Source organism: Coenobita brevimanus, chromosome 35, assembly GCF_032717465.1.
Source record: "Coenobita brevimanus isolate Jiangsu-jjx chromosome 35, ASM3271746v2, whole genome shotgun sequence".
NCBI lineage: Eukaryota > Metazoa > Arthropoda > Malacostraca > Decapoda > Coenobitidae > Coenobita > Coenobita brevimanus.
The window spans coordinates 247,397-312,500 of NC_136988.1; the positions used below are offsets into that span (position 1 = coordinate 247,397).

Below are 65,104 nucleotides of genomic sequence, written 5' to 3' on the forward strand. Positions count from 1 at the left end.
TGCACATTAACTTTTCCCAAGTTTTTTTTATTTTCCAAAGCCAAAACAAAGAAGGTTAGTTACGTTAAATTTTGTTTCCACTGAGTCTTTTCTCTCATTTCGAAAACCTTAACACAACACACTGTTTTTTTCACTGCACAACACTCAAAATTCCCGTGTGGTCTGGTGGAGAAGTTCTTGCTGTTTATTCACTGTCAGAGTCCGAGAGTATCACTGGCAGGCGACCAAGGGGTGCATCGCTGGGTCGTGGTGATGGCGTACCGACTACAGAAGACTCTGACAAAAGCTGCAAACTCACATCGAGCGGTGACTCCACTGTAGCTGATGTGCTGGGCTGTGGCTAGGAGCATGAGGGCCTGTCTTGGGGAGGCAACGGAGTGGAGCCAGGGCTTGGCACAGCGGGGGTCACGGGCCTGAAAAAACTGTCAATCGTTGACTGACGCAAGGACCGACGATTATGGCGATTGATGATGCGCTGCCGGAAAGCACGCACTTCCTCCACGAGTCCCAAGGGCCCCATCTCCCTGTCGCAGTCCGGGTGTTCCAGGTAGTCTAGGACGAACTCTAGATGTTCCCGGAGTGCGCTCAGCTTGGGGATGGCTGGAGTAGTGTCCTGCTGAGAGGAGTCCGCATCATCGTCGCCTTCGTCGTCGGAATCTTCAAGTTCGGGACTGACACCAGCAACCGAAGACGCGATCTCGATATCAGACAACGTCTGATACCCAGGATCGCCCTCATCGTCGTCCAACCACTCACGTACATCGTCCACATCAACATCATCGCCGTGCGTACGTAGCCGTGCATGGAAGTCATCCACGTCAAAGCCCAGAAAATCGTACTCCACATCTGTTCCGAGAAGCAGACGAGACCAACCATTTTCAAGAGTTTTCACAGGGACTTCCTTCCATGCACTAGCCCAGTTGTACAGCGCAGACTTGATGTTGTAGCGGCGAAGGTTTTCCAAAGTCCGCTGGCCTCGAGTGTCACGTCCTTCCCTGCGCTCGTCCTCGTCCTCGAGAACAACCATCACCTCGTCCAGGAACTTCCGACGGTACAGGCGCTTTGTTGCCACGATCACTCCTTGGTCCATGGGTTGAATGAGCGCTGTCGTATTAGGTGGCAGAAACATGCACCTAATACGGCCATTTCCAGCAACCAAGTCCTTGTCGCACGGGTGGACAGGTGCATTGTCGAGCAGAAGGAGAGCCTTTACCTGGTCGCGAGGGATTCCCAGTGTCTTCGTCTGGTACTGGATGACCTCCTTGACGAAGTGACGGTGAAACTAGTCTTTGAAAATCACAGCTGTGAACCATGCCTTCAAAGAATGGTACCATACGACAGGAAGGACATCCATCACCCCACGAAGGCACCGAGGCTGCTTTGCACGGCCAACAACAACGGGCTTAAGCCGGTGCATGCCGTTAGCACTGGCACAACACAAAGCAGATATCCGTTCCTTGGAAAGCTTGCGGCCAGGTACACGCTTCTCCGTCTCCTCGGCTAGAGTGTTCGTTGGCACCGAGCGATAGAATAGGCCAGTTTCGTCTGCGTTATAGACTTGACCGAGAGTGAGGCCCTCCCTGTCGATCAAGCCTTTCACCTTGTGCCGAAACTCGTCAACTCCATCCTCGTTAGCGTCCAATGCTTCGCCATGTGCTTTACGGTTAGTAAGGCCATGCCGCAACTTGAACGCGAAGAGCCAACCCTCGGATGCCTTGAAGTCTAGGGCGTCGTGAAGCCTTGCAAACTTCTCAGCAGCAGCCTTCAGCTCCGTTCCACGTACCATCACACCAGCTGCACGTTGCTGTCGGTACCAAATCAACGTGGATCGGTCGATTTCTGCAAACTTGGGGGTAAACATAACCTTCCTTTCCACGTTGCGTTTGCTTCTCGACGAGAAGTCAGCCGTGTACTGCATGAGCTTGTCTCGGGAACGTTTGATATCGAACAAATTCGACCGGGCCAGGTTAAACTCGCGGAGAATGCGGGAAGAAGACCAACCCGCATCAACTTTCTCCAATATCTCCCTCTTCTTTTCCAGAGTCAACACCACTCTCTTCCTTTTCTCAGGTGGCGGGGCCATCATCACACACACTAAGAGGAGGGCCGAGAGCAGCAGGAGGCCTTGCAGCAAGTACGGCACCACCACAAAAGCGAGCACGTGGGCAGTCATTACGAAGAGCGTAGGTCCAGTCGCGGTGAGAGACAGGCGGGAAGTGGGGAGGATGCAGCGGCGCTCTATCGGACGTCGGAGGAATGACAAACCAAAACAATGCTCTCCCACGGCGCGCGGCAAGTTCAAATTACGGACGGCAAAAAATCGATTTATTTTTTTATTTTTTTGGGTTTTCGGACCATTTTGGGAATGTTTGATCCCAGGACGATAAGGTCCGGGTAGTGGGGATGTTCGGTTATTGGGCGTCCGGATATTAGAGTGATTACTGTATTTGTTTGATACCGACATTTTCTTCTGTCGCAAGTGACTCCTAGCTGAGGGGGCAAAGCCTCTCAGACCCTTGTTTAATAGTATCAGACAAATTAACAAAGGAAATGCTATGGAAGAAAAGTCATTTATATAAACGAATACTACCAACTGCAAGGAAAAATTTATTAGTATCTTCTGCAAATGGGTTTGTAAACCATAAACCCAAAAAGTGAAGGGAAAACAAGAGCACTGAATATGGACACAGTTCCATAGACACTTTTTTTTTTATAAAGGTTGATGCATAGGAGAATAGATGACAAGATTTTATATGCTTCCTCAAAAAATTGTTTAAAAAAAAAAAAAAAAAAAAAAAAAAAGGCTTTTGCAGTTTAGTGTGTTATATCCACATAATAAGGATGTGAGTTCAGAATGGGGATGGAGAATGAGAGACTGGCTAGAAGAGTGTATATGAGTGTGGATGGGGAGGCCAAGGATGAGATGGAGGGATGGGATGAAGGGATATATGAGGGAGTAGGATGTTAGCTGGAAGAAGGGCAGCAAACTGGCAAAAGACAGGGTGACATTAAGGCGATTTGTTTGTAGTCACCTCTTGTGAGATTATAGGATCAAGCTACAGACAGATAGGCAGTCAGATCACAGGCTGGGACAGGGAATATTTTCAGCTTTCACAAGACCAACTGATGTGTCATATGAACACTCCCTCTAATACCATTACACCAATCCTGAATAAAACTACCAAAGCATGTATTCAGTAGTTACAGTGAGTATTAATGCCAGTATGGTAACATGTGAAGGTCCCATGTGAGTTAATTCATCATTTAGGAGAGGTTGGAGCACTGAGAGATGCAGTTTCATTTTCCCTGCCCACAATATAAACTAAAGCATTTATTTTGGCTAGATGGAGAATGGGAGACTGACTGAAAGAGTGTGTATGAGTGAGGTGGACTGGGATAATGGGAGGAACAGACCGAGGATGAGATGGAGGGATAGAGTGGAGAGATATATGAGAGAGGGGATGTGAGTTGGAGGGAGGGCGGCCAAATAGGACGAGGGCAGGGCGACATGAATATGATTTGTTTGTAGCCACCCCTTATGGTATTATGGCTTCTGACTATAGGTAGATAAATAGTTGGATTGATAGATACATGGATAGACAGATATTGTGGCTATTGTTCACCTGGTATGTCAGTCTTGGGGCGGAGGATAGCGTTGTTCCAGAAAGAGTAGTGTTCGCTGGTGTGGTCAAGGCCGAAGATTTGTCCCTTCGATGTGCCCAGGTAATGGCGGATGGATACAGGCGTGCCGATGCTGATATAGTCAATGTGCTCCTGGCCACGGAAAGAAACCAGACGACACACAATCACACATTAAGGTTCCATGTCTGACACGATCAGATTTTTTTTTCCCCATCTGCTACTGGTTTCATATAATCCAGTACTACCTGTTTCATAATCGGATTGTTGGCGACTTACACTAGCAACCTAACTGCTTTTGCCTGGTGAGAAGTTTGACTAGACTCCCAGCAGAATGAAAAACAAGACCTACCAAAGGGTGGATGAGTGGAGTACGTGGAGCTCGTTACCCTCGGTCGGCAATCCACCTTGGAGAACGAGTACTCTCATTTCAACCCCACACAGCCAGGCCTATAGTGCCCAGGGCCAGGGATCTTATACCCCTGTCCATCGGCTAGTGGTGTGCCCTCCCATGACTTCGGAGGTTTGAGAAAGCTTATCATTTGAATACATGAACACCACCTAACTTACTAAATATTTTCCTGCGGTACAGGAAACCGTTTAGCTCATCACTCAACGAGGAGACACTTAAAGGCACCGAGTGAGTGGATGGTAGGTGCTCCAGCCTACCAAACAGTCATGAGTGTTAGTTTTTGCTGTATAAGTCCTTGCAGGGAGATGCAGGAGGATTACGGGACTTGGATATGCCAACTATGTAGTGTCAGAAAAAAAAAAAAAAAAAAAAAAAAGCTATCTACTGTGCTTAGCTCCGTCTATAGAAATATTACACTTGACAAATCAACAAAAATTATATCTCTACCAGTGTGCATCTCAAATTAGGCTATTCAACTTTTTCGCTACGCATTGGTCAAACCCCTGGGAGGATACTTATTTCTCTAAGTGTAGCCTACATCGTGAGACTGGAAGTGTGTATCCTCACCCTGATGTCTGGGAAGAGCTTACACGCCTGCTCAACCGCCTTGTGGCCAAAGGTGTTCTTGATAATCTCGTATTCCTCGCCTCGCCTCATCACAGGACGCTTCTCCCACTCTGACACCCACTCGTATGGCATCACCGACGTTAGGGACAGGGTGGTTTTGCCTAAGAGAGAGAGAGAGAGAGAGAGAGAGAAATATACGCATCACGATCTTACTCCTTTTCATCGTATTCATTCTAATGCTATTCATCTTCATCAACTTTATCTTTACATTGAATAAAAATCATAACAGCAAGAACACACTTTAAAAAACCATGATTTAAGTAAAGGAATTATTGTAGCTTTTTCTAAACACAAAAGGTCTTTCTTGTGCGTATAAATTATCTAGAAGGATCAAGACTAAATTAACAGACAGCATAACAACTACGAAAGTACGTTACAGGATGAGGTAGTGGGATTGGGAGGGTAACTGAGGATGAGGTGACGGGAAGAGACCGACCGAGAATGAAGTGGAGGGAGAAATGGAGGCCAAGGATGAGGTGGAGGGGAAGAGGGAGGCAGAGGATGAGGTGGAGGGAGAGAGGGGGACCAAGGATGAGGTGAAGGGGGAGAGGGGGGATGAAGGATGTGGTGAAGGGGGAGAGGGGGACCGAGGATGAGGTGGACGGAGAGAGAGAGTCATTATACACACCAGGAAATCGCATCTCCCACAGCGGGTCTTTGGTGGATGAGAAAGACAGGAACATCAGGGGAATGTCCTTCTTCATCGCCTCCTCTCGGCTCAGACTTAGATAATTTTCCATCAGCTGTGAAACAGAGAAAGTAGTAGTAGCAGTAGTAGTAGCACCAGTAGTAGTAGTAGTAGCAGTAGTAGTAGTAGTGGTGGTAGCAGAAGCAGCAGCAGTAGTAGTAGTAGGCAAAAGGCTTCCACTTCAACAAACAAGACTTTATTGACGCCATAGCCTTGAGATATGGGTGACCAATAGAGAACCTACCTCAACACTGTGCCTGTGGCACTGCCTTTGATGCAAACCATGCAATGGTATGCAAGAAGGGAGGCTTTGTTTGCATCCGACACGATGAAGTACGTGACCTCACTGCCAAAATGCTGCAGGAAATATGCCATGATGTCACGATTGAGCCAGCTCTGCTACCCCTGGACGGCGAGCACTTCACCCACAGAACAGCAAACACATCAAATGATGCAAGAGTGGATGTCAGTGCTACTGCTCGAGGTTTCTGGACACTTGGACAGAGGGCGTTCTTCGACATCAGGATATTCGATCCTATGGCAGCATGTCACCGTGAACTGTCTCTCGAAGCTGCACACAAAAGGAATGAACAAGAAATAAACAGAAACTACCAAGAAAGGATCCAACATGTGGACCACGGTCGATTCACTGCCCTTGTGTTCACAGCATCAGGTGGGATGAGTCCAGAGGCTGTGAGATTCTACTCGAGACTGGCAGAGGTTCTTTCTGAGAAGAAACGTCAACCGCATAGTTGTGTTATGGCCTGGATGAGATGTCGACTGCCATTCTCCCTCGTGAGGTCTGCTCTGCTATGTCTCAGAGGCACAAGATCATCAGCCCTCAGGCCTGTCTCTCTGGCGGGTATGGATTACGAAGCTCGTACAGTGGTCGAGAGTCGCATAGACCAGCGACTCCAATAGTTGAATGTCTTTATTTACACTGTAATATCAGTAAATATAATAGTAATAGTAGATGGTTGGTCAGCACAGCCGTTGGCGTGCTTGGGGCCAACGGATTGTAATATGAGGGTTAGTGTTAACCTTCACATTACAACTCTAATTGGTGAACTGTATTAGCAAGGTTGTTGCTGATCTTCACAATATAATTCACCAATGGATGGAGATTTAAAAAAAAAAAGTAGTAGTGGTAGGCTAGTAGTAGTAGTAGTTGTAGTAGTAGTAGTAGCAGTAGTAGTAGCATAATAAATTGCAATCTCTTCTTGACTGCTCATCTGTAGCAAGAGATGAACACCACAAAATGATGCTAGTCACGAAGAAGTGTTGTGGAAAGGATATAGAGCTATAATTAACAAAATAAAAATAAAAAAATACCCTCCAAGCTAAGGGGGAGGAACTAAAAAAAAAAAAAAAAGAAAGAAAGGCAAGGAAAATAATGAAACAGGCCAGAAACGGGAAGAAACAAAGGCCAGAAAAAGAAAGATAGAAAGGCCAGAAAAAAAGAAACAAAGGCCAGAAAAAAGAAAGAAACAAAGGCCAGAAAATAGAAAGAAAGGCCAGAAAAAAGAAAGAAACAAAGGCTAGAAAATAGAAAGAAAGAAAGGCCAGAAATAAGAAAGGCCAGAAAAAAGAAACAAAGGCCAGAAAAAGGAAAGAAACAAAGGCCAGAAAATAGAAAGAAACAAAGGCCAGAAAAAAGAAACAAAGGCCAGTAAAAAGAAAGATAGGCGAGAAAAAAGAAAGAAACAAGGCCCGGAAAAAGGAAGAAACAAAGGCAGAAAAAAGAAAGAAACAAAGGCCAGAAAAAATCATCAAACGCCAGAAAAAAGAAAGAAACACAGGTCAGAAAAAGGAAGAAACAAAGGCCTCACCTGGTCTATATTATTTTCAGAGTATATCCATGCGTTTCTCTTCCGTATGATATTCAGATTTTCCGCTGAAGTGTTGATGCCGACGAAGACAGTCAAGCAGCTGATACTGTGTGGGTGTGACAGGACGAAAGGCCATAGGCAAGATTTGGATGCGATGGACTTAGGCAGTAGACTTTCCATGGTATTGAACACCCCTGGAACATTGAACATCGTGCTGAACACCCCTGGAACACTGAACATGGTACTGAACACCTCTGGAACACTGAACATTGTGTTGAACACCCCTGGAACACTGAACATTGTACTGAACACCCCTGGAATATTGTACTGAACACCTCTGGAACACTGAACATTGTACTGAACACCCCTGGAACACTGAACATTGTACTGAACACCCCTGGAACACTGAACATTGTACTGAACACCCCTGGAACACTGAACATTGTACTGAACACCCCTGGAACACTGAACATTGTACTGAACACCCCTGGAACCCACCTGCATCGGAAATGACTAAGGGAGCAGCAAGGGTGACCACATCGCCTCCCTTCTTCACCTCCACCCCCACCACCCGTCCCTCCCTCACCAGAATCTGAGTTACCTGAAAGTATGTGACGGAAATTATTAGTCTTTTCACTGCTACAGGTAATGGCCGATTCACGCGACCCGTTTCGGTTCTGACAGGCAGTCCGGTGGCTAGAAGCCGTCGATATTTCTGACATGCATTCTAATGTAGCTGTTCACATGACCCGTCGAGCTGACGGCAGCACCCGTCCGTCAGCCGACCAACATGTCACGGATATCTTCTCGAGAAATCCTGGCCGGCTAGCTGGCGACTTGGCGCCAGCCTGTCGGGTTGGTGATGACTCATGTGAACAAGGGCACGTAGCGTACCCGTCCATTCCACGGCTCACTGTTACCGCCTTGTCCATGTAGATAACACATACAGTTCATTGTTTGGCATCATGGACGAAAGGCTGATTGAACTTGTGTGTTCTTATGAAGAGTTATTTGATATGACTATCAAGAAGTAGTGATAATCTGCATAAAGATAAGATATTGAATGCAACTGGCGAGGAAGTAAACAAACCAGGTGAATGTGTCAATAGTTTATAATACATGAAATTATAACTCATAATCTTTGCAGGTAAAATTCACTGTTTTTCTTGCCTTAATACAGGATATGCTGTATCAATCTCAGGGCACTGCTCCAGCAGGACTACTGAAAAATTTTACATCACCATCTGCCAGTTCTTTATGCAGGGTCCAGAATTCTCTCTTGAACCTTCTCTTTGGTCCCTACATGTCAACAAGTGGGTTGGTGGAGGGTTAGTGCCCCTCCCTGTAAAACAACTAACTCAAAGTCAAATGGCCACCCCTTCCGGGATTATGGCGTCTGGCAGTAGGTAGATAGTAGATAGACCTTCTCTTTTTCAATGACTGGTGTACCCATAACCTTTTCCTCCTTCCACGAACTTTTTCTTTCTCCTCTTCCTCTAATTGCAGAGCAGTTGCCGTCAAATTACTTGGAGACCGATCAACCATGATCCTCACGCAACAATGAGCACACACTGAATGACAATGCCGGACGGACCGGGAACGCGTCATGTGAAACACAACATTCTGACGGCGTCAAGCCGGCGGACTGCCTGTTGGAACCAAAACGGGTCGTGTGAATCGAGCTTAATTGTGAAATATCCGCCGTGGCAACCAAGGGCACCACAACACCCCCAGGAGGCGACAATGGAGGGGTGTGTAGGGTGCGCTCACAGTCCGTGCAATATGGGCGTATGTCCCATATGGCCGCACGCCCCTATTCCACGGACAGCACCTGGCACAGACATCTCAGTCCGGGTGTGTTACCCTCTGGTCGAGCCGGCCCTCACCAGGATTGGGGTGGAGCTGAAAACCCAGCTTCTGGCAGCACCGCAGTGACGGCCTGTAGCCGCACATATCAAGAGACGGCCTGTAGCCGCTCGAATACAGCGACAGCCTGTAGCTGCACAATACAGCGACGGCCTGTAGCCACGCATAAAAAGAAATGGCCTGTAGCTGCTCCAAGCGCTGCCTACCCTCCCTGCAGAACCAGTGATGGCCTGCAGCCGCACTTGGGGAAGGAGCAGTATGCCCCCTCTCCTTCTGCAGTGGCCTCGGGGAGCATGACACCGGTGACGGCCTGTAGCCACACCTGTAGTCAGGAGATGGCCTGTAGCAGCTCCTCGCCTACATGTCGCTCCTCATACAGGACACCGGCAACAGTCTGTAGTCATGCCCATGGACAAGTGACAGCCAGCAGCCACACTCCATCCATGGTCCCATCAGGGAGTCGGGCCCCGTTGACAGCTGGTAGCCGCACCGACAGGAAAGGGACAGCCTATAGCCGCCCTCCTCCTGTTGCCCAAGAGACCTTGGCGACGGCCTGTAGCCGTGCCAGGGAGAGACACCCTAAAAGTCTCTCACCCCGTGTGACTTCACGACGTGAGGGCAACCCTTGCTCAGCCCGCCCATCCTGTGGCAGAGCGAGTTGCGCCTCTATCCCTCCAACCCAAGGCAGCCCACGAAAGGAAAATTTCAGTCTAGTGGACTGGTTGAGTGGACCCGTGTTATCCCCGGGGGTTTACGCCCTCCAGCCAGCGCCAGAGAGAAAGCAGACCCTGACGGACTCCTGCTGAAGGTGACGTCGCAGTCTGACCCTGACGGCGGCGCAGCGGGAGCAAGACTGCAGGCAACGGACCCTGGACGGCCCCCCCAGTACCCCGGGGCATGACCCTCCCAGTCCCAGGCGAAGGCAACGCCCTTCCCCTACCCGACGCCGACAGGGGCACCTGCAGGAGCTATTTGGCCCAGTCCAAAGGGCCAGACCCCCATACCCAGCCCCACCAGCGAGGGGCCCTTTACCACCCCCGACCCCAGCCCACCACGAGTGACGACACCTCTGCGGGTGGTTCCGTGGCCTCTGGAGAAAGCAACACCAGAGATGGTCCCACCAACACCTGGCCGGCACCTGCTAATCCCCAGGCCACCTCTGCTCGGGCCGAGCTCTCGACGATCCCCCACCAAATAGTGACTATAACACAAGAACCGTATGTGAACAGTGCAAATAGTGAGTGACAAAGACAGTGTTCCCCTCATAAATACCCCGTTTACGCACACCTGTGTATTCATAATATCAGAGACGCTACTCCACCGTCACTTATTATAAAGAGGGACACTGACACATATCTTGAAGAGACAGGCAACCCTATATTAAAACTGTGTATAACCTCGAGCCAAGTATTTACAGTGTCTGTCCTATATCCTCGCGACTGTGAGTATCCTGCAAGATACACCTGATACACCTGCCAGTCCGAGTCCTGTCTAACACTCCTTGACATTGTATAGAGTACTGGGTGACTTGTTTGTATTGTAAGGAAAGGCTTAGTAATATACGTATAAAGCAGCTGTCCAGAGTTTATATACCCTGTTCCTCTTGTGGTGTATCCTAGCTCCGGTCTAGAAAAGGAACTCGGCTATAGAATAGGCGTTCCTAGGACGGGAAGCCGCCTTAAAAACACCTAGCATAACAAATTGCTCACTTCAGCTGGTCGCTCCCGGAGGTCTTTTGTTGATATTTTGTGGTAGGATTGTCATGTGGTAGCGTGGTGCATGAAGCGAGTGTGGTGTGTGGTTGGATTAACGTGAGTAAAATAGATTGTTTGTGAGGTGTGTTTTGTGTTGGTGTACTGGCAGGGAAGGGAGGTGGCCACACTGCAGTCTGGCTGGGTGTCCTGGATGTACTTGTGTCTCTCTGGGTAGTGTAGCTTCTAAGGGGTGGATGTTTGGTGATGGTTTTTGGTGGATCCTGTTTTGGTTTTGGATGGCTGTGGTGGTGCGTGTTTGTCTGTGAACTTGCTGTGTTGGGTGAAGCAAGGGTGGACGTTCCTTATATAAGTGTAATGTTGAGTGGTTGAGCACAATACATATATAGTAGAGGTGCTGATGTACATCCAGTGTGTGTGTCCAGTGTGTATGTGCCTAGTGTGTATATGTGTATGTGTTTAGTGTGTGTGTCCAGTGTGTGTGTCTAGTGTGTGTGTCTAGTGTGTATGTGTATAATGTGTATACGTGTATGTGTCTAGTGTGTATGTGTTTAGTGTGTGTCTAGTGTGTGTGTCTAGTGTGTATGTGTCTAGTGTGTATGTGTTTAGTGTGTATCTAGTGTGTGTGTCCAGTGTGTGTGGGCATAATTCATATATAGTAGAGGTGTTTATGTATACCTAGTTTGTGTGTCCAATCTGGTTTTAACGATACATACATACATAGAAAGATGATCGTTCTGGGATTAGAGAAGTGAAGGACGTAGTGTTTAGAGGTGAAACTGGAGTGACGTGTGAGTTGGTGTAGGGGGTTAGGAGAAGAGGTGAGGGGGTGGAAGGAATAGCATGGTGAAGTGAGGAGGTGAAGTGAAATCTATCTATCCATCTATTGCCAGACGCCTTAATACCATACGGGGTGGCCACAAACAAATTGCCTCCACGGCGCCCCGTCCCCCGCCATTTCACTGCCCTGCTCCCAACTCGCACCCCCTTCTCTCATATACCTCTCCACTCCATCCCTCCATCTCATCTTTGGCCTCCCCCTCCACCTCACTCACATACACTCTCCACGTCAGTCTCTCACCCTGCATCCTCTCCACATGAAGTGAGATGCTGGAGAGATAAAATAGTGAATGGATGGGAAATAGTAGAGATGAGGATGTGAAGAAAGAGTATACTGAGAAGAGGAGGAAGAAGAAGAAGAAAGAAAAGACCGACAAGGAGGGAGGGAGAGAGAGAGAGAGAGAGAGAGAGAGAGAGAGAGAGAGAGAGAGAGAGAAATGGAATACAAGATGTCTTGGAAGGAGATTAAGAAAGTAACAAAAGGTAATAGGGAAAGTATTAACCCCCCCCCTCTCTCTCTCTCTCTCTCTCTCTCTCTCTCACTTACCTCCGCCCTCACTAGAACTTTGCCTCCCGCTTCCTCTATTACCGGAATCATATTGAAGGCGATCTCCGAAGACCCCCCTACAGGGTACATGGCCCCGTCTGCAAAGAAAACGGGATCTGGAATTATTTGAAACTTTAAATACTTTTCCTTATAACTAAAAAATAAATAGATTAAAAAAATAAATAATGAGGTAAGCAGGGAAGGATATTAAAGATTTATTAACTGTCAAAAGGAAGAGGGAATTGTCAAAGCGAACAGGGTATTGCCAAATCTATAACTACACTTTTTTTTAAAGGCAAAGAAGAAGGAACCCAAGGCCAGAAACCCGCACAATTGTTCCCTCCAAGAAAAAACAAAAACAAGATGACAGAGCTCTATCTTGGCCCAAAATTACCATCCTTCCATCTTGAATACCGAATTGTGACAAGAGAGTAAAGCTAGAATATGATGCAAGTCACGAAGAAGTGCTGTGGAAAGGATGTAGAGCCACAGTACTGTCCTTTTCGGCTACTGAGAAGACTAGAAGAGGATGCAAATCACGAAGAAGTGCTGTGGAAAGGATGTAGAGCCACAGAACTCTCTCCTAAACCCCACCTTTGCAGTAGTGAGAGAGGTTGAGCGACAGGATAGGGTGCAAGTCACGAAGAAGTGCTGTGGAAGGGATGTATTCGGTCACTGACAGCTAGAATAGGGTGCAAGTCACGAAGAAGTGCTGTGGAAAGGATGTAGAGCCACAGTACTGTCTAATTCGGCTACTGAGAAGGCTAGAACACGATGCAAGTCACGAGGAAGTGCTGGGGAAAGGATGTAGACAACTTGTATTCTCTCTCTCTCTCTCTCTCTCTCTCTCTCTCTCTCTCTCTCCTATACCCCACCTTTGCAGTAGTGAGAGAGGATGAGAGCCAGGATAGGGAAGGCTGCTTTGCTGAGAGGCGTGCCGAAGTCTCCATAGGCGTAGCAAAGGATGTCACGCAGTTCCTGAGTTTGCACCATCTCCTGAGAAAGAATGAAAGAGAGGGAGTGAGCAAGGAAATTCATCATCATCATCATCATCATCATCATTATCATCATCATCATCATCATCATCATCATCATCATCATCATCATCATCGTTTCGTCAGCATCATCATCAACAACATCAACATCTTCTTCTTCTCCTCTTTCTCTTCCTTCATTATCATCATCATCATCATTATCATCATCACTCCACCACCACCACCACAACCAATGTCATCATCATCATCATCATCACCTTCTTCTTCATCATCATCATCATCATCATCATCATCTTTTTTCCTTCATCATCATCATCATCATCATCATAACCTCTTTCCCCCACTCAAAAAAAATCATTTAAAAAAAAACATCAATAGGCGCCAAAAATGAAAATAAAAAAATAAAACGCAGAAGGAACGAGAATAAATCACTAAAAAGAAGACATTACGTAGCTCCCTTACCCAAACCACTTCCTTGCACGTCCTCGCGTTCCATTTATAGAAGTCTGTCAGGTACTGGTAGATTCCTGTAACTTGCAGGAGTCGAACCAGCCATAGAGGAAGTAGTTTGACGACCATGGATTTGAGGCCTTCTTCAGACACCTCATCCACGGCCCGGAAAAACCTGCAAGTAGATGGACGGATGGATTTTGATGAATTTAACCCCTTAGCGCACGTGTTTGGGCTTTCTCATTAACGTCATCCTTCTCCTCCTCCTCCTCATCATCATCAGCAGCAGCAGCATCGTCGTCATCATCATCATCGTCATGGTCATCCTCCTCCTCCTCATCATCATCATCATCATTATCATCATCATCATCATCATCAGTCTAATTTTAATCACTTGTTATGGCACTGCATGCAAGTCAGGGATGGCAACTACTACTACCACTACTACTGTCACCACCACCACCACCACCACCACCAATAATAATAATAATAATAATAATAATAATAGTAGTAGTAGTAGTAGTAGTAATAATAACAATAACAATAACAATACTACTACTACTACTACTACTACTAATAATAATAATAATAATAATAATATGCCTTACCTAGCAATATTCTCAGCCTCGCGTGGAAATCTCTGCTTCAAGTCATACTCCCACACACCTCGTCCCCCAAACACTGGATACACTCGAGGTTCTTTCTCCTTCTCGGCAAATATCACTTCATCAAATATATCATCTGAAAAAGGAAAAAAATATATGGTAACTTTGATATGGTAGACACGTACATACATACATACATACATACATACATACATACATAGGCCTACATACATACATACACAGATAAATAGATACTTGTTTATGTCTATCTACCTGTACACAAATGGAATCACACACACACACACACACACACACACACACACACACACACACACACACACACAGGTAGGTAGGTGGGTAGGTAGGCGAAAAGATAGGAAGGTATACAGACAGACTGACAGACATACACAGCTAGATAGATAGATAAATAGATAGTGTGTTTATCCATCTATCCATCCTCCTATCTATCTATCTATCTATCTAACTCACCCAGCGGCTCAAACTCCAGCTGACCCCTTGTGATCTGGTCAATTAAGGTTTTGGCAGTCGTTCCTTCCTTCGCCTTGCCGATGTAGTGAATGCCGACGTCAAACTCATAGCCCTTGTCTGTGAACGTGTGGCAGCTTCCCCCAGCCTGCAAAAATACTTACATGGTTCGTACACACACAGACACACATGCAGAAAGATAGACAGATAGATAGATAGATTGATATTTGTCTATTTGTCTCGGTACACATAAACACACAACTCTACGGATCCAACACATACTATTTCACGTATAAAATCTACGGATCCAGCACATACAATTTCCCGCATCCCTGAGAGGCATAGATGTGTGTGTGAGAGAGAAACAGAGACAGAGCTGTGCCTATCTTTACCCGGTCATGCTGCTCCAAAACCAACACCTTCTTCTGCGCCTTCGCCAGGATAGCAGCCGCCGTCAGCCCTCCCAGGCCGCTCCCTATGACTATGGCGTCGAGGTGGGATGGGACTTTGTGCTGACTGAACCCTGGGGAAGACAGTAGTAGTAGTGGTAGTAGCAGTAGTAGTAGTAGTAGTAGTAGCAGTGGGAGTAGTAGTAGTAGTATCATATTATCTTCATCATCAACACCACCACCATCATCATCCCAGCATCATCATCAATAATAATAATAATAATAATAATAAAGGAACAACATCATCATCATCACCATAGTAATAATAATAATAACAACAGTAATAACAGTAATAATAATAATAATAATAATAATAATAATAATAATAATAATTCCTCTCACCTTGCTTCAACACAGCATCCCTCTGCTTCTGATCAATCACTTTTGGCTTCACGTCTGTACGCGCATCATCTTTAAATGGATTGATGGACGATTTGGCTGTGTGGTACTGGAACACCTTGAACACCACCACAGCCACCACCACAGCCACCACCACAGCCGCTACCACACCCATCCTGCCTTCTGTCTGTGGGTGAGAAGCATGTTAAGACCACAGCAACACTACGTCCACCACAGCCACTACCACAGCCACCACCACAGCCACCATCACAGCCACTACCACTGCCACCACCACAGCCACCACCACTGCCACCACCACAGCCACCACCACACCACCTCCACACAAACTATACTCTTTTCACTCCAACCTGGCCAGGATTTTCGTCCAACTGCAGCACATCCCACGTAGCTCAGTGGCAGAAAAGACAATGCTACGGCTCTATATCCTTTCCAGAGCACTTCTTCATGACTAGCAATGCATTCTAGTATTACCTTATTATCGCACTCGGCAGTCAAGGCGGAGAGAGAGCAGTTTTAGGCCAAGTTGCAGTGAAAGGAGTATAACAGGTCTGGCCTCGACACGGCTGCTGGCACACCCCTCACTCCTCAACTGCATCTGCGTGTGTGTGTGTGTGTGTGTGTGTGTGTGTGTGTGTGTGTGTGTGTGTGTGTGTGTGTGTGTGTGTGTGTGTGTGTGTGTAAATAGAAAAACAGACAGATGGCTAGACACACAGACATATTCATAGACATACAGATGTGGATACCACTGGATAGATACATAGAGGTAGATGTATAGATAGATTGATAGATAAAATACTTTGGTGTGGTAGTGGAGGAATGCCTTCGTGTGGTGGCACTGATACAAACCGGCAGTCCCTCAACTCCCTCCCTATCCCCCAAAAGGATGATGGTGGACTGCGGGAGACGGGCAGCCTGGGGTCGCAACACCAACTAGAAATCACACAGAGCGCATACCACCGCCAATGCCCCATCGGGATCCGCCGCAAAATATATCAATTTTTTCTTGTCCCGTGGCCCAGCCTTCCACAAAATTTACTTGAAATCCATTGAGAACTTTTGGAGATATCGTGTGGACAAACAGACAGACAGACAAACATAGGTGATTATAACTTCCTTCAACTTCGTTGGCGGAGGTAACTGCTGCTGCTGCTACTATTACTACTACTACTACTACCCCCACCACCACCACCACCACCATTACTGCTACTACTACTACTACTACCACCATCAACTCTACTCCTACTACTACTAGTACCACCACAACCATCACCACCACCATTACTACTACTACTATCACCATCGCCACTGCTGTTGCCACCATCACCACCACCATCACCACTACTACTACTACCACCCTCACCACCACCACCACTACTACTGTGTATGTGGTGTTATGTGTTCTTAGTGGCGAAATTATAATTCATCTCGAGCAGTCTTTCCAAATTGCAATAATTATCTATATACAGCTGCTCTCCCTCTCTCTCTCTCTCTCTCTCTCTCTCTCTAGATAAACAAGTGTTCGTTCGTAAGTTATTTCAACAAGTGTGCGTATATCACCACGCCAGTATACACACATGTGTATCGCCTCGCCAGTATACTCACATGTGTATCACCTCGCCAGTATACTCACATGTGTATCACCACGCCAGTATACTCACATGTGTATCACCTCGCCAGTATACCCACATGTGTATCACCTCGCCAGTATACCCACATGTGTATCACCTCGCCAGTATACCCACATGTGTATCACCACGCCAGTATACCCACATGTGTATCACCACGCCAGTATACCCACATGTGTATCACCTCGCCAGTATACTCACATGTGTATCACCACGCCAGTATACTCACATGTGTATCACCACGCCAGTATACCCACATGTGTATCACCACGCCAGTATACCCACATGTGTATCACCTCGCCAGTATACCCACATGTGTATCACCTCGCCAGTATACCCACATGTGTATCACCTCGCCAGTATACTCACATGTGTATCACCACGCCAGTATACCCACATGTGTATCACCACGCCAGTATACCCACATGTGTATCACCACGCCAGTATACTCACATGTGTATCACCACGCCAGTATACCCACATGTGTATCACTACGCCAGTATACGCACATGTGTATCACCTCGCCAGTATACCCACATGTGTATCACCACGCCAGTATACCCACATGTGTATCACCACGCTAGTATACGCACATGTGTATACTTATATCTGACAGATAACCAGAAGTATGCACACATCATTTTTCCTGTAAACTATTTTGCTATACTCCTTTTACCCTAACTTGGCCTAAAATTGCCACCTTCCCATCTTGAATGCTAAGTTGTGGCAATGAATTAACACGTAAACATGTTGCTAATCACGAAGAAGTGCTGTGGGAGGGAGGCAGAGACGAGGCAACTTTTTCTGTCACATCGCCCTCTCCTCTGTCATTTGGCTGTCTTATCTCCAATTCACAGCCATCTTTCATAGCTCTCCACTCCTCTCCATTTCATCCTTGGTCTCCCCCTCCTCCTCCTCTCCCCCTCCACCTCACCCACATACACTCTTCTAGTACTGTCTTCTGTCACCGGGTTTCATGAAATAAGTTGCATCATCATCATCATCATCATCATCTACTGTGGACTTAACATCCATCTCACCCACCGCCAGAAGGCAGGATAGGTCTGATAGTGGCTGTGGTGGTGGCTGTGGTGGTGCTCAGGTTGTTCGAGTACTTTAGAGCCAAGTCTTCCATCAGTCCATTTAAAGATTGTGTTTGCAAATCTGGTCCAAGCTGGGATAAAAACAGTACAGTAAGCGTTTGTGATGGCATGATGTGTTTGTCTGTGTTCTGTTTTAGGTGCTGTAGTTGCCCTTTTCCCCATTGCCTCAGGGGGGCGTGGGCTGGTGGTGCTAAGGTGACGCTGTTGGTTGTCTTGCTGGAGGGATGGATCTCTCACCGACACGGCTCTCCTTTGGCTCTTGAAGTGTGGCTTATGTCTGTACCAGAGTGATTTGTTGTTCTCAGACATTTGCTTCAGTCTGTTCTAGCCCTCCATCACTCTCCTCTCAGCAGTGATGGCTTCTCCACCTCTTCACAAAGTCATATATTGGGTCCCTCACTCCATCTTGCGTAAAACCCCGTTCGATGTGGCACTGACGGACCTTTTCTTGGGTGCTGTTGGTTTTCCTGAGACCTGGCTTTGTCCCGACTGCAGTTTCTCTGTGCATTGTCAGGACGTATCTGATGGTATATTGGAATTTGTCAATTTTTCTTTCTTTTTCGGATGGGTCTGCACTGAGTGACAAGCCAAATGGTTTCCTGTAAGACAGGAAACCATTTACAATGATGGGTGGTAACCATATAACCAACCCATACGTGTTCCCTACGTGCCAGCAAGTGAGTTGGCGGAGGGTTAGTGCCCCTTCACATAAAACAATTAACTCGGAGACAAATGGCCACCCCTTACGGGATTATGGCATCTTTCTGCATATACGAGCTGACTCTCCTACAAGTCGTGTTATGGTCCCTCCTCCTCTGACACGCAATGACTAGCTGTTATTCAGACTACGGTTCGCTACATCGCCTTAGCGACCTGTAAATCCTCTCCGCTCATGTCACGTCCCGGATGCCTTCCCATGCTGGCATTCGTGGGTAAGGGATCGTTGACCAGGCAACATAGCTGGCTCCTTCCTCGTGTCGTTTCACTCACCTGGACCCAGAACCCTGTTTTCACCATGCCGGCCACTCTATTTGCGAGTCACACTTGTTGCTACACCTGGTTGTGATCCATCTGGACCTCTTCCATGTTGATGCAGCTCATCCACGCCACCACCTGGATGTTTTCTTTGCCTACCTTCGCATTTAATTACACAGGTTTAATAGCTGTGTATATCGGCTGGGTATGGTGCTGACCTCCTTGGTGTCCTCGCACGATGGGATGGATTAATGCCTCTTACAGTAACTGGGAACAACACCCATACCATAAGTTGTGCATATTTGTTAAATAATAATGGGGAAAAAGATATAGGAACAGTTAGTTGCTTTTTATTCAGGGGATAGAAGAAAAAAAATCGAGTTTGTGTCTAAACGAAGGCGAGGTGAAACCTTGCCTTACCAAAACTAAAGAAAAAGAAGAGTAGGAGGATGTAGAGAGACACTAAGAAATTGTTTTCAAACGATCATGATGAAGGGAAAGTAAAGGAATGGAACACATCTATTACTAAGATGAAAGAGAAAAAATCACTACCAACGGCAGGACACCTAAGACAAACACCTTGTTATGTAGTGTATTCTGGGTTCAACTTCTTGAACTCAGATACGGGCATGGACTTGGGTTCTTTTGTTAAGGACCGGGCTAGGGCATGCAAACAAGGGATAGGGCTCACACACAAGCTAACCAGTCTTACACGTATATTACCTTACAAATACATTCAGTGGACTTACACAACACAGTACATGAGACAACACTATATATGGGGCACGGGTATGGTTTATATCACAACACTATGTATGGGGCACAAGTATTCCACAGAGCGTATAACATTATAGATGGGGCACAAGTATTACACAGAGTTTATAACACTATGGACAGGGCACAAGTAGTGTACAGAGACTACTACACTGTAGAGGAGGGGGAGGGCACTGGGGACACACAAAGTCTAGATCGCAGGTAGGTGCAGGTGACAGTCAGGTGTGGGAGTAGGGCCGTCAGGGGTGTGCTCTCGATAAAGGCGCTGGTCTTGGGCTGTGCACCCTTGGGTCCAGTGTAGGCTGGAGGGAGGCGTGGTGGGTGGCCCCTTCCTGGCGGGGGCCTTAGCAGTGTGGTGGCCCTCGGGACTGAGGCCAAATACGGCTTTATAGTAGGTGCGCTGCCCGGCGCCTGCCCTTGGCTGTGGTGGGATTCCTGGCAGAGGGTCTGGACTGGTCCGGGCCAGGGGTTGGCTGAGGGGAGCCCCTCGAGGTCCGGGGGCTGTGGTCTTGCCGGGAGGGGGAGGCCATCAGGGGTCATCTACGGCCGCTTGCCCTCGTGAAGACCGTTAGCTGCTGGGGGCGTTGGGGGCTCGGCTGCAGGGACAGGACACCCACGCTCACAACAGGTTCACTCCAGACACTTTTCAATAGTAGTTCTGTAGAGGAGCAATTTCCACCCTTTGTAGTGCAGCCTCTGGAAGGGCGGGCTGAGCCAGGGACGTCTCCCTAGTAGGGAGCCTCCAGAGTAGTGGAGGAAGGACAACCGGTGGTCTCTCCCTCAGCTTGGCAGGTCCAATGGACTCCACCGGAACTCCACTCCAGGGCAGAGGGAGGAGGTCCAGTGGACTCCCCTTCTGCACGGTAGGTCCGGTGGACTCCACCTAGACTCCCTCCTGGGGTAGTGGACGAAGGAGGTCCGGTGGACTCTCCCTCGGTCCGACAGGTCCAGTGGACTCTGTTGGGGCACCCCCCATCCTGAGGACAACAGGAGGAGGAAGTCCGGCGGACTTTCTGGCTCCCACGGCAGGTCCGGTGGACTCTACCGCTCTCCTGCTGCCATGGGAAAGTCGCAGCTGAGACGACCGTTGGTCTCTCCCTCTGTGGCAGGTCTGGTGGACTCTACCACGGCTCTGCTCCCTTCCCTGGAACTGCAGGTGAGAGTCGTTCAGTGCAAGGTCCGAGACCCCTGCTCCCGAAGGTGGGTGGCAGAAGAAGGAGGTCCGGTGGACTCTCCTCCTACAGTAGGTCCGGTGGACTCTACTGCGCTGCTACTCCCCTGAGGGTGTGTAGGGCTAAGACTAGAGGACCGGTGGTCTCTCTTCCTCTTGTGTTGGCAGGTCCGGTGGACTCTGCTACTGAGGGCCTATTTGGGACTGTATCCAAACAAGTCCCACCCCGAGTCTGGTGAGTGCTGACCTCGTCAGAGAGTAATGCACCCGGATGATGCACTTCCCGTGGGTCTGGCTGGGTGCAAGAGGGGCATAAGGTAGCTGGGGACATTGGCTGGTGTGGCTCGGGGCCCCTGTAAGCCTCCCCGTGGCGTCCTCTTGGGATGAGTGTCACCTCCCCGTGTCCTCCTGTTGAGGTGGGTGTGCCGGGGTCGCTCCGTCGGGTGGGTATTTCACCAGGCAAAATAAAGGGGTTTAATCCCCGAGCTAGGCAACTATGACCATATAGCCCCGCTAGGTTACAGGAGTGCGCTACCACTCCCTGCACGGCAGTCTCGAACTCGCAATCCCCCGATTACGAGCTTGATGCTCTGCCACTGAGCCACCGTGCCCCTCCCCTGGCAAAACAAAAATGACGCACAAGTACAAAGACACAACAAGCATCAGTGACAGAACTAGGCAGGATAAAGATGACTCAAAAGAGGAAACTAAAACTGGGACGCAATTATGTGGAATAAGGAGGTTGGAAACAAGATCAGCTTAAGGACTGAACTGAATTGAATATTTATTTTTGTAAAAGGTACAGAGTGCCAATACAACAAAAGAAGGTGGTGGGTCTTGCCACACACCTTCTTTAGCCAATACAGTTACATATAGTTAGTAATTGGACATTCGTGGGCGTGGCCACACCAGTTTTCTGGGGTGGAGCCACATACCCTTTGATAAAAAAAAAAAAAAAATAGTTACATTCAATGATATGAAATAGCCTACAGAGGCATTTGTATGATGTATTGTATACAGGAGTAAAGGGTAATACTAGAGTAGTAAAGAAATACAGTGAACAAATCAGTACAAGCCGTGGCCGAAGGTCATGGCAGCATCGCCTTATCAGTAGGTTGGTGAGTGATGGCCACAACACCCTCCACCATCACACACTCTCCCTCCATTACACTCTCTCTTCGTTTCAGATCTTCCCTTCCTTTTGTTGGGGTTGTATTTTATACATATTCTGCAATGATACACAGTAGCGTATTTCTTACACTGGCTTCAAGTAGTACATATTTTTTTCATTAACTATTGTTAGGTAACAAGGTACACAGCCTCTAAGATTACACCTCTCTTTCTCCGTATTATATCATCACAACTGTTTAGTTGGCCATACAGTCTGTACATGACCCTCAAGCTATCTCAGTGTCGTTTTCTGACCTTCTGACGTAATTCAGTCAGGTATTTGTTGCCACCATACTGTCACGCACCTCATTGTCATAGGATTGTTTTGCCTGCGCCTCTGCAAGTTAGCCAGAGTCTTCTGCCATCCTAATAGGATATTGCTGGACCAGTAGCATATGTAGGTTTACTGGTCAATGTCTTGGGTAACTTATTTGAGCTGTGGTGCTTAGCAAAATTTTCTATAACAGCAACGAGACATTCATAGAAAAGTTAACATTAAAAAAGGACTCCTTTTTGGTCCGATATCATATCTGGACATAGCAGCAGAGTTTAGGTAACTGTACACTTGCATTGACTAATCTTGTCCTTGGGTTGTAAATAATGGTACGTAATGTGAGAAAAGTTTCTAGGGCGAAATGATCACTAAGAATGTACCTGAGTACATGAGTTTCAGCAAGACTTGTCTCAGAGTTGAACAAAACTATATAGTCGAGCCTGCCTCCCTGAACACGAGTAGGAACATTTTCAACTGTAAGTAAAGCGGTATCAACAGCATCAAGGAAGTTTTTCCAACGCATGCCATTGACACTGGAGGTTTTGACGCTACCCAGATCTACATGCCTGACATTAAGGTCTCCGGCAGAATAGTTCTCTCAACAAGAATGCAAGTGGGAAGGGAATCCACGTGAAAGGAACTAGCATGAGCATTCACAATATAAATGAGTATGCTGCCAAGATGTAAGCAGACTACTATGTATTCAGTTCCATTGTGTACACTGTTTTCAGAGAGTGACAGAGAGACTATACTTAACATACACTGCCAAGCCCCTGGAGCTGCCTTCATCTGGATCCAGGGTGAAAACATTATAACTTCTTAGATGAAGCACATCACGTCCTATTTCCTGTAAGGCAGTCAGAGCAGGTTTGTTTTATAACATAAGAGTGGAGGTCAGTAAAGCGAGTCCATAAGCCGTTTACATTCCAGGTCAGGAAGGTGTAGGGGGAGCTATCCATTGGCTGGTGGTCTCACTGCTAGCTGTTGTACCGCTACCGTTAACTGCTCAATCGAATGCCTACATTCGCCACGTGTCAGTCCAAGGCATCGTAGTCCCTTGTAAGCTTCTCTACCTGGGTGCGGAGAGGCACCTAGTTTTTTCCTTGGGGTGAGCCCCCGTCGGGTTTGCGTGTCTAGCAGCGGGCTCCTCACCACCACCATCTCAATGACGGGAAGCCTCGGCTGCAGAATTACAATCTTCCTTCGTGTCGGACTCAACAAAAAAGTCCTCTAGTTGTTGTGTTTGTTTTTGCGAACGTGTTTCCACCTCCTGGAGTCTCCGTGATAGGTCTTGCACTGCCAACTGATGATCCCTAACGATCTCCCGTAGGCTTGGTTCGCTATCTATCTATCGCCAGACACCATAATCCCGTAAGGGGTGGCCGTTCGCGCTGACCGGAATCGCCATTTGGGGGCTGGCTTGCCAAGGACTCGGCAGGACGTACTGGTGACTGGCCGTGTATGGGTGCAGCAGCAGATGATTGTCCCAGATGTGGGAAATCTGGGGCCTGATGGCGGGTGTCTCAAGCATTGGTAGGAGGCGGCGGTGGTGGTTGGGCTACATGAGGCTGGGCGGCAGTGTACCGTGGTGCCGGGGTCATCTGCGGTTTCTGGGGACAAAGGAACGAGTAGGCATTGTGTTCCCCTCCACAGTTGCAGCACTTGGGTTTGAAGGGTTCGCCCCTCTTGATCTTTTTCAGGCAAGTGGTACCTTCATGCTTCCCAGCACAGAAACGGTACCTGTATGCTGCACAACACCTCCATGCCATGTGCCCCCACCTGCTACAGCGGTAGTAGAGGTCAGGCTCCGAAACATAGCGTGCAACTCTCTTGTATCCCTGTGCCATGATGAATACTTTCTCGGGAATCTCCCCCTCTAACAGAGCATCCACAGGACATTTTCTGGTGTCTCAAGGTCCTCCACGCCCCAGTAGACAGGAACACTATGAATGATAATCCTGGAAGGGGGGCGATTGACCACAGCTTCCAAGACAACCCCCTGAAATCCATCACTAGTCAGGCAGTCTACTGCAGGGCCACCGTTCACAGTCACGTATGGATGTGTTTTATCTTCTTTGAACAGTACCTCAAAATCAGGAAACTGTTTTGCCACTGAAATGGCCCACTTTGCTTTTTCTGGGAGAGAGAGCTCACAATCCGAGGGAAAATTCAGCTTCACTCTGGCATCACTTCGTTCCTCCGGGACACCGAAGTCCTTTCTGGTGCTGGCACATCGTCGTCCTCCTCTGTGCGTTGTCGTTTCTTGACACTAGGATCTGTGTCAGTTGTGTCACACGGTGCCGCTCGCTCCGTGGCCCCGGCACCATGTTCCATAATATGTCTCATGTTTGAGGCACTGGTACTTCTTGTCTTTCCCCGTCAGTCTCCGAGGACGGGAGTCTATCATGGACATCGGTCCGGGCCACGTTGCTATAGGTAGGTCTGATCAGTCAGAAGGGCGTGGCCCGCGGCGCTTGCGGTGACGCCTGCGGGAGGCCATCTCGGCACACACCCCCGCTCGGCGGTTGGCAGTTACTGAGCTTAAGGATTTACAAAAAAACGGAATAGCTAATATATGACAAGTGACAACCACCCATTATCCATGATTATAGAACAGTACTGAACAGGATATGCAAGTGAGAGAGGGAAATTTGCAGTACTACAAGTCATATATTGAAGACAAGGGCAACATCATTGGAAATAACCTGTTCTGCGACAATAATATAGAACATAAAGAAGAAAACTCTATGCAAATCTTGGAAAGTAAGAGCAAATAAGATAAAGGAGCTAAACGACTAAAAATAACGCTGCTAAAAGTAGGCACCGTTGCTTGCAGAGGCATTGCGTCAGGCCGACATCATCTGTTATGTTGTACCAAGGTCAGGGCACTGGGTATCAAGCCTGTCCGAAGGGAATATATTGAGTGGTGTTTGAACACATGGTTTGTGACAGTTTGAACTTGTGAATGATTAGTAGTGATTGGTGAGTATTTTAGTCAGAATTAACCAAAAAATATCTAAATTATCAGCCCGGACAATAGGCCTATGCAGTGGGCTACGTGTGATGTTGCACGGTAGCCAGTGATTTGGGCTTTAGTTAAAGTTTGATCATTTATAAATAGGGCATAAAATGAAAATATAAGAGGATTCAGACTGCATGTAGATGTTATATTGCTGTCAAGTGGCATTACTCGATAAGTTCCATATTTTTTTATAGGTTACGAAATTGGGGCAGCCTTTTCCTTACATCTACCATTCTAAATCTGGGAAAATTGGCTCTATACCTAGCATTAGAACTTTAATTGGCGAATTTTCTCCAAGTTACTGCGAATGTCATACCAAAATAAGGTAAAAAAACGATGCTAATTGCCGTACTGCATAAAATCTAGTAGAACATCTATTTATGTTAAAAAAATGTTTTTAGTATAGCCTACTGACCCACACTCAGATTTGTATATTTGCCTTCAGTTAGCATGTTGTATTAATATAAACAACTTCTTTTTTTGTGTGCAAGGAAGAAGGAACCAAAGGCTGTTACCTGCAACATTGTTCCCTTCAAGAAAAAATGGTTTGACGTTATTAGTAAACTTAGGGGGGGGGTCAGGTGGATGGAAATCTCTCCCAATTAGTGTAGGTGTCAGTGCCATGCAATATAATGTAAATCTGCAATGAATCCTACAAATAATTATTGGAAAACGGAAATTTTAAACAAAAACGAGTGAGAGTGGACTTAGGTGGTAGGTGGTGGCGACAATCATCCACTCACTTGATGTAGTGCTGCCTACTTTGCCTTTATTATTCTTTATGTGTCTGTCCTCCTCTCTTCCTATTTCTCCCATCTTTCCTGTCACTTTTTATTACTCTTCTTTCCTTTTCAGGTGGCTTTACATTGAGTGACAAGCCTAATGGTTTCCTGTAAGCCAGGAAACTTATTACAATGCTGGGTGGTAACCATATAACCAACCCATACATGTTCCCTACATGGCAACAAGTGGACTGGCAGAGGGGTAGTGCCCCTCCCCATAAAAGCTAACTCAAAGACAAACGGCCGCCCCTTATGGAATTATGGCGTCTGACTAGTTTTTTTTTTTTTTAAATAACAGAACAGGGGAAGGAAAAACATATGAATGAAAAAAAAACAAATCCATACACCGGATTATAGATGTCCCCTATTCTTAACAAATCTGTAGCAGTTGGACTTGAGCTTCTGTAAGTTGAAGAGTGGGGGGGAAACACTCCGGGGAAGCAAGTTTCAAAGAGGTGCAGTTTGGAGAATAAGAGAATTCTGATAGGTGGAAGTTGTGCAGTATGGCAGTGTGACAGTCCAATCATGAGCACTACCAGATGCCGGTATAGCACTGGGGAAGGCGTGGAGAGGTGGCACAGTGGCTGCAACTTCATCTGAGCATTTGCCATAAAAGTATCTAAAATAATGCAAGGGAGGCAACATTCCTTCTTACTTGTAAGGGAGGTAGTTCATAAGTAGTAGGGATATTAAGAATTCTAACAGCTTTGTTTGTATTGATGTCAGGTTGTTTTAGTGCAGCCTCCACATCCATTCCAGAAGGTGAGCAATATTCCAGTTGAGAGTGCACATGACTTGTGAATTATAGCTAGCGTAACTGCTCGTCAGTCAAGAAGTTATGGACTCTGTACAATAAATCAAGTTTCTTTGATGCTGTTTTTGCTAGTGATCTAACATGAGAGGTCCAGCTGAGGGCATTGTTAAATGAAACACCAAGAATTTCAATACTTTTAGAGATAGGAATATTAGTAGCACTGAAGGTACTGTCATGCAGTATAGGAATCAAGCAGTATCTGTGTATTGGTATATTGTTTATATTTTGGTTTTCCTAGCGTTAAATGAGGCAAGGTTAGTTTGTCCCCATTTAGTGATTAAGCAACGTTGGGTCTGGTTAGTACTTGGACGGGTGACTGCCTGGGAACACCAGATGCTGTTGGCATCCCTGCGTGTTAAGTGGGGTTGGTGGAGAATTAGTGCCCCTCCCTGTAAAACAATTAACTCTAAGCCCTTGGCCACCCCGTTTGGGATACATGGCGTCTGGCAATGAATGAATGAATGAATGAGATAAGTCTGGATTTATGGAGATGGCTGCACAGAGTCATTAGAAATATTAAACTTTGTGAATGGCTGTTTAAGTGTGAATGAACTGTGAGGTGTTGAGTCATTTGCATATGAATGAATGAGATTATGGATGACACACATCATCATTATGAATTTAAAATAGGGTTGAAGCCAGAATTGATCCTTGTGGCCCGCCAGCATTAATCGAATGGAAATTTGGAGTACTGTATATGTCATGTACGCTAATCTTCCTGTTGCCGAGATACAATGAAATCAGAGGAAGAAAAGATGATAGGCCATAGCAAGGGAGTTTGGATAGCAGGGAACGGTGCCACACGCCGTCAAAAGCTTTAGAAATATCAAGGGCTACTGCATGAATTCCATGTTGGTCAGTTGACTGATGGATGGCATGAGTCAGGAGATGGAGTACATCAGCAGTGGATCTTTCGTGGTGAAAGCCATACCGTACTATCTGTTGCAAATTAAGTTGTTGGATTAAAGATGTTTAGGTATGTGCTTATTAATTACAATTTCAAATGCTTTGCCAAGAGATGTGGTAGCAGTTGGTCTGTAATCAGAGGGGTCAGATGCACTTCCATTCTTTAGGATTGGGTGGATATTGGCTTCCTTCCAAGAATTAGGAAATCAAGAAGTATGTATGCATAGATAGATACCGTAGTCTAATTTTATGCATAGATAGATAGTCAAAATTTGATGAGGTATACAGTAATTTATATGTAGGTCTAAAATTGATAAGGTGAAGGTTGTGTAATTACTGACTACAGAATTAACTCACACTTGTGCTACGTTTTAAAATGTGCTATACGGTATTACATTGATGATCAGGATATACCAGTACAGTATAGAGTAAGAATAAATTATTCATGTAGATTTCAAAGACTTCAAGTATTTATTGAGGAAAATCCCAGTCGAGCTCTTTCAAGGTATACAGGACACGTTACATATTGATTACATAAAATCAGTGTGAGATCATTTTTGGCAGATAGCTACGTCAGAAAACAGTTACTACTAAATAAACTCCACATTCACAGAAGTGAGAGGGAGGGGGAGACCGAGGATGAGATGGAGGGATGGAATGGAGTGGCATATGAGAGAGGGGATGTGTGAGCTGGAGGGAGGATAGTGAAATGCAGGGGACAGGGTGACATGGAGGCGATTTGTTTGTGGCCACCCCTTACAGGGTTGAGGCGTCAGGTAGTTGATAGATAAGATATCCCTAGATTTTGCTTAACTAGAAGAATTTTGGGCAACAGAGGCTTAAAGACAAGAAAATCTATATCTTGAGTTAGCTCACAATACTTTTTCTCTGTTTGTTCATAGTCATACACCTTATTCCTGGAAGGGGTGGCCACAAACAAATTGCCTCCATGTCACCCGGTCCTCTGTCACTAGGCTGCCTTCCTTCCAACTCATACACCCTCTCCCTCCTATACCTCTCCATTAAATCCCTCCTCAGGTCTTCCCCTTCCCCCCTTCACCTCACTCACATACATTCTCTTAGTTAGTCTGTCAGTCTATATGAACTCCAAATGACAACGCTATCCCAGGCTTTCAAGCATATCCACATCAACACCAAAATGTTCCTTGAGTTCCCCGTGTATCTCTTTGTACACCTAAAATTTATCTTTACTGTATACTAACAACAGATTTTGTTAAGAGAATTTTTAGCAGTCAAAGGCTTAAGAAAACTGTTGAGTAAAACCATTTCCTTGCTGTTGGTACAGGTGGACACAAACACAGTATTGCAACTAATATTTTATCTCTTCTGACACTCATCTTCTTCCACTGACTTTCACTTTCCTCCACTGACTCTCACTTTCCTTCACTGGCTGATATTTCTAAGCTGAGAGAGGCTTGGTATGTGATATTCCTAAGCTGAAAGAGGCTTGGTATGTGATATTCCTAAGCTGAAAGAGGCTTGGTGTGTGATATTCTTAAGCTGAAAGAGGCATGGTATGTGATATTCCTAAGCAGAGAGAGGCTTTGTGTGATATTCCTAAGCTGAGAGAGGTTTGGTATGTGATATTCCTAAGCTGAGAGAGGCTTGTGTGATATTCCTAAGCTGAGAGAGGCTTGGTGTGATATTCCAAAGCTGAGAGGTGCTTGATATGTTTTTGTGCTAATAGATGATTGCCTTTGTTAAGATATATGAGGGAGGAAAGGAACAGACATACCCTAAGTGATATACAGAGGAGTATCGTAATAGGTGAACTTTTGACACTAACTTTGCAATACTTGACACATACATTACATTTTTAAAGCTGTTTACACCCATTGAAGTCCATTAGCGGGCATACAACCTGGAATAAACAGCACAGTAACTGAGTGCATGCGTTAAGTAATTTGATCTATTACCAGCCACTCCTGTTGTGTCATAGGGACTTTGAACACTAAGGTTGCTGATACCACACGAGATAAAGCTTGGGCCACTTATCTTAGAGATATCGGTGCCTATCTAACAAGCGCGTAACAGAATCAGCGAGGTCCATCTCATACTTTGCCTGGTGTGGGGACCTAAGGCTAGGCTGCATTTTGGTTCGACTAGGAAACTTGGGTGAGTTGTTTTTGTTATGACAGGGAGTCCTTATTATACTCGAATGTTCCTCCTCCTCCTCATCCACCTCTTCCTCTTCCTCCTCTTCTTCCTCCTCCTCCTCCTCCTCCTCCTCCTACCTTCTGGTAATGTTCTCTTTTCTTTTTTCTTTTTTACAGTTTTTATGCTACCTCCACATGATTTACCTGAGGAAAGAACTCAGTATTGGAGGGGTTAATGAAGACTATACTGTTGTCTGTACCCCACCCCTCCAGTTTGAATAGTGTTGCCTAATGTAAACGAAATCCTCTGGAGATTGGAAGAATGAAGTACAGTACTGTAGTACAATTGTTACGCGATGCAAGGGGTGAATTTGGTGTTCATATACAGAGAAACTGCCTTGTAACTGGAGTTGGTGATTTTTTTATTTTAATCAAAAATATATAAAATCTGATTTTTTTAAATTTATTCGATTCTTTTTATTTATTTGATATTTCTTTTTCTTATATAGCTAATATTTCAAAAGCAGTATACTGAATAATGTTAACTTCATGTCTTGTATGTCCACTGATGGTTCAGGCTGAAAGCCACTGCCCAGAATTCAGATACATAGGCTACCTGTTTAGGTCCTGTCTGTACGCTACTGGTTAAGGCCGAGTTGCCAGTGGTAATCAAGACAGCATATTCCAAAGCTGATTAAATCACCACACAGAAAACTCTTAAGCTGATATTATTATGACATGGCCTTAGGTGACCAAGTATAGCCTACCTAGTCTTATGGCTGGGGTTTTTGATTTATGGCTCATTATTTCACATGTACAAATCATTTCAATACATAGTTACACAAATGCAAAACTATTTTTTCTGTCATACAGTGTAGCAATATCTAATGGCACCATTCTCCAAAATCTGCTAACTTAATGCTTAAGTATCGAAATAAATGAATGCCAACACAAAGTTATACACAAATTTTATAAACCTTCAGATTTTATTTTTGTTGACTTTTATATATAAAAAAAAAAAAGGGTTTGGTTTAGCAAAATAATCAATTATTTAATCATATGATTGAATCAGTTTGATTTAATCATTGCCAACCCTGCTTATAACCACTTCACTAAATTTATATACTATTTAATCATGCTATCTGCAGACAGTTTTATTTAATGTAAAGGAGACTTTGAACTGGATGGGGTTAGATCTAGTCTTCAGTAACTCCATAAAACAGGCCCTTCCAGAGTGAAGGAAAATAAAAATTAATACATTGCTGGCTGAATAGGGAGGCTGCCAGAGACCGAGCAGCATGCAGAGCCTCCATTAGGTGACCACGGCTGATGAATGGAAGCACGTTGGAGCCGTTATAAATGATATGGTTGCCAGATTGATGAGATTAAAGTTGTATTGCTGTCTGTATGGTTCAGTTGTCAGTTTACTGTTTAGTGTACAGTACAAACTCTCAAATCCAAGATAATTGATACCAAAGGCTTTTTAGAAAGTGGAATTTTTTTGTAAAGTATAATGTTAATGATGACAGTGAGAATATCGTGTAGACTACTGCCTGCATTACCATGAACTCTACTGGTACACACAATAAAGTACAGTACTTTGTAGTGTATCACAGTAGTAATATGTCTGCCCTTGTTCTACTTGTCCATAGATGTAGCATCATCAAGTATGCATTGTATGTGTTGGGACGGATGATATCAACATCTCCCTATTGCAGGAAAACATATTTTGTACAACCTCTGAACATCTGGTTTCCAAAAGTCTGTACTGTATGTATGTATATATCTATAGCCAGATTCCTTGATCCTGTAAGGGGTGGCCATAAACAAAGTGCCTCCATGTCACCTTGTCCCCTGCCATTACACTGCCCTCGCCCATCTCACACACCTCTCTCTTATAGAAATCGCTTTCATATCACCCTGTCCCCTGCCATTATGCTGCCATTCCCCCACCTCACACCCCTGTCTCTCATACAGTATATTAAATAGCTCTGTATGGATACTAAGTGCTTGTGAAGGATTGAGGGCATAAAAATAAAATGGATATCACAGAATCAAGTTAATTTTAATGTTGTTACTTCCAGACTGTGGGCAGGATGGGTCTGATATCATTGCCTGTGTTGGTGGCTGTGGTGGTGGCTGTTGTGGCCTTCAAGCTGTTTCAGTACTTCACAGCCAAGTCCCCCTCGCTGAATCCGTTTAAAGAAGACGCGTGTACACAGGTCAAGCCAAAAGTGACTGACCAGAAGCAGAGAGATGCAGTTCTTAAGCAAGGTGAGTGTTAATAGTAGTTGTAGTATTAATAATAGTAGGAGGAGGAGAAGTAGTAGTAACCCCAGGTTCATCTGAAACTTGAACCTGGTGGACTGCATGCTGAAATTGCCCTTCTCTGGCAGTCCAACATCCTTTTGTAGAGAGAGAAGGAGTGGACTGAGGAACATTTGTATCATCAGTGCCAGCGTATGGAGGTGTCCCTTTCCAGTGCCTGGCAAGGTAAGTGCAGTAAAAATTATTTTGGAAAGCCTGTTCAGTGATGTATTTTGTATTTGCTGGGTTTACTCTTATCCTGGTGCTGGAAGTGAACCAACTGCTAGAAATGAAGAAATGACCAGCCTGCCCCATCGAGAGTGTGCTTGTTCTGTATATTATCTGGTAGTTGCATATCCCGACTTTGGTTAGTCAGCCCGTCTTGTCTCATTTGTTTAGCACACGCCATCCACAGCCTTCCTTTCACCAACCATCTTGGAAAGTTCTGAATATCTATCTGTGTATCAGTCTGTCTGTTTGTTTATCCATAGCCAGATGCATTAATACCGTAAGGGGTGGCCACAAATGAATTGCCACCTGTCCCCTGCCATTCTGCTGCCCTCCTCCCAACTCACACACCCCTCTCCCATATACCTTGCACAGAAGAAATACTCGAATCTGAAATATCTGAAATGCATGGTTCAAAAAGGTTTATGGTACATGGAATATTTTGGAAAGTGAAATTATGAGAGTCATGTAGTTGAGAGTGTAGAGCATTGTGATCAGTAAACTATCTATCTATCTATCTATAGCCCGACGCCCTAATCCCGCAAAGGGTGGCCGCAGACAAAACGCCTCCAAGTCACTCTGTCACCCACCATTTGACTACCCTCCCCCCAACTCACCCCCCCCTCCCTCATATACCTCTCAACTCCATCCCTCCACCTCATCCTCGGTCTACCCCTCCCTCTCCCTCCCTCCACCTCACCTACATACACCCTCTTAGTCAATCTTTCATTCTCCATTCTCTCCACATGTCCAAACAGTAAACACATTGAATTATATTGCATTAACAGTGTATTTTAATGTGACATCGTCGGGATTGACTCTATAGGATGCGTTTATGTGAAGGTACAGAACATGGTGAATGTTTTTGGCATATCAGACAGAGCCAGGATTCCAGGGGCGTGAATGGTGAGTGAATACAAGCGTGGCCCATTGGATTGGGCAAATTTGGGCTGTCTGGACATTGCTACTCCTTACCCTGCCCTTGGGTGGGAAAAGTCTGGATGATGATGATGATGAACAGTTTATTATCTGCTCTTATACATGGCTTTAAAAGAGCATTGTCTTCAGATATGCATTGATTGTATGAGCACATGCAATACCTACACATCTCTATAGTATAAAAAAATATTTGGGAAAGTGGAAGTCTCTTGGAAATTAGATGTTTAGATTTGGGAATTTCTACTGTACTTTATTAGCATCCATTTTCATAAAAGCCATCAGTATTTGGGTGGTCCATACACAGTTAATTATTAGTGTGTAATGTTTGTTGCATATCAGAGCGATAACTACAGATGTAAACAGTTGGTGTATCGTTTCTAATAACTGAGATAAGAATGATAATTATGTAAGGTCATGTCCTTGCCTGCTGTGGAGGAAGGCACTGCTTTGAAACCTGATGCTTATAAATAATTATGGTAACGAAATGTGTGTTGTATTATTATGATAGGTATGTTTTATGCTTTTAGAAGTTCAGTTATTGTGGTACAGATTTTTTTTTTTTTTTTTTAAATAAGAAGGAACCAACTGCCAGAAGCCTGCAAGATTATTCCCTCCATAAAAAAACAAAACAAGATAACAATGAGTCAAATTCAAGACCCATTCATTTCGAGAGGCCTGGACACACTGTGTTTGAAAGACTGGAGGTTATAGGCAGTAGTAAATACCGGCAGAGAAAGACAGCTCCAGAGTTTACCTGTTGCATACATGAAGGACTGAGAGTAATGGTTAACTCTTGCATTAGGTTGTTGGATGGAAAAGGGATGAGTTTGTTGCTATAGGTTGTATGCTAACATTGGTTAAAAGAAAATACTGAGACCAATATACTGTATACAGTTCGAGGTAGTGCTGTATTGTAATGGTGGATGAGAAATGTCACGACACATCTGGTAAATGTTCCATTGCTCCATTGTGAGTGTTGTGTTACTTCTGTTGCAGTTGTTTTGCTGGTGTATAAGGAGTGGAGAGGTATATGGGAGAGGGGGGGTGAACTGAGAGGTATATGGGAGAGGGGGGTGTGAACTGAGAGGTATATGGGAGAGGGGGGTGAGAACTGAGAGGTGCCGGTATATGGGAGAGGGGGGGTGAACTGAGAGGTACCGGTAGATGGAAGAGGGGGGTGAGAACTGAGAGGTATATGGGAGAGGGGTGTGCAAACTGAGGGTAAGGCAGCAAAATGCCAAGGGACAGGGCAACAAGGAGGCGATTTGTTTGTGACCGCCATTACTAGATTATGGCATCTGACTATTGATAGACAGATAGATAATGAGTGTTGTCCGAATGCATCTGTGATGTTGAACTGGGAGGGCATGGCTAAGGTCACAGTTGATAACCCTGCACAGTAGACCATTGGACTTAACCCATAAAACCCTGATGTTACTATTATGCAAAGTATCACGGGTGTTGTGCTTCATTAAGTATGTAAATGTGACCAGATATATACTTGGGTAGCTAAGCCACACATAAGTAACCCTGTCTGGCCACCTGACATAGTCCCAGTATAAGTCATGTATTATTGAGTGTTAAACGAGTTCTGTTGTACTGCTGGAAGTGTGTCATGAGTATATTATAACTAGATATATACAATGCTTTGGTGGCTTGACTGAGTTACACAGGAGCATATGAACGGATCTTGAATTTGGCCGTTATCTTGTTTTTATCATTTTTCTTGGAGGGAACAGTCTTGTGGGCTTCAGGCCTTTGGTTCCTTCTTCCTTGCATTAAAAAAAAAGGGAAAAACTCTGGCCTCTTGACATAACCCCATGTTACCCATTTCATAACCACTTTCCTATCAAAAAAATCATTATCTAAACTATACCCTATTTGATTGACCTGTCCAGCTGAGATGTATGGGGCAAGTAGGGTGTGTTTGGACTGCGGCTGCTGATTGGCCGCCAATGATGTAAATCTACAGCTCTTCTTATTTTAACACATATATATTTATATTTTTAAACTACTGTACCTTCAGTACAAGCTGCCAGATTAAATATGGAATAATTTTTGAAGCTGAAGAGGCCAAAATTACCTGTAAAAGTTTACTGTTATCAAAGAAAATTAAACCTAATTATAAAGTTTTATAAAACGATGAGTGATGTTTTAAGCAAATTATCCACCCATGGCATACACCCACATCTGCATGTTGCACTGCACCCTCCCACGGTGTACATCTGCGTCGACATGTTACACTATTACATCCACTTACGGTGTACACCTACGTCCACATGTTGCACTGCAATACATGAATGCATTTACTTCAGTGACATCATCAGCGGCCAATCAGCAACCATGAAACAAGCATACTGTACTTGCCACATACATCTCAGATGCACAGGTCAATCAAATAGACTATAGCATTATTGAATCTAACCCCTTCAGATAGTGGGAATTGCCTGAACAGCTGCATGATGGTGATGATGGTGATGGTGGTGGTGGTGATAATTATTGGTGGTTGTGATGATGATAATGATGATGATGATCATGGTGACATAAACAGGACTGCACAACCACCCTGTTATTTAGAGAGAAATGGAAATAGGAGAATGATTAGTTGTGATGATGATGGTGGTGATAGTGAAGGTGATGATGATGAGGTGATGATGGTGGTGATGATTCCAGTAACTGATCTTCTGCAGGGTTCAGCCTCGACAAGGTACCTGATAATCTTGACGCTGTTGTGATCGGGAGCGGCATCGGAGGCTTGGCGTTGGCTGCTATCATGGCCAAGGCAAAGAAGAAGGTGTTGGTATTGGAGCAGCACGATCAGGTATGGTCTGTCTGTCTGTCTATCTGTCTATCTGTGTATCTGTATATTTAATGTGTCTGTATGTCCATCTATCCATCTGTCTATCTAAATAAGGTGTTGGTTTTTGAACAGCATGATCAGGTATGGTCTGTCTGTCTATCAGTCTATCTGTCCATCTGTCTGTCCATCTGTCTATCTATCTTTGTATCTACCTATCTATCTATACATCTGTCTATCAGTTTATCTATCCATCTATCTATAAGGTGGCCACAAACAAATCGCCTCCACATCGCCCTTTCCCTTGTCATTACGCTGCCCTTCCCCCAGCTCACACCCCCCTGTCTCTTATACCTCTCCATTCCATCTCTCCATCAGGTACAGTGATAGTTTTTTTATACAGTAATTAGATTTGAGAGGGGGAGGGAGACCAAGGATGAGATGGAGTGATGGAGCAGAGAGATTTATGAGAGAGGGGATGTGAGTTGGAGAGAGGGCAGCCAGATTGCAGAGGAAAGGGCAACTTGGAGGTGATTTGTTTGTGGCTACCCCTTATGTTTATTTATGTATTTTTACACTGAAATCAATACCTCACTTTTATGTTGCCCTCCTCCTTATACTTCTATATCTTTGTATTGCATTTATTGAAGCTAGTTGATTGAGCAGTGAAGGTTGGTTGGTTGGTGGATGGATAGATAGATAGTGAGATAGATGGATAGCTAGATAGATAGATAGATGGATGGATAGACAGATAGATAGATAGTGAGATGGATAGGAAGATAGATAGACAGATAGATAGATAGTGGGATAGATAGGTAGATAGATAGACAGGTAGATAGGGGTACACATGATCATCTCCGTGAATTAAACCCAGTTGCATATAACAAGGTGTGCAGTAGTTGTGAGAAAAATCAGAGAAAAATATTAACACCTTTTATCTGTTTAAAAAGTCAACAGTGTGCCCTCTTATTTCATTGTATAATTTCATTCAATATTTTGCTCTATTAAGTTTTACATTTCTTCTGCGGAGAGGATGGAGATTGAGAGACTGATGAGGAGAGTGTATGTGAGTGAGGTGGAAGGGGGGAGAGGGAAGGGAAGGCCAAGGATGAGATGAAGGGATGGAGTGGAGATATATGAGAGAGGGGGGTGTGAGCTGGGAGCAGGGCAGTGAAATGGTGGGGGACGGGGCGACATGGAGGCGATTTGTTTGTGGCCGCCCCTTACAGGATTGAGGCTTCCGGCAATAGATAGATAGATAGATAGATAGATTTAGCTAATATCAGAAAGCTTTATTCATGTTAAGGGAATTCCTGGGTCTCTTTTTTTTTTTTTTTTTTGAATGGCATCATATTTTTTGGACAATTTTCTCCAGTTTAGGATTGTAGTCTTTCTCTCTCTCTCTCTCTCTCTCTCTCTCTCTCTCTCTCTCTCTCTCTCTCACACACACACACACACACACACACACACACACACACAACCACCAGAGCTCCTCCTTAAACCATGTAAAATAATTTGAAGAGAAGAATGAAATATAAAAGAGATCATTGAAGGGAAGGAGTTTATCTATTTATTCATTTATTTATTTATTTATTTTTATATATTCATGTATCTGTGGCAGGTGGTGGTGACCATCATCCACTCACTTGATGTAGTGCTGCCTACTTCTTCCTTCACCTTTATCATTCTTTTTCTGTGTCTGCCCTCCTCTCTTCCTATTTCTCACCATCATCCACTCACTTGATGTAGTGCTGCCTACTTCTTCCTTCACCTTTATCATTCCTTTTCTGTGTCTGTCCTCCTCTCTTCCTATTTCTCACCATCATCCACTCACTTGATGTAGTGCTGCCTACTTCTTCCTTCACCTTTATCATTCCTTTTCTGTGTCTGTCCTCCTCTCTTCCTATTTCTCACCATCATCCACTCACTTGATGTAGTGCTGCCTACTTCTTCCTTCACCTTTATCATTCCTTTTCTGTGTCTGCCCTCCTCTCTTCCTATTTCTCACCATCATCCACTCACTTGATGTAGTGCTGCCTACTTCTTCCTTCACCTTTATCATTCCTTTTCTGTGCCTGCCCTCCTCTCTTCCTATTTCTCACATCATCCACTCACTTGATGTAGTGCTGTCTACTTCTTCCTTAGCCTTTATCATTCGTTTCTGTGTCTGCCCTCCTCTCTTCCTATTTCTCACATCGTCCACTCACTTGATGTAGTGCTGCCTACTTCTCCCTTCACCTTTATCATTCCTTTTCTGTGTCTGTCCTCCTCTCTTCCTGTTTCTCACTATCATCCTCTCACTTGTTGTAGTGCTGCCTACTTCTTCCTTCACCTTTATCATTCTTTTTCTGTGTCTGCCCTCCTCTCTTCCTATTTCTCACCATCATCCACTCACTTGATGTAGTGCTGCCTACTTCTTCCTTCACCTTTATCATTCTTTTTCTGTGTCTGCCCTCCTCTCTTCCTATTTCTCACCATCATCCACTCACTTGATGTAGTGCTGCCTACTTCTTCCTCCACCATTATCATTCTTTTTCTGTGTCTGCCCTCCTCTCTTCCTATTTCTCACCATCATCCACCCACTTGATGTAGTGCTGTCTGCTTCTTCCTTCACCGTTATCATTCTTTTCTGTGCCTGTCCTCCTCTCTTCCTATTTCACCCATCTTTCCTGTTACTTTTTATTATTATTCTTTCCATTTAGGTGGCTTTACATTGAGTGACAAGCCTAATAGTTTCCTGTAAGCCAGGAAACCATTTACAGAGCTGGGTGGGAACCATATAACCAACCCATATGTCTTCTCTACATGTCAGCAAGTGGGTTAGCAGAGGGTTAGTGCCCCTCCCTGGAAAACAACTACAGTAATTTAAAGTCAAATGGCCACCCCATATGGGATTATGGTGACTGGTTATAGATAGATAGGTAGGTAGATAGAGATATTTATTTTTATACATTGTTATCATATCCAGGCTGGGGGTTGCTGCCACACTTTCATCGACAAGGGTTACGAGTTTGATGTTGGCATCCACTACATCGGTGATGTGACGTGCAGGTCCATCACCAAGACACTGCTTGACCAGATTACCAAAGGACAGTTGCTGTGGCAGGCCATGGGTTAGTTCTTATCTGAGTCAGTCTCCTCCTCTTGTTATTTTTCGATCACTAGTAATTATAAGATTCTCCTAGACAATTCTGCATTATGTTTTACACCTATGGTACTTGGGCCACACATCATACACTTACTCATCCCATGCTGCCATCAGCTGACTCTACACTGAGTGCCAAACAAAATGGTTTCCTGTAACCAGGGAATCCATTTACCATGCTAAGTGGTAACCATCTATCCAGATGGTGCCTGATGGTTGAGCAGGTTAAAGCACCAAAACTGGATGAAGCCTGGAAGGGTTTCCTTCCAAGAGATGGCTGGGGTTTATTGCTCACATATTTTTTTTCATTAATTCAAGGAAGAAGGAACCAAAGGAAAGGAGCCTGCAAGATTCTTTCCTTCTAGAAAAACAAAAACAAGATAACAGAGAGCCAAATTCAAGATTTATTCATTTTAAGATGCCTGGACATATTGCATTTGAAAGACTGGAGATCATAGGCAGTGTGAGTCTGGACACCCTCGCCTTAAAGTCAGGTGGATTAGCCCATCCCTGGGCCGCTATACTGTACTCCTGATGGGGCAGAAAAGGATTGGATGATGAATGGATAGATTTGTTTCACTTACACAGCAACTGTCTATCCATAGTTGATGCTTCATTGCCATCCCTCCCTCCCTCATATCTAACTTATGCCTCTCAGCTTTATCCCTGTACTTTTTCTTAATGCTATTCCTGGCTGATGACACACCGACGCATCATTTGTTGGCCAGCCAATTCCAGGCCAATGACGCGCCGGTGCATCACTTCTTGGAGCGCCTTCTCATGGCTCAAATACGTGGCACAACAATTTGGTGAACACAGGCAACAGACCTTCATTTCATTGGACACTCACCCCCAGCCCGGGAACAGGATAGAAAAGTTACGCAAGGCTGGCCCGGGAAAGTGTTACCGGGTAATTAATAGCGCTGTACAGTGCTCCTTGAACATCCACGGAGGTTAGGTAACAGACACCCGCGTATGTTAAAAATCCGCAGGTATCTGCTGCCCCCCTTAAAAACACCACTGGACCCCCCTTAACCTTTTGGCTGCAGCGACTGTAATGACAACATACTAACTGTGCTCATTGTGGAGAAATAAGAAAAAAATGGTGTGTTTTCAACTCGTGTTTTAACCCACTTATCGTTAATCTTGAGAGCTAAAATTTTTGTCAGACAAACGTCAGTCTTACTATTATTGTTTGCAACAAACTGCATGTCCGTAGGCACTCCAAGCACAGAGAACGATTTGAGAGAATACAAGGTCTGTTTTGACTGTCTGCTGCAGGAAATTGGCCAGGGAGGTGGACATTTCCACCAAACCACATGATATTTTCCATGCCAGATAGGGTTACAGCCACGTTACCTCATCACAGTAATTGCAATAATAATAAAAATAAAACACTTCCAGCCAGTCTTCTATGATTTTGTTATGATATTCCAGTGTTTATGTTAGATTTCAGCAAAACAGTAACGATGTGAGGAAAATCATTACCAACTTTATCAATCTTCATGCATGACTTTTATTACCTCTTACTTGTATAAATCTTATTGATACAATGTCATGAGTCATTTCATAGCATAGCAGCACAGTTTGCAACCACAAAAATGTTCCTTAGCTAATGTGCTTAGCATCATGACTTCTATGATTATCACAAAAATATCACCAAATCACTTGTATTTTATCACAGTAATTCACAATATACTGGCAACGGCCATACCACGTTGAGTACACCGCTTCCCGTCCGATCAGCGAAGTTAAGCAACGTTGGGTCTGGTTAGTACTTGGATGGGTGACCGCCTGGGAACACCAGATGCTGTTGGCATAACGTTCTCCCTACGTGTCAAGTGGGGTTGGTGGAGGATTAGTGCCCCTCCCTGTAAAACAATTAACTCTAAGCCCTTGGCCACCCCGTTTGAGATACATGGCGTCTGGCAATGAATGAATGAAAAATAAAATAACACTTTCAGCCACTCTCGGATGAATTCAGTGCGATTTGGGTGCGTATTGCTTGGCATTGTTTACGAGAGAGAAAGGGAGGGGAGGGCAGCAAACCAGTTCAGACCAGCTTATCGAGGGTATGTATACACTTATGCATATATGTACGTATACTATTATTTAGTACTAGGGTGATTGTCAGTGTTTAAAAGTTTAACCACTAAAGTTAGAGTCACTCATCCACCAAATGAATTTTTTCCCCGTAAGCTATGTGTATCATTTAGTGCGATTTCAAATAGTGCTCGCTCGCACATCCACCATATAGGCGCATTAATTGGGACCCAGGTGTCTTTACAAACAGTGCAGTAATAAGGGCAAGAACAACCATGAAAACGATCAAAATTTTCACTTCGCCTGTTCTCATCAATGGGAGGAGGGTCATCAGGCGTTTCAACCATTACCAGCTGATTTCCGATTAGCCAGCGACGGAGGCTCTTACTCACAAAGCTTTGGTATGACCCACCAGTCACAGCTTTCCCCTTGTATCAGCTGGTAAACACAACAAAGCCCTTTGCCGCCAAGATTGCAAAGGAGGACATGGAAGAAGAGAAATACTCCCAGCCCATCCTAACTTTTCCCCTGATGAATTAAAGGCATTAATGAATAAGGGGCCAAAAGGAAGATTGTTATATTTGATTCACTGGATAATGCCCTCACTAACTCAGCAATGAACTGTTCCTGGGATAATGTTACATTTGCAGTGAACAGTGTCAGCAGAGTTCAGCGAGATTTTGGCTCTAGTGAATCTGGTCCTGGTACTGTATCCACCTGTGGATATTTAATACCGTTTATGTTACATCCACCTGCGGATATTTAATACCGTTTATGTTACATCCACCTGCGGATATTTAATACCGTTTATGTTACATCCACCTGCGGATATTTAATACCGTGAATATTTAAAAATGTGGATGTTAAGGGATGACTATTTTCTTTTTCAGATGATGTGTTTGATGAAGTGATATTCTCAGAGAAGGATAAAGAGCCACGCAGGTACCCGGTGATGGGGGGAGCAGGACGATGGGAGAACAGCCTTAAGGAGAAATTCCCACATGAGGCTGATAACATTACTAGGTACAAAAAAAAAAAGTATAACATGAGTTAAGGTGTGGTGGTAGGTGGTGGCAACAGTCGTCCACTCACTTGATGTAGTCCCTCCACATCTTCCTTCACCTTTATCATTCTTTTTCTGAGTCTGCCCTGCTGTCTTCCTATTTCTCACCATCATCCACTCACTTGATGTAGCGCTGCCTACTTCTTCCTTCACCTTTATCATTCTTTTTCTGGGTCTGCCCTGCTCTTTTCCTACTTCTCACCATCATCCACTCACTTGATGTAGTGCTGCCTCCTTCTTCCTTCACCTTTATCATTCTTTTTCTGAGTCTGCCCTGCTCTCTTCCTATTTCTCACCATCATCCACTCACTTGATGTAGTGCTGCCTACTTCTTCCTTCACCTTTTCTTTCTATTTCTCCCATTTTTCCTGTCACTTTTTATTCTTTCCTTTCCAGGTGGCATTACATTGAGTAACAAGCCTAATCATTTCCTATAAGCCAGGAAACCATTTACAACACTGAGCGGTAACCATATAACCAACCCACACATGTTCCCTATGTGACAACAAATGGGTTGGTGGAGGGTTAGTGTCCCTCCCTGTAAAACATCTAACTCAAAAATGAAAGACCACCCCTTACGGGATTATGGCGTCTGGCTATAGGTACCATAGATAGATGGAATCAGGCAGCTCAAGTTTTCTCCTTTTCCTACGCAGGTTCTTCAAGCTGGTGGAAGAGGTGTCAGAAGGTTGGCATAAGGCCACAGTTGTCAAGTTCTTACCACTGTGGCTTGTTTCGTTACTCCAGTCCACCGGCCTCATTAATTACATCACTAACTTCTACAAATGGAATGCCAAGACCTGCAAGGATGTGGTGTGGGTAAGTTTGTTGTTCACGGATACCTTTGGAGGTTGTGATGGAGAGGGATCATGTGGTGGTGATGGAGAGGGATCATGTGGTGGTGATGGAGAGGGATCATGTGGTGGTGATGGAGAGGGATCATGTGGTGGTGATGGGGAGGGATGGGGTCATGTGGTGGTGATGGAGAGGGATCATGTGGTGGTGATGGAGAGGGATCATGTGGTGGTGATGGGGAGGGATGGCATCATGTGGTGGTGATGGAGAGGGATCATGTGGTGCTGATGGGGAGGGATGGGATCATGTGGTGGTGATGGAGAGGGATGGGTTCATGTGGTGGTGATGGAGAGGGATGGCATGTGGTGGTGATGGGGAGGGATGGCATCATGTGGTAGTGATGAAGAGGGATGGCATGTGGTGGGTGATGGAGAGGGATCATGTGGTGGTGATGGAGAGGGATGGCATCATGTGGTGGTGATGGAGAGGGATGGGTTCATGTGGTGGTGATGGAGAGGGATGGCATGTGGTGGGTGATGGAGAGGGATCATGTGGTGGTGATGGAGAGGGATCATGTGGTGGTGATGGGGAGCGATGGCATCATGTGATGGTGATGGAGAGGGTTGGCATGTGGTGGGTGATGGAGAGGGATCATGTGGTGGTGATGGAGAGGGATCATGTGGTGGTGATGGAGAGAGATGGCATGTGGTGGTGATGGAGAGGGATGGCATCTTGTGGTGGCACTGATGTAATTGGGTCGCTCTTCATACAAATGTCCCTCAACTGCCTCCCCCCTCAACTCCCTTCCCATTCAACTCCCTCCCCACCCCAGAAAGGAGGATGGGGGCTGCCAGAGGAGGTCAGTTTCAGCCAGCCATTCTTTAGTTTCACATTGGAGGTGAACCTGGGGCTGCTGCTGTTACCTCCACCACCACCACCTTTGGAATTTACTTACCCACTTTTTTTTATTTTTTTATTTCTTTGCTACTTCCACGTGATTTTCTTCATATTAGGGGAGACTTTTTAATCTGGATGGGTTAATTTTTGCCTTCATAAAGTCTGATGCTGCTTGGGACTCATCTTAAGTTAAATAAAATTACCTGACAGAAGCAAGAATGAAATATACCGTAAGTCAGGTTGTTAAGCACCACTGATTAATAATAGTGATGTTAGAACCGTAGTGATATTTATGTTGTGACTGGAGAGGATGGAGAGCAAGAGACTAATGAAGAGAGTATATGTGAGTGAGGTGGAGGGAGGGGGGGGTGGAGACTGAGGATGAGATGGAGGGATGGAGTGGAGAGGTATATGAGAGAGAGGGTTGTGAGCTGGGGGGATGGCAGTGAAAGGGCGAGAGATCAGGCTACATGGAGGCGATTTATTTGTGGCCACCCCTTACAGGATTAAGGCGTTTGGCTAATAGTGGCTATAGATAGATAAATAGATAGATAGACCTTTCCATTCAGCTGTCAGATTCTCATGTCATAGTTGCCATTACCTTCCATAATCATGCAAATCAATGTCTTCCATGCAGTCAATCCTAAAGTTAGTATAAAAAGATGATTATATAAAGGCAAGGACTGAACCCACAGGTTAATTTGGCAGTTGATGAAATGGTTCTATGCCACAGGAGTTCATAGGCTGCATTTTCTTTTAACCCCTTCAGTCTGATGCTGTTTTAAGATTATATTCTCTCCAGCTCAGGACTGTTTTATTCAGCATTGGAGGAGCTTTGTGACAGAGGCTTTAGACATTGCTTCCATTAATCTCTCCTTACAAGTGGTATCCTAAGCTCTTGGGAAGTAACTAGCTGGATTTAGCATTTGTTTTAGCTTCTGATTCATAGAAAACATCAGCCGTAACATGGCCAGCCCCAATACAGGAACTCATTAAGAGAAAATTGGTGTCATTTTTAAATTATGGTAAATTACAATGGATTCTCGAATTTCGATGGGCATGGGTACCTAAAAATCACCACGAAATTCAAATAATCAAAATTTAAACTGAACTTATGGGGAAAATTAGTTTGGGTCCGGGGCCTCCGAACCTAACTACGTAAAATCATTATTTTTTGCCCACACCCCCTGTAAACTTGTGGTTAAGTAACTGTAGTTCTGCATTGTATTGCCATACTGTCAGCAAGTGTATACTTGGTGTATTTCTACCCTTTCCTGTATTGCCATTTCTCCTTTGGCTGTGAAGCTTTAGAGGTGCCAGGCTGCTCTTGCCCATTACCACTGCTGCCCGAAGAGCCACTCTTGCTTCCCATCTTGAAACAGGTAAGTTGTCCCGAAAATACAAAGAAAATACATACAACTAATTGGAAGTGAAATGCATGTCCACATGTGGAAGGTACAGGCTGAAAGTGCGGCACTTGGCTGTAGAGGGCTGGCTGCTGGCAGGACAGTCGCAAGATGGCCGCCGACAACAGAACATCACCTTGCACGTGGCTTGTTGTTGGTGGTGCCTACTCCCATGCAGGAGCTTTTATCCTTACACAACATGACTTTTTTTTTTCTCTCTCTCAGTTTCCATTGTTCATTTCTATGTTGCTCCTTATATTCATAATTACTGTACTGTACTTCTCTTCATTTCAGTATTCTGCCTGCTGTAATTGCTACCACCTGTAATTCATTTTGTTGTAGTATTTCTGTTATTGATTCTTTTTCTTTAATTTCTCTTGTTATATCCTCGAGTTATTAAAGTATTGATTAGTTAATAATACTGTAAGTATGTTTATAGAATGACGGGGAATAGTCCAGGGTGCGAATTGTCCTGAAGGAAATCGTCCATGTTTTGACGGGGAATTATCTGATGGGCGAATTGACTTGACGGTGAGTTGTCTCGGACCCTTATCATCGTGCGCTCCACACATGAATAAATGATGTTGCGATGTAGTGCTGCTCTCGGGTGTCTGCCCTGTCATCTCTTCCATCCTTCCTTCCTTCCTTCCATCCTCTTCTGTCTTTTTCTCCTTCATTCTTTCCTCGTCCTTCTGCCTACGGGTGACTTTACACTCCCTCTTCTGTCTTTCTTTCCTTCTTTCTTTCCTCTTCCTTCTGCCTGTGGGTGACTTTACACTCCCTCTTCTGTCTTTCTTTCCTTCTTTCTTTCCTCATCCTTCTGCCTGTGGGTGACTTTACACTCCCTCTTCTGTCTTTCTTTCCTTCTTTCTTTCCTCATCCTTCTGCCTGTGGGTGACTTTACACTCCCTCTTCTGTCTTTCTTTCCTTCTTTCTTTCCTCTTCCTTCTGCTTGTGGGTGACTCTACACTGAGTGACAAGCCAAATGGTTTCCTGTACACCAGGAAACTATTTACTACGCTGGGTGGTAACCATATAACCAAATTTTGGTGCCTGGTGGTTTAGTGGGTAATTATTGCGCTCCAATCAGATTGAGCCGGTGAAGGTTTATATCCAAGGGGTGGTTGGGGTTTATTGCTCACGTAATGCCACTCAGGGATGAGTGAGGCTGGTCACTCTCATCTTAAATGTCGGGACCAACTGCCTGGCCCCGGGCTCCTATGCTCTTCATGGGGCAGCGTAGGATTGGTTGATGGATGGATGGATGGATGAATTTTAATTCTCTTCTTGACACATGTCACACGATATTATGTTAGGCTCATACATTTTCTTATAATTTTCCTTCACTTCTAGCATTTTGGTTCGCATCAAAAATATTATCTTTGCTTGTTTTGGTTGGAGTCTGGCCCTGAGAGCATCGAAATACGCGACTTTGCATCGAAAAGTGAGGTAGGCGGACCACTCCAAGATGCATCGAAATTTGATTCATCGAATTCTAAACTGTCGAAATTCGAGAATCCACTGTAGATTAGATTGTGCGTTGGAGGTTTTGTGGTGTAGTGTGGAGGAATATTTGGATGAGGATTATTTGGATGTGGCAAAAATTACTTGTTTTGTGTGTCTGTCCTCGCTTCCTGTTCTCCCATCTTTCCTGTCACTTTTTATTGCTCATCTCTCCTTTTCAGGTGGCTTTACATTGAGTCACAAGCTTAATGGTGTCCTATAAGCCAGATAGTCACGATGGGTGATAACCACATAACCAACCCATACGTGTTCCTTGTGTGTCAGCAAGTGGGTTGGCGGAGGGTTAGTGCTCCTTCTTGTAAAACAGCTAACTCAAAGACAAAGGGCCGCCCATATGGGATTGTGGCATCTGGCTGTAGGTAGAATAGAGAATAGGTAGTTCATGACCCTCCTGTGATTTGCAGAGATTAATTAAAGCCCATTGCTGTTACATGCAGTATAATAACGCTCGTGATTTTTCTTTTCCCTTCAGGACTTGGTCAAAACTCAGGAGCTGCGTGACATCCTGTGCTACAACTTTGGGGACTTTGGTACACCCCCGAGCAAGGCTGGTTTCCCCATGCAGTCACTCCTTCATTCACATTTTGCCAAAGGTTGGCCAGTTTCTCTGCATTACAGGCATTCCTTATTCAGACAAAAAATTTTATGTTAGGAGTGTAATGCTGTATGGTAGTGAGACCCGGGCAGTAAAGGAAGAGGGTGTTCACAGGCTCAGACATACTGAAATGACAGTGATTAGGTGGGTGTGCAGTGCGTCCATGACTACGAGGGCAGAGAGAGCTAGGTTTACGATGGAAGAGTTAAGGGGATAGATGGGACTGGAGTGTATTGGTGCTGTGATGAGGAGAAGTAGATTGAGATGGTTTGGGCATGTTGAGAGGATGGAGGATGACAGTTGGATGCGGAGGGTGAGAAGTGTGAACATCGGGGTACAGATGCGAGAGGCAAACCAAAAAAGACCTGGGATGAGATCATAATGTGACCTCAGGGATAAGGGACTGAAGAGGGAGGCTGCCAGAGATCAAGCAGTGTGGAGAGCTGCCATAAGGTGTCTGAAGCCAGTACATGCAGGCAACGACAAAATACAGTATGACAATGCAGAAACAGTGAAATATTTCTTTGTCATTGCTAGTGTGGTAGGTGGGGGCACTCACAATCCACTCACTTGATGTAGTGCTGGTCTCGGGTGTCAGCCCTTTCCTCTCCTCCCGCCTTTCCTTTCTTCCTCTGTCTTTCTTTACTTCATTCTTTCCTCGTCCTTCTGCCTACAGGTGACTTTACACTCTCTATTTTCTCTTTCTTTCCTTCATTCTTTCCTTTTCCTTGTGCCTGTGGGTGACTCTACACTGAGTGACAAGCCTAATGGTTTCCTGTACACCAGGAAACCATTTACTACGCTGGGTGGTAACCATATAACTAAATTTTGGCGCCTAGTGGTTTAGTGGGTAATTGCAGCACTCCAATCGGATTGAACTGGTGAAGGTTTATATCCAAGGGGTGGTTGGGATTTATTGCTCATGTAATGCCACTCAGGGATGAGTGAGGCTGGTCACTCTCATCTTAAATGTCAGGACCAACTTGCCTAGCCCTGGGCTGTAACGCTTCTCATGGGGCAACATAGGATTGGATGGTGGATGGATGGATGGCTAGTGTTAAAGAAGGAAAAAGCACTCAGATTCAGCTGTCCACTATACTCTTTTCACCTTTACTTGGCCTAAGATTGCCATCACTCCATCTCTAATGCCGAGGTGTAACAGTAGGTTAATACAAGATTGAGTGTTTAATCATAAAGAATTGCTGTGGAAAGTACTGAATATAGAGCCATAGCATTGTCTCTTTCTGCCACTTAACTATGTGAAATAAGCTATAAAAGGACCAAAATCTCAGCCAAGTTAAGGTGAATGAGCTATAGATCAACCGAGCTTTGAAAGAGACGGCCACTCCTCAAAGTTAAGAGTGAATGGAACATAGTCACAAATTGTTCTTACGGCCATGTGGAGAGGATGGAGAGCGAGAGACTACTGAGGAGAGTGTATGTGAGCGAGGTAGATGAGGGGAGAGGAAGGGGAAGGCTGAGGATGAGATGGAGGGATGGAGTGGAGAGGTGTATGTGAGAGGGGTGTGTGAGCTGGGGGGAGGGCAACAAAATGGCAAGGGACAGGACGACATGGAGGCAGTTTGTTTGTGGCCACCCCTTACGGGATTAAGGCATCTGGCTATAGATGGATAGAATAGATAGACAGATGATTTTAAACACAGATGTGATGTTAGCCAGCTACCTGCTACTTATAAATACAGTATGATGGTATTTTGTGCAGATAAATGGATGGTGTTATAAGCTGTACATTTATTTTTAGTTTATTCCTCATTTCTTTGTCATTACCTGCTTTCTAGAATGTTTATAGAGAAGAGCAAGTATATATTAATCCAGAATTACTTGTCATTCAGATGGGGGAGCATATCCAGTGGGTGGTGCTTCAGAAATTGCCTTCAACATCATCCCTGTCATTGAGGCAGCTGGGGGCAAAGTTTTAGTGCGAGCAGAGGTTAGTATCACTGTTATTGCTAAGCACATTTTGTTTTTATAAGGATTTTTGTAAGAAATTGTAATCCCGAAGCATTTATATGTGATGTCAATGTAACAGAAAGCGTTAGGAAACATACATAGAGGTGGTTTGGCCATGAGGAGAGAATGGAGGGTGAGAGATTAATGAGGAGAGTGTATGTGAGTGAGGTGGAAGGGGGGAGAGGAAGGGGGAGACCAAGGATGGAATGGCATGGAGGGGTATATAAAGGAGGGGGGTGTAAGTTGGGGGGAGGGCATTGAACTGGCAGGGGACAGGCCAACATGGAGGTGATTTGTTTATGGCCACCCGTTACGGGATTAGGATGTCTGGCTATAGATAGATATACAGGTAGTAGAAGGGCCCTTGGACTGTTGAAGGCTTTCGGATTCAGACGCATCAGGTCCTTAGTAAAGAGTGTTTCCCATTTCCTACCCTGACTGGATGCTCAGATATGTCCCTCCCATAGATTCTTTGTAACCACATAAGATAGAGATGGTGGGCTTTGAGGAAGGATGGCTTGTAGCTGTATTTGACTCTCTTTAAGACAGAACAGTTTTTTAGCGCCGAACTCTGTAGCAGTATTCTTGAAAGCTGTTATGTTAAGTGAAACTAATTTAAAGTGAGTTTAATATTGCAGCATGAAAGGAGATATTGAGGATTATAGGTTAATGGTAGAATGTATTTGAATTTTTGGTTGTGTCATTATATATTAGGTAAGGAAATTAAAGAAATATTGGGATAAATGTTTGTGTGAGATTTATCAAACCTGACCTTTCACTGCATATCTTGATTGCTTAATAGGAAACAGTGACATGAACATTTGTAGTAGTTGTAGTAATAGTAGAATAGTTTGTTAAATGAGTTTTAGTAGTAGCAGTAGTAGTAGAATAGTTTGTTAAATGAGGAGTTAGTGTACTTGCCAGGTTGTGGCTAGCATGATCACTGTTCTGCTGTGTCTAGTCTACTTACTAAACAGTACATTATATTTCCAGGTGACTGAGATCCTGATCAGTGATGGACGTGCTGTTGGGGTGCAGGTGAAGAAGGGAAAGGATGTGGTGAATGTTACTGCACCGCGTGTGATTTCTGATGCCGGTGGGTTGAGTATCAGGAAATGTAGCCATGTAGCAAAAGTTACCCATAGCCCTTGACATTCAGGGAAGCTTATGTCAGTCAAGTCATCCTTGCATGCTGATATCTACGCATGTTTCTCTACTAACAAGACAAAGGTCACTTATGATAGCTGCACCCACCACCCCAACACATCCCCTAAAAGGTGTCATTTATCTATGGACACACCTCTCAGACACACAGCTGCTGGCCACATGCACCTCAGGCATATCCCAGACACACTCCAGATGCACACCAGACACAGTACCATACCTCCCACCCCTTAACATACCTTGTGTGTGAGTGAATGAGTGACACAGTTAGGGACACACACACACTGGAATTGGCTCTTAAATTAATTAGAGATGTACCAGTGTATCGTCATCGGTGGTATCACCCATTTGTAGAGTATTGGAATTGGTATCGGCTGATTCTCTTCCAATACTACCGATACTTAAAAGGAATTTAGTCCGTAGCATGTCACTCACTGGAAGTTATTTTGTTAAATAGAATTTGGATGTTTTATAGGGATGAAAAATGAATTATTGGTATTCAGTTATTTAGTATCATATTATTTTGAGTACTTGGTGTGTAGTAATTTAATGACAAACTTGAAAAAAAGAAAGTCATACGAGTATGGGCAACAGCCTACTAGATTGGTCTCCAGTGCACTGGTATCGGTATCATTCCAATTTTGTGGTATCAGTATCAGTATTGATCAAAATATTGATATCGGTACATCTCTAATATTAATCCTAAACATGAGTTATTTTTTTCTTCACCCATCATCCAGTCCTTTATTACCCATGTCATTAGGAGTAACAGTAATTTTATTGATACTTAAAATGTACAAGTGCTTAACAGATTGATACAGAATTTTGTTAATGTCTCTGAGTGTGTTGCTGTGATAATAAATGTTGGTAAGAGAAAAGTGATACATTATGTGAAGCTGCAGAATGTGGTGAATGTTTTCGGCATATCAGACAGAGGCAGGATCACGAGTGAATGGAAGCGCAGCCCATTGGATTGGTCAGATTTGGGCTGTCTGGATGTTGCTACTCCTCGCCCTGCCCAAGGGTGGGAAAGGAGGTCCAGATGAGGAGGAAGAATAAAGTGATGGTTGAGAGAGAAGTGAGTCTGAGTGTGGTATAGTGGTGAATGTGGATTTGAATTGGTGAGGGAGTTTAAGTACTAATTGCAGTGACAGGAAAGTGAGGTAAATGTGAAGAGGTATATGAGAGAGTGGGTTGTGAGCTGGGAGGAGGGCAGTGCAATGGCAAGGGACAGTGTGACATGGAGGCAGTTTGTTTGTGGCCACCCGTTATGGGATTGAGGCATCTGGCTGTAGATAGAGGTAAATGTGTAAAAGAAGTGAAATACAGAGTGGCAGAGGGAAGAAGTGACTGGTGCTAAGAGCCTTGACACAAGACAGAGGTTTGAGTGTGGCAGCTGCAAGAGGATGGTATGACGGCGCATAGTGGCCAGATCATCTTATAGTGAGACTTTAGCGTGGCATGAAAACAAAATCAAGCTTACCCTGATGAAATTACAGTACAGTTATGTTAAAACTATATCATTTTACTCAAACCTGGTCTAAATGTGTCATCACCTTCCATATTGACTTGTAGCAGTAGATTGACACTAGAATATGATGGTAGTCACAAAGAAGTGCTGTGGGAAGGATGTAGAGCTGTAGTATTTTCTTTTTCTGCCTTTGGGCTATATGAAATAAGCTGCAAAGTTATGAAAACCAGGGTGGAAAAGTATGATATGAAAAGTATAATTTGGAGTTTGTGGTAGGTGGTGGCGACCATCATCCACTCACTTGGTGTAGGGCTGCCTACTTCTTCCTTCACCTTTATCCCTCATTCTGTGTCTGCCCTCCTTTCTTCCTATTTCTCCCATCTTTCCTGTCACTTTTTATTTCTCTTCTTTCCTTTTCAGGTGGCTTTACATTGAGTGACAAGCCTAATGGTTTCCTGTAAGTCAGGAAACCATTTCCAATGCTGGGTGGTAACCATATAACCAACCCATACGTGTTCCCTACGTGTCAACAAGTGGGGTGGCAGAGGGTTAGTGCCCCTCCTCATACAGCCACTAATTCATAAACAGCCAACTCTTATGGGATTATGGCTTCTGGCTTTAGATAAATAGATAGATAGATATTATGGAGTTGATTAGATGATGGATGGATGGATGCAAGTTGTCATTATTGCAGGTGCGTTCAACACAATGCAGCGTCTGCTTCCCAAGTCCATTGCCTCCACCTCTCGACTGTGGCCGTTTCTCAAGTCCCAACCCCACGGCCTTGGTTGCTTGTCTGTGTTCGTCGGCATAAACTGTCCCACGGAAAAGCTGAATATCATACACAGGAGGAACGCCTGGCTGTTCCCCGGCAACGACATAGACAAGGTGAAGTGCACAGTGTTGATAGATAAGGTGAAGTGCATAGTGTTGATAGATAAGGTGAAGTGCATAGTGTTGATAGATAAGGTGAAGTGCATAGTGTTGATTTGACATACTTGTGATCACTCCTTGCGTTATTTGGATGTCTTTTGGATCCCCACTCATCTCTCTCTCTCTCTCTCTCAAGGAAATAGTGTTAGGATGAACTTATTAATGAACTAGAGTCATTTATTCATTCATTCATTCATCATCTAATTAATTACATATATTCTCCTTGAAACAGCTGTCATTGGACTTCATGAAGCTGAGTCGGGAGGAGGCCATGGATGTGGACTTCCCTTTGCTCTTCATCTCCTTCCCATCCACCAAAGATCCAGAGTGGGAGAAGCGATTCCCTGGTGAGTGTTTGGTGGTGGGTTATGTGTTGGTATTACTGTGTGGACTCTGGGGTTTGTAGTAGGTGGTGGTGACCATCATCCACTCACTTGATGTAATGCTGCCTACTTCTTCCTTCACCTTTATCATCGTTTTTCTGTGTCTGTCCTCTTGTCTTCCTGTTTCTCCCATCTTTCCTGTCACTTTTTATTACTCTTCTTTCCTTTTCAGGTGGCTTTACTTTGAGTGACAAGCCTAATGGTTTCCTGTAAGCCAGGAAACCATTTACAATGCTGGGTGGTAACCATATGACTATGACCAACCCATATGTGTTCCCTGTGTGTCAACAAGTGAGTTGGTGGAGGGTTAGTGTTCCTCCCTGTAAAACAGCTAACTCAAAGGCAAATGGCCACCTCTTACAGGATTATGGTGTCTGGCTATAGATACATAGACAGACATAAGTGGATGTTGTATGTTCTCACCCTTTATCATTTTTTTCATGTGTTTTTCAGGCAAGACAACCATGGCGCTGGTGACGTTCATGCCGTACGAGTGGGTGGCGGAGTGGGAGAAGTGTCGTGTGATGAAACGCGGCGATGAGTACGAGGTTATCAAGAACACATTTGGTCACAAGGCAGTCGAGCAGGCCTGTAGTGTATTCCCTGACATCAAGGTAGGATTTTTTTGCAAGGAGGCGAGGTGGGCCAAGGAGAAGGTGGAGAGATATGGTGGATGAATGTGTGAGGAAGAGAGGTTTGGAGGAGCTGACAGGAGATCGAGCTGGCTGGATGAATGTTTTGAGGAGAAGTGCATGATTAGGGATTTGGCACCCCTTTTTAACGTGGCAGCGTCTGGATTGACTCTATCAGAAACGTTTATGTGAAGCTACAGAACGTGGTGAATGTATTTGGCGTATCCAATAGAGCCAGGATTCCGGGGGCTTGAATGATGAGTGAATGGAATCGTGGCCCATTGGATTGGGCAACTTTGGGCTGTCTGGACATTGCTACTCCTCACCCTGCCCTTGGGTGGGAAAGGAGGTCCAGATGATGATTGTGAAAAAGAAACCAAAAGCCAGAAGCCCATAAGACTGTTCCCTTCAAGAAAATACAAGAACAAGATAACAGAGCCAAATTCAAGATCTGTTCATTTCGAGATGCCTGGACACTGTGCGTTTGAAAGACTGGAGGTCATAGGCAGTAGGAAATACAGACAGAAGAAGACGGGATGAATAATATTGATTTGTTCTCACTGCTTTTGCGGATTTTCCTCAAAAGACTGAGGATGAGATGGAGGGATAGAGTGGAGAGGTATATGACAGAGGATAAGCTTAGGGGATGGGGAATGAGAGGCTAACTAGAAGAGTGTATGAGTGAAATGGTGGGGAGGAGAGGCAAGGGGTGACTGAGGATGAGATGGAGGGTTGGAGTGGAAAGGTTTATAAGAGAGGATTGTGTAAGTTGAGGGGGTGGAGACTGAGAGACAAACTAAGAGAGTGTATGTGAGTGATGTGGAGGGGAGGAGAGGGAGGGGGAGGCTGAGGTTGAGATGGAGGGATGGAGTAGAGAGGTTTATGAGAGAGGGGTGTTTGAGTTGGGGGGAGGGCAGCAAAATGGCAGGGGACAGGGTGACATGGAGGCAGTTTGTTTGTGGCTACCCCATAAGGGATTAAGTCATCTCGGTATTGATAGATAGATAGATAGATAGAAGAAGTGGCCCATACTGTATTGGTGTATAACAATTAAGTCATCTCGGTATTGATAGATAGATAGATAGAAGAAGTGGCCCATACTGTATTGGTGTATAACTCATCCGGGACATGACGATGAGAATTAACCCCCTCAGTCTGAAGATGTATTATTTGGTGGTTGCAAGAGGCAGACTGAAAAAGACCTGAGACAAGACCATAGAGTATGACGTTAGGGATTAGGTACTGAATAGGGAGGCTGCCAGAGATCGAGCAGCATGGAGAGATACCATTAGGTGACCAAGGCCAATGCGTGCAAGCATGTTGGAGCCTTTATAAGCAGAATGATATAAATGAAACAAAACCTGAACAGGAGACTTCATACTGGCACTGTATATAGCGTCATGGTATGTTATGAAGAGATGGGTGGGATCCAAAATGAACAGTGACTGATGGAAATGTCAGAAAAGGTAGTTATGTCTATCTATCTATCTATCTATCTATCTGCCAGATGCATTAATCCTGTAAGGGGTGACCAAAAACAAATTGCCTCCATGTCACCTGGTACCCCGCCATTTCACTGCCCTCCTCGCAGCTCACACCCTTTTCTCTCATATACCTCTCCACTCCATCTCTCAGCTCATCCTAGTGATATTTTAAGAACAAAGAAGCTCACAAATGTTTAAGGTATAGAGAGACAGGAGAGGGTGTTGAAAGGAGCCAGGATTATGTGCATATAGAGGAAAAGATGCTTGGTAATTGTGTTGATATTGCATTTAGAAGATGCAGTGTTGATATTGCAGTGAGGAGATGCAGAGGTTCAAATAGTACAGTTCTGATATGCAGTGTAAAGCTGAGAGGAGCATGACGAATAAAGGAAACGAGAAGTGCTCCAGAGTGAAAAACTGGACACTGGGGAACTGAGAAACAAAACAATGGCATATGAATCAGTTAAAGGTTGTGGAAAAGTCAGGGCAGCAAAATGGCAGGGGACAGGGTGACGTGGAGATGATTTGTTTGTGCCCATCCGTTATGAGATTAAGGCATCTGGCCATAGATAGATAGATGGAAAAGTTAGGGATTAGTGAATTGGAAACAAACAGATATGAAGAATGTGGTGAGTATACAGTGGGTATGTGGTTGGCAATGCTAAAGCAGTGTGTGTGGTGTTGCAAGGGGAGCAGCTGGTATGAAAGGTGGTGTTTGGTGGGATGTGGAGGTTGAAAGAGCATGATGTCTTTTTTATTTTTTTCCCTGAAACCTTAGCCTCGTGATTTGATATGTGCTGTGTTTTGCTTCCCTCTGTAGGAGCACATTGACTACGTTAACATTGGCACACCTGTATCCAACAATCACTACCTGGCAGCACCAAAGGGGGAAATCTACGGCCTTGACCACACAAGTGATCGCTTCTCCATCTGGAACAACGCCATCCTCCGCCCCAAGACTGACATACCAGGTAAATATGGACAGAATAATGAAGTGGCCTGTAGCTGTTGTTGTGCCGCCCCAGTCTGTCTAACTGAGCAGACCCATCAACCCCAGGCAAGCAAGTTCCCATGCAGCTTACAGCTGAATGTAAACTAAACAATCTTTTATTTTTCCTACCTTACTTCATCTTTAGGTGAGAAAAAGTTCTGCCTAATGATGACAATAATAATAATATGGTTCATTCATTCATTCATTCATTGCCAGACGCCATGTATCCCAACCGGGGTGGCCAAGGGCTTAGAGTTAATTGTTTTACAGGGAGGTGCACTAATCCTCCACCAACCCCACTTGACACGTAGGGTAATAATAATAATCCATCCATCATCCAATCCTACTTTGCCCCATGAGGAGTGTAGCAGCCCCAGGCTAGGCAAGTTGGTTCTGACATTTAAGAAGAGAATGATCAGCCTCACTCATCCCTGAGTGGCATTACATGAGCAATAAACCCCAACCATCCCTTGGATATAAACCTACACAGGCTGTGTAATAATAATAATAGACTAAATGTAGGCTGATCCATTTCCCCCCCCTCTCTCTCTCTCATAGGTCTGTACCTGACGGGACAGGATGTATGCTCCTGTGGGTTCGTAGGGGCTCTGTATGGAGGCGTCCTGTGCGCTTCCTCTGTCCTTCAGCGCAACGTCATGTCAGACCTCACTGCACTTCACAATCAGATCATACCAGGCCAGAAAAAGAAAGAGTAACCACATGCACTGAGGCCATATACCACTGCAGTGTGTCTCCAGTTATTTAGGTACTGTACAGGTGCTGGTTGTACACAGTAGTTTAAATCTGTATGTACAGTACAGTAGTTTACTTTTTGTACAGCTTAGTGTATCCTTTATGTAGCTTGTTTATTGTACTGTGATATTAATGCTTCCAAATGATTAGCCATTGCAGTTTCATACTTAAATTGCTGATTCTTTATACTCATTCATCATTGAAATAAATTGCTTATGGTATTACTTAATCTATGTATAGCCAGTCGCCATAATCCCATATGGGGTGGCTGTTTGTCTTTGAACTAGTTTTACCGGGAGGGGCACCAACCCTTTGCCAACCCTCTAGGTGACATGTAAGGGACACGTATGGGTTGGTTATATGGTTACCACCCATCAGTGTAAATGAACCATTAGGCTTGTCACTCAATGTAAAGCCATCTGAAAAGGAAAGAAGAAGAATAAAAAGCGGCAGGAAAGATGGAAGAAATAGGAAGAGAGGAGGGCAGACAAAAAAACAGTGATAAAGGTGAAGGAATAAGTAAGCAGCACTACATGAAGTGAGTGGATGATGGACGCATTGCATAAACCATGTATAATTTCAGAACACATAAGACTTAAGTAACGAAATGTTCCTAATTATAGCATATAAGAGAAAAACAATTGAAGTTATTGGTAAGTAAAAAAGAGTAAGATACTGTGATGGTTTTACAATTATAGTAACAGTAGTGGTAGTTGTGCTGATGTAATAGTAGTACAAGTGGCTCCCATTATACGATATCCACTTTACGAGAAACCTGTGATACGAGAGTGGGCAATTTACACCCAGAGTCGGTCATACAGGCTGGGTCAGTTAACCTTACCCTGTTTTTCCCATAGTTATTATTATTATTGTTATTATTGTTACTATTATTTATTTTTATTTTTATTTTTAACACAAGGAAGAAGGAACCAAAGGCCAGAAGCCCACAATATTGTTCCCTCCCAGAAAAAATAAATAAATTAACAGAGAGCCAAATTCAAGATCTATTCATTTTGAGATGCCTGGACACACTGCATTTAAGACTGAAGGTCACAGGCAGTAGGAATTATAGCCAGAGGGAGACAGTTCCAGAGTGGACTTGTTGCATACATGAAGGACTGGGAGCAACGGTTAACTCCTGCATTAGAAAGTTGGACAGAAAAGTTATACAAGTTTTCATGGCCCTTTTTTCCACTCCGTTATATGACTTTCTCTTGTCTGAGATTCCCTCCATTAAAGTATCTCATTCGTATAAAGGGGCCCACCTGTTGTAGTCATACTTGTTTAAATTAGATGTAAACACAGGAAATATAGCTAAATTTACTGTCTCCCAGGTGTACAGGTAATGGAAAAATCGAGTAATAATATGACCGAGTAACAGAAGGAAAGTAATCCTGAATCAAATGAAAATGGAGTAACGATGGGTTGGATTACACAGTTTAGATGTAAAGCTGCTGAAGGTAATTGTAGTACATAACAAAAATCCCTACTTAGCACTTGTCCAGTCCATATTTGCCTCACAGTAAAGTGGTTTGTCAATAAAGATTTTAACCTGAAATAAAGGAACATTTTATTGGAGATGTTGCTTTTTATTAGCACTCTTTTTATCCGATTCTTATCTTCTAAATTCAAATGTGTCTTTTTATCCGATTCTTACCTTTTAAATTCACTCGTGTCCTATTTTTATCAAATTTATCCAGTTTTTATGTTCAAATGTGTATCTCTTTATCCGATTCTTATCTTCTAAATTCAAATATGTTTTTATCCGATTCTTACTTTCTAAATTCAAATGTGTCTTTTTATCCGATTCTTACCTTCTAAATTCAAATGTGTCTTTATCCAGTTTTTACGTTCAAATGTGTCTCTTTTTTATGCGATTCTTCTAAATTCAAATTTGTTTTTATCCGATTTTTCCCTTCTAATTTCAAATGTGTCTTTCTGTCCGATTCTTACCCTCTAAATTCAAATGTGGTTTTATCCGATTTATGCCTTTTAAATTGAACTGTGTCTGATGCAAGGGAGCCACTGCAGTAATCACTTTGTGTATGAAGTGGTAATTGATAGTAAAGGGTTAATTATGTAAACAGTAATATGGTAAATTGCAAGTATGTAGCAGTGTAAGTGAGAAATGTAGCTGTCATGCCGTATATCCTTACTAGCATGTTATTTATTTATTTTTTTAATGCAAGGAAGAAGGAACCAAAGGCCAGAAACCCACAAGATTGTTCTGTTCAATAGGAAGGATGCCAGATATCAAGCAGCACGAAGAGCTGCCATTAGGTGAGCAAGGGCTAACACATGCAGGCATATTTGAACCATTATAAACAAAACAAAACATACTATAACCCCTTCAGTTTAAAATGCCTCCACTTAGCTGAATAAAATCCCATGGAGGCAGCAGTGATTAATTGGAAAAAGAAGTTATCATATTTAAGAGGTTACTAAGAGGTATATGAGAGAGGGGGGTGTGAGTTGGGAGCAGGGGAGTGAAATGGCGGGGGACAGGGCGACTTGGAGGCGATTTGTTTGTGGCCACCCCAAACGGGATTGAGGCGTCTGGCAATAGATAGATAGATAGACTAATATACCGTCTGTCTATCTATCTATAGCCAGATGTCACAGTCCCATAAGGGGTCCACTTGTCTTTTGAGTTACTTGTTCAGTGGGGGGTGGGGGCACTAACCCTCCACCAACCCACTTGTTGACACATACGAAATATGTGTGGGTTGGTTATATGGTTACCACCCAGCATTTTAAATGGTTTCCCGGCTTACAGGAAACCATTACAAGTATGGTATATAAAACCTGTACACTGTACTATAATAACTTTAGCTTGTAATAAGGGACATGTACCAGCCATCCTCAAGGTGTGTATTTCCGAGTCTCAGTTTGCTTCTTATAATCGTATCATTTATAGAGGCGCCAACATACAGTACATGCATTGGCCTTGGTCACCTAATGGCAGCTTTCCACACTGCTTGATCTCTAGCAGCCTCCTTCTTCAGTCCCTTATACCTGAAAGTTGTGAGAGCCCGACCATAGAAGACTGTAGTAATAGTATTAGTAGTAATTGTTGTGGCTCCTGATTCAAATAGACCGAGAACCCTGTGGACTGCAGGCTGAAGTTGCCCTCATCCAGCAGTCCTCCATCCTCCTTTTGTGGGATAGGGAGGGAGGTGAGGTGATGTTTTTATAAGGCAGATGGGCCGCTTGGTTATATCAGTGCCACCACGTGAAGGCCACCCTCTCCAGCACCTGTTATTGGAGGTGTTTCGTGGCCCTGGCAGGTAATTACAGGTAAGAGGTGGTTCTGTGGGGCCGTCAGACAGGTACAGTACAGGGATGTATAAAGAGGTTTGGTTCCTGGGTGTACTCTGCAACTGTTCTTCCCAGGGAACACATTGCTCCCGTGTGTAGACTCCCCCCAGAGCCAAATTCTGGAGAGAGAGAGAGAAAGAGAGAGAGAGAGAGAGAGACCTGTCATTGTAGATATGTTTGTGTCAAAATATTTAGCAGTGCAGTTCAATTAAAATTTAAATTGGAAATAATAATAATAATAATAATATGAATGATGATTATGATAATAATAGTAGTAATAATAATAAGAAGAAGAAGAAGAATTAACTGTATTTCGGTATTTTCATTATAAAGGAATGATAAGTGACTGAGAAATAGAATACACACACACACACACACACACACACACACACACACACACACACACACACACAATTACGGTGATGGGAGGTGAGGTGGGCTGCCATTGTAAGCCGTGACCTACAAATGTGGCGAACGAGGAGAGCTCCGTGATGGCCGAGAAAAACCACATCCTAGGTAGTTTGTAGAGTTCTTCCTGTGGCCTGTGGTGGATAGATAGATAGATAGATAGGTAGGTAGATAGAGGGAAGGATTGGTTGACTGATAGATGGGTGGATGGATAGGGAGATGGATGGATGAGAGGAAAATGAGGAAGTATGTAAATGCAGAGTATGTATAACTATCTGCGAACAGAGGGAGGGAGGGAGAAGGGGGGGATTGGTGAGAGGGAAGGGAGGGAGGAAAGAAAGAAGTGGAAAGAACGGAGAGAGGGGGGGAGGGGGAGGAAACTGGTGAGAGGAAGAGGAAGAGGGGAAGAAGGAAAGGAAGAGAGGAGGGGGGGAAGGGAAGAAATGAGAGAGAGGATAAGAGAATGGAAAGAGAGGTGGAGGAGGAGAGGTGAGGGGAAGGAAGAAAGGGGGGGCAGGTGGAGAGAGGAGGAAAGGGGGAGGAGAGAGAGAGAGGGAATAGGGGAGAAGGAAGGGGAAGAGTATTTCTCTCTCTCTCTCTCTCTCTCTCTCTCTCTCTCTCTCTCACTCACTCACTCACTCACTAAAAGCGTGTGCATTCAAGCAAGAAACGTTTGACTATCTTGCCCTTGATTTGCATGTTATTAGTCTCTCTCTCTCTCTCTCTCTCTCTCTCTCTCTCTCTCTCTCTGTGGCAAGCTGCGTGACCTTCGCCTAATCAAGTATCGTGATATAATGATGGAGTGAGCGACCTACTCTGTTTTCTCTCACTCCGCCTCCGGGTTCGTTCTCTCTCTCTCTCTCTCTCTCTCTCTCTCTCTCTCTCCCTCTCTCTCTCTCTCTCTCTCTCTCTCTCTCTCTCTCTCTCTCTCTCTCTCTCTCTCTCGTCTTCAATTCGTGGTGATTTTTGGGTGGCCTGTCTGTCGGTTACTCCCTAAGGACTCGGATTTTACTCCTGAAATACCCACCCTGGGAGGAGACCCCGGGGAGGGCGAGATACCCACCTCAGAAGGAGACCACGGGGAGGCTTGCAAGGGCCCGAGCCAAACAGGCCCACGTCCCTCACCACCATGTGCCCCTTTTCCCCTCAACGGAGCCAGCAGGGAGTTCATGTCCCTGCCGCAGTACACTCCAGCCAGGGCGACACTCGCCAGCATTGGTGTGGGACTTGTGCTTGTACAGTCCCCAGTAGGCCCTCAGTAATGTCCACTGGACTTACCAGCGAAGGAACATCCACCGGACTTCCCACATCTCCAGACCCCGCAGGGAGCAGTGCAGCAGCAACGTCCACCGGACTTGCTGTAGAGGGAACGTCCACTGGATTTCCCTCATCTGCCACCCACCACCAGGAGCAGGGCACCAGACTTACTGCAGAAGGAACGTCCTCTGGACTTGCTGTAGAGGGAACGTCCTCTGGACTTCCCTCACCTGTCGTCCCAGGGAAGGGAGCAGAGCTGCGGCAATGTCCACTGGATTCCCCTCGTCTGCATCCCTCCACTGGGAGCAGGACCGCGGTAACGTCCACCGGACTTCCTCCACCTGCCGTCCCCAGGATGAGTGGAGCCACGGTAACGTCCACCAGACTTGCCAGGCAGAAGGAACATCCACCAGACTTCCTTCATCCACTACCCTGGAGGTTACCTCCAAGGACAGCGCCCCTGGCTCGGCCTGCCCCTCCAGAGGCTGAGCGGGACGCCCCTCGCACTCACCTAATACCCCTAGGGGCGGAGACTGCTCCCCAGCAGAGTCCCTGGTGGCGAACATCTGGAGTGGCCCCATCTTGAGCCTGGAAGTCCACTTACTACGGCCGGCCCCTTGACATCACCAGCCTCCGTCGGACTACCCGAGTGAGAGCGGCCACAAGCAGCCCCTGACAGCCTCCCCACACCGGCAAGACCGCAGCCCCCAGCCATCGAGGGACTCCCTGAGGACTCCAGGCCAGGACCAGCCCGGACCCCCCCACAAGACTTCCACTACTTCTAAGGGCAGACGCAGAGCCACGCGCCTGCTAGCCCTGTTCGGCCCCAGTCCAGAGGGTCACCACACGCCCCAGGGACCCACCAGAAGGGGGCTGCCCATGACGTCGCCCCACAGCCCACACTGGATGATCCACCATGCAGCCAGGGACCTGTGCCTCTCCTGACAGCACACACCACAAAGGCCCCCTCCCACACCTGGCCGTCACCTACACCTGCCTCACCTCTCTTGGTGTGTTCCCATCCTTATGTACTAATATTGATTTGTGTTACATGTATTTGTGGTAGGTGGGGGCGCTCACCATCCACTCACATGATGTGCTGCTCCCGGGTGTCTGCCCTTTCCTCTCCTCCATCCTTCTTTCCATCCATCCTCTTCTGTCTTTCTTTCCTTCATTCTTTCCTCTTTCTTCTGCCTACGGGTGACTTTACACTCCCTCTTCTGTCTTTCTTTCCTTCATTCTTTCTTTTTGCTTCTGCCTGTGGGTGACTCTACACTGAGTGACAAGCCAAATGGTTTCCTGTACACCAGGAAACCATTTAATATGCTGGTTGGTAACCATATAACCAAATTTTGGCTCCTGGTGGTTTAGTGGGTAATAAAGGCGCTCCAATCAGATTGAGCCGGTGAAAGTTTATATCCAAGGGGTGGTTGGGGTCTATTGTTCACGTAATGCCACTCAGGGATGAGTGAGGCTGGTCACTCTCATCTTAAATGCCAGGACGAACTTTCCTAGCCCCGGGCTCCTACGCTCCTCCTGGGGCAACGTAGGATTAGATGATGGATGGATGTTACATGTATTGTGTCATGTGCTGCGTATCTTTTGTGTGGTATTATACATGTGACTGGTTAGCCTGTGTTTGGGCCCAGGTCCTTTGTTGCTTGCTCTTGACCCGCTCCTGACAAAAAGAACCCAAGGCCATGCCCGTGTTCTGAGGAAAAGAAGTTGGACTCAGAACACACTGCATAACAACTCCATCTCTTCTTTCCTCTTCAGCCTTCTCACTGATAATTAAGTTGTACCTATATCAGATCGCCTAGGAAGAGTTAAAACACACACACACACACACACACACACACACACATCGATTTCTACTTTCCCGCTCCAATTCACAAGGACGAGGATAAAACCCTCAATTATCCGACCTTCCTCATTATCATGTATGTCATTATCCGGCACAGAATTACTATTATTGTTATTATTATTATTATTATTATTATGATTATTATCGGTGCAAAATTATCAACATTTTTCCCTTATTATTATTATTATTATTGTTATTATTATTATTATTACTGAGGTTTGTATCCAAGGGATGGTTGGGGTTTATTGCTCACGTAATGCCACTCAGGGATGAGAGAGGCTGGTTACTCTCATCTTAAATGTCAGGACCAACTTGCCTAGCCCCGGACTCCTACGCTTCTCATGGGACAACACAGGATTAGATGATGATTATTTTTTATTATTAATATTATTATTATTATTATTATTATTATTATTATTACTATTACTACTACTACTACTACTACTCTAACTAGGCCTAAATTGCCATATCTTCAGTGCTGAGTTGTAGCGATTAATG

At 44.8% G+C, this 65,104-nt stretch overlaps 2 protein-coding genes and 1 non-coding gene across 3 annotated transcripts in view; 2 read left to right on the forward strand and 1 right to left on the reverse strand.

The window, feature by feature from the left end:
- The window catches only part of LOC145396208 (all-trans-retinol 13,14-reductase-like), a 17,097-nt gene extending 1,438 nt beyond the window's left edge, over positions 1-15,659 (reverse strand). Inside the window, exons 1-12 of the mRNA XM_080269643.1 lie at positions 15,488-15,659; positions 15,089-15,219; positions 14,700-14,844; positions 14,214-14,346; positions 13,618-13,780; positions 13,036-13,156; positions 12,161-12,258; positions 7,694-7,796; positions 7,196-7,389; positions 5,307-5,421; positions 4,619-4,779; positions 3,624-3,774 (exon numbers count right to left, since the gene is read on the reverse strand). Of these exons, the coding sequence (XP_080125769.1) occupies positions 3,624-3,774; positions 4,619-4,779; positions 5,307-5,421; positions 7,196-7,389; positions 7,694-7,796; positions 12,161-12,258; positions 13,036-13,156; positions 13,618-13,780; positions 14,214-14,346; positions 14,700-14,844; positions 15,089-15,219; positions 15,488-15,659 (1,687 nt within the window). The remainder of the gene's footprint in view (positions 1-3,623; positions 3,775-4,618; positions 4,780-5,306; positions 5,422-7,195; positions 7,390-7,693; positions 7,797-12,160; positions 12,259-13,035; positions 13,157-13,617; positions 13,781-14,213; positions 14,347-14,699; positions 14,845-15,088; positions 15,220-15,487) is intronic.
- Positions 15,660-25,451: 9,792 nt separating this feature from the next.
- On the forward strand, positions 25,452-59,320 carry LOC145396235 (all-trans-retinol 13,14-reductase-like). Its single transcript, XM_080269668.1, has 14 exons — positions 25,452-25,579; positions 32,323-32,512; positions 36,403-36,533; positions 39,478-39,622; positions 42,588-42,720; positions 43,417-43,579; positions 47,855-47,975; positions 49,831-49,928; positions 50,942-51,044; positions 53,278-53,471; positions 53,749-53,863; positions 54,353-54,513; positions 56,836-56,986; positions 57,565-59,320. The coding sequence occupies exons 2-14, from the start codon at positions 32,335-32,337 to the stop codon at positions 57,720-57,722; spliced, it is 1,851 nt and encodes a 616-aa protein (XP_080125794.1). The 5' UTR covers positions 25,452-25,579; positions 32,323-32,334; the 3' UTR covers positions 57,723-59,320.
- LOC145396283 (5S ribosomal RNA) lies at positions 41,355-41,473 on the forward strand. The gene has a single exon (XR_013896760.1). It is a non-coding gene; the product is annotated as a 5S ribosomal RNA (ribosomal RNA).
- Positions 59,321-65,104: the final 5,784 nt, after the last annotated feature.

Coding starts and splice junctions, on each gene's coding strand:
- LOC145396235 (XM_080269668.1), top strand. CDS start 32,335: ATGGGTCTGATATCATTGCCTGTGTTGGTGGCTGTGGTGGTGGCTGTT. Junction 51,045..53,277: donor GCGTGTGATTTCTGATGCCG/GTGGGTTGAGTA, acceptor TCATTATTGCAG/GTGCGTTCAACACAATGCAG. Junction 53,472..53,748: donor CCGGCAACGACATAGACAAG/GTGAAGTGCACA, acceptor TCCTTGAAACAG/CTGTCATTGGACTTCATGAA.